Here is a 72089-nt window from a genome sequence, read left to right on the forward strand (position 1 = left end):
CACTTCAAATATTTTCTCAGTCCCTTTTTTTTTTTTTCTCTTCTTCTTCTGGAACTCCTATAATTCAAATGTTGGTCTGTTTAATGTTGTCCTAGAGGTCTCTAAGACTGTCCTCAATTCTTTTCATTCTTTTTTCTTTATTATGCCCTGTGATAGTTATTTTCACTATTTTATCTTCCTGGTCACTTATCCGTTTTTCTGCCTCAGTTATTCTGCTATTGATTCCTCCTAGCGAATTTTTAATTTCATTTATTGTGTTGTCATCATTGTTTGTTTGCTGTTTCATTCTTCTGGGTCCTTGTTAAACCTTTCTTGTATTTTCTCCATTCTATTTCCAAGAGTTTGGATCATCTTTACTACCATAGCTCTTAATTCTCTTTCAGGTAGACTGCCTATTTCCTCTTCATTTGTTTGTTCTGGTGGGTTTTTACCTTGCTCCTTCATCTGTTGTGTATTTCTCTGTCTTCTCATTTTGCTTATCTTACTGTGTTTGGAGTCTCCTTTTAGCAGGCTCCAGGTTCGTAGTTCCCGTTGTTTTTGACGTCTGCCCCCAGTGGGTAAGGCGGTTCAGTGGGTTGTGTAGGCTTCCTGGTGGAGGAGACTGGTGCCTGTATTCTGGTGGATGAGGCTGGATCTTGCTTTTCTGGTGGGCAGGACTTCATCTGGTGGTGTGTTTTGAAGCGTCTGTGACCTTATTATTAATTTAGGTAGCATCTCTGCTAATGGGTGGTGTTGTGTTCCTGTCTTCCTAGTTTTTGGCGTAGGGTGTCCAGCACTGTAGCTTGCTGGTCGTTGAGTAGAGCTGGATCTTAGCATTGAGATGGAGATCTCTGGGAGAGCTTTCGTGTTTTGGTAATTCGTGGGGCAGGGAGGTCTCTGGTGGACCAATGTCCTGAGCTTGGGTCTCCCACCTCAGAGGCTCAGGCCTGACATCCAGCTGGAGCACCAAGACCCCATCAGCCACATGGCTCAGAAGAAAAGTGAGACAAAAATAAATAAATAAATAAAATAAAATAAAAAATAAAAATTATTATTATAAATTTAAAAAATAAAAATTTAAAAATAGAAAGAAAGGAAAGAACAACCAAACCAAAAAACAAATCCACCAATGATAACAAACGCTAAAAACTATACAAAAATAAATAAATAAATAAGGACAGAAAGAACCCTAGGACAAATGGTAAAAGCAAAGCTATACAGACAGAATCACACAAAGAAGGATACACATACACACTCACAAAAAGAGAAAAAGGATAAAAAAATATATTTATTGAAAAAAAAGGAAGAGAGCAACCAAATCAATAAACAAATCTACCAATGTTAATAAGCTCTAAACACTAAACTAAGATAAACATAAAACCAGAAACAGATTAGATGCAGAAAGCAAAGCCCAAGTCTACAGCTGCTCCCAATGTCCACCGCCTCAATTTGGGATGATTCGTTGTCTATTCAGGTATTCCACAGATGCAGGTACATCAAGTTGATTGTGGATATTTGAACCACTGCTCCTGAGGCCGCTGGGAGAAATTTCCCTTTCTCTTCTTTGTTCGCACAGCTTCTGGGGTTCAGCTTTGTATTTGGACCTGACTCTGTGTGTAGGTCACCTGAGGGCGTCTGTTCCTGCTCAGACAGGATGGGGTTAAAGGAGCAGCTGATTTGGGGGCTCTGGCTCACTCAGGCGGGGGGAGGGAGTGGTATGGATGGGAGGCAAGCCTGTGGCAGCAGAGGCCAGCGGAACGTGGCACCAGCCTGAGGCGCGCCGTGCGTTCTCCTGGGGAAGTTGTCCCTGGATCACGGGACCCTGGCAGTGGCGGGCTGCACAGGCTCCAGGGAGGGGAGGTGTGGAGAGTGACCTGTGCTCGCACACAGGCTTCTTGGTGGCGGCAGCAGCAGCCTTAGCGTCCCATGCCCGTCTCTGGGGTCCGCACTGATAACTGCGGCTCGCACCCGTCTCTGGAGTTCGTTTAGGCAGTTTTCTGAATCCCCTCTCCTCACGCACCCGGAAGCAAATGTCTCCTGTCTCTACAGTAGGTACAGACATTTTCCCGGACTCCCTCCCGGCTAGCTGTGGTGCACTAGCCCCCTTCAGGCTGTGTTCATGCAGCCAACCGCTGTCCTCTCCCTGAGATCTGACCTCTGAAGCCCGAGCCTCAGCTCCCAGCCCCGCCCACCCCTGCGGGTGAGCAGACAAGCCTCTCGGGCTGGTGAGTGCCAGTCAGCACCGATGCCCTGTGTGGAAATCTCTCCGCTTTTCCCTCCGCAACCCTGTTGCTGCGCTCTCCTCCATGGCTCCGAAGCTTCCCCCTCCGCCACTCCCCATCTCTGCCAGTGAAGGGGCTTCTAGTGTGTGGAAACCTTTCCTCCTTCACAGCTCCCTCCCAGAGGTGCAGGTCCCATCCCTATTCTTTTGTCTCTGTTTTTTCTTTTGTCCTACCCAGGTACATGGGGAGTTTCTTGCCTTTTGGGAAGTCTGAGGTCTTCTGCCAACATTCAGTAGGTGTTCTGTAGGAGTTGTTCCACATGTGGATGTATTTTTGATGTATTTGTGGAGAGGGAGGTAATCTCCACGTCTTACTCCTCTGCCATCTTGAAGGTCCCCCGCTCAGTAGGAAAATTTGAGCTGGAGAGGTGGATTTCATTGTGCGTCGGTGGTTGAGGTGAGACAGGTATCTTAGACATCATGGATGGTGCTGAGAGCCTGGAGCCAAACTTAGCCAAAAGCCAAGATGTAAGGGAATTCGGGGACCACAGGAAGCCCTCTGAAGAGACAGCAGAGGAGTAGGAAGAGGAAAGGTGTGGTCTCTTGATGGCCAAATGAAGATGTGGTCACAGCATGGGACAAGGCTAGGCAGGCAAGGAGGAGAAGGATGAAGAGTGTCCCTTGGGGATGGTCCACCAGTGATCCATTGGTGGCCTTGGCGAGAAAAATCACAGTGGAGGATGAAAGCAGGAACTGGTGGTAGGGGTGGGCAGATGAAGGGTCAGTTATGGGAGTCCACCATGTCAGCCTCGCTCCATAGCAATTTGACATCAGAGGCAGGAAATTGGAGAAAGGAGACCTTGAGAATCATTTAGGACAAAGTGAGGATTTTCATTCCAGTTTTTAAAAAATGAAAGACTTGAGCATGTTCAAATAATAAAAGTCACAAAGAAAAAGAAGTTGAAGATAACAGATAGAAGAAATTAATCAGAGATGGTGAGATGGGGATGGAAGGGATGCTGAGCACAAGAGGCGGCGCCCTTTGACCAGAAGCGTGGCACATATTCCACCCTAGAGAGAGGACAAGAGGATGAGAGCGTGGCTCTAAGCATGTGGCCAAAAGGTGAGGGAGCTTGTCTCAAATGACTCCTATTTTCCCTGTGCTGCAGAGAGATGTTATCTACTGAATCCATCTTGGGGAATCAAAAGGATCAGAAGTCTAGGACAGGGGAGACAAGAAGACATTGGGAAACCTCAAAGTTCTAGCAGGCATGAGTGGGGTCCCTAGGGGACTGGAGGACAGGTCACTGACCTGTGTAGGGGTGTGGTTTTCAGGTATCTCCACAGTCCAGACATAGACAAAAAGAGGGCAGACTGCTGGATGGTATGGTAGTCAAAGATCCCGCCTAGGTACAGGGATGGAGGAAACATGAGTGGCCAGCACAAAGGAAAAATGATTCTATTGAAAATAATGACCAGGGAGTCGTTCAAATGATGGGATTTTTATGTTTCAGGCTGAGGAGATCAGGAGTGATGACAGGAGAGGCTGATGGGGAAAGATAGAGTTATCTGGAAACAAGATGGTACCTCGAGTTTGAATAGGCTAGCGTACCTTGAGTTTGAACACACAGGGTGATTTGTATATTGCTGTATTTCCTCCTGCCATGCCGTTATCCATGGTGACTTTGGAGTCAGCAGGCTTCAGCAGGCTTGGCTTGACACTTAATGGTAACACAGCCTTGGCCAAATTACCTGACATTGGGGTTTCCCTGGTGGCGCAGTGGTTGAGAGTCCACCTACCGATGCAGGGGACGCGGGTTCGTGCCCCGGTCCGGGAAGATCCCACATGCCGCGGAGCGGCTGGGCCCATGAGCCACGGCCGCTGAGCCTGCGCATCTGGAGCCTGTGCTCCGCAGCGGGAGAGGCCACAACAGTGAGAGGCCACAACAGTGAGAGGCCCGTGTACCGCAAAAAAAAAAAAAAAAAAAAAAAATTACCTGACATTGTTAACTACCTTGGCACTTAAACGACCAGAGAGCATCTTCTCTAAAAGACCATTAGTTACAACTGCTATAATACTACTATTACCATATGTCAAAGGCTGGGTTCCACAGCCCCACCGCACTGCCCACCCTCCGGGCCACACCAGACATCTGCTCTGATATCTAAGTGTGTGAACTTCTACTGGCCCCATGGTGCTGCATGAGGGTTGGGGTTGAGACGGCTGAGGAAGCACACTGAAGCAGTTGCCACCATGGGTATCAAGATTCACTCCTCTGCAAGGAGGACTTAATCGACCATTGTGCATTTCAACAGCCCCATCCATTGCCCAGACGTCCAGAGCATCCTCTTTCTGAGCAGAGCTGTCAATCCTAATAAGCAATGAAAGTGAAATCACAATTTGCAAAGAAAACTGTACCAGGACTCGCAAAACAGATATGCCATACCCAACAGGTACTCTCTAAGTCCAGAATTTATTAACAGCAGCTTGTTCAGACCCATGTGTCCCAAGATAAGCCCACAGCAAGCTGTTTTAAGAGTGACACTGCACAGACTCACGGACTATAAAGATAAGAGCCTTGGCTTCTCATCTAGTTTATAAAATCTGACCACACTTTCTAACTATCACGCTAAAGCCACTGTGAACTGAGTCCAGCCAATGGAACCTTTTATTTCTCCTAACTTCCCCGTTTGAAACATTACTGAGATGCTGTCAAAGTGATCGTCCCTACCACTCAGCAAGTTTAATTAAGCCCAGATCTGTGTGATCCATGGGGTGCCTTGGTGGTCTATGTGAGGTACTGCAACATTAAGAAAGTCTAGAATTCCCTGCAGAGGAGGGAGTTGCCCAGCTAAGGTGCAGAGAACAGGAGAGTCAGGACATCAGGGCTCCAAGCCCAGCTGAGTTCTGGAATGCTAAGTGATCCTGGGAGCTGCTTTGTGCTCCCTGAACCTCCGTCATCTGTGTGTGAAGCTCTATAAAAACATGGCAGCTAGTAAAATGGTTAACGTTGAGTCCTCTTGGCTGCAATCCACCCACTTCCTTGGACCCAGTGCTTTCTTTGCACGATTCAACACGGCTCTGCCTAAATGGAACGGAACATAGTCAGGAGACAACCGTAGGAATTAAGGAGAAGAGGGTAGTAGACCGACAGGGGATATAGATGTGAAGGTAGAGAAAAAGGGACATTTTGAGACACGGTTAGGAGGTACCATGGATTGGACTGAGTAATCAAGTATTCATGAAGAAATAAGGACAGTCTGTAGTAAAGGTGACATTCAGGTTGCCAGCTTGGGAGCTAAAGAAACTGGAGGGAGCCATTTGGAGAGATGGGTAACGTAGGGAGAGGACGGTGATTTGTGAGCAAGAGGCTGAGCTCCCATATAGACCTGAGATGCCTGGCTGGCATCCGCGACGAAAAGAACAGTGAGCATTTGCTTCTACAGATCTGGCATTCAGCAAGGAAATCTGAGCAGGGCCTGGAAATCTGCTAATGCAGAGGAGAGACGAGACTTCCTGGTGAGGACTCCCTCCTGGTGAGAGCGTGTAGAGAGGGGAGCCTGGGACCCCGTCATCAGGAATGACCACACTTAGGGGGCAAGGAAAAGGAAGAGAGGACACCCAAAGAGACAGAGAAGGACTAGGAAGAGGGGACACGTGGGGAGAGAGGAAAGGACAGTGTCCACAGGATAGGCTGGACCTACCAACTGGGGTCTTTGGCGGCTCACAGGAGCAATGGCAGTTGAGACATGGGGGGAGGAAGCAGACTGTAGAGGTTCGACGAGAATCAGTGGTGCACAGGGGTACAACAAGGGGAGACAGAGAGAAACAAGGGGGAGCTGGAGGGGAAAAGAGAGGAAGACATATATTTTTGAAAACTGAAAGTTGAGTGAAAAGTGAGCACATTTAAATGTTGCTGATAAGAAGCCTAGAGAAAAAAAATGGTTGACAAGTCATGGAAGAAAGATGTTAATCAATAGCTAGTAATCAAGTTGTATCGCACACTGATGGGGCCTTGAGCTGCAGGGGACCTGCAGGAACAACAAGTGGGAGGTTTCCTGTCTCATGGGTAGACAAGCACCTGGAGACCAGAGTCCAAGGGTCCTGGGAGATGCTGGGACGTAGAGGATCCTGGGAAGACCTTGGTCCACAGGGGCCCCTGGAGGGAGGGCTGACTTAGACTCTCTGACTAGCCAAGCTGAGTCTGCCTGTCCCTGGGGCTGAGCTAGAGCAGGAAAACCAGAGAACTAAGGTCTGTCCCAGGAACCTCCTAGAGGCTCAACACAACCAGTGTAGGGAGATAGACCCCTTGTCCTTCACAATTCTACCTAAAAAAATCTAGTGCGGGGCTTCCCTGGTGGCGCAGTGGTTGAGGGTCCGCCTGCCGATGCAGGGGACATGGGTTCATGCCCCGCTCTGGGAGGATCCCACGTGCTGCGGAGCGGCTGGGCCCGTGAGCCATGGCCGCTGAGCCTGCGCGTCCGAAGCCTGTTCTCCGCAACGGGAGAGGCCACAATGGTGAGAGGCCCGCGTACCGCAAAAAAAACAAAACAAAACAAACAAACAAACAAACAAAAAAACACATTCTGTAGGGCGGATTCCACTCTGTGCCTCTTACAGATACTGCTGGCTGCCAGCAGTCCTTGGCTTGTGTCAGGCGCTCGCAGCAGGTGCACAAGGTACAGGCGCTTCTGTTCAGACAGGCTGTCTGCTGGATGATCCGCTCATCTGGTCATGAATCCGCCCCCCACCAGGCCCTGGGTTCAGTCCTGACTCCACCACCTACCAGCTGCTTGACCTTGGGCAGCTCCCTCACCTTCCCAAGCCTCTGTTTTCTTCTCTCTCAAATGGGGATGTGAAAACAGTGCCTTCCTTCCTCACTGGGCTGTGGTGAGGATGAAAAAAATATTCTGTAGATCGGGAGAAGAATTTGAAAAAGAATAGATACATGTATATGTATAACTGAATCACTTTATTGTACACCTGAAACTAAAATATTGTTAATCAATTGTACTCTAATATAAAATAAAAAGTTTAATTAATTTTAAAAAAGAAGTCATGACCCTGAAGCATTTGCACAGTGCCTGGCACAGAGCAGACACTCTGAGAATTAGTAATATCACTTATTACTATTGCTTTTGTCATTGTTGTTGTCCTTTCCTGCCCCTGTTTCCAGACCAAGGAGCCCCGAGGATGGAGATCGGTCGGTGGTGGCTGCTGATCACCGTGTTCATGGCTGTGGCTCACTGTCTGGCCCTGGTTAACCAAGAAGATTCTGATCTCACCAACTCCAGCCCCCAGGACAGCCTTGGACTGCCCCAAAATCTCCAAGAGCAACGTAGGCTTTGCCTTCAGCCTCTACAGACATTTGGCTTTGGGTGCCTCTGGACAGAACACTCCCTTCTCCCCAGTAACCATCTCTTTGGTCTTGGACGTGTTCTTCCTCAGGGCCCCAACACCCAGCAGAACCCACCTCTTGGAGGGCCTGGTTCAACCTCAACGTGGGGTCCGAGGCCCAGATCCAGAAGGGCTTCCAGGATCTGCTGCTCAGATACCCTGACCGTGGGCCGGTGCACATTTAACAGCCCGGGCCCCTGGAGGCCACGCAGTAACAGGTGGAGGCCCAGAAAAGCATCCACAAGCATGCAGAGGCAGATCCAGGGGAAGTTCGAGGCCTGCGTGGAAGAGCTCGGGATGACACTACAGCAGTCCTGGAGAATCACGTGCTCCTCAGAGGTGAGAGAACATATATCCAATGTGGAATCTCCATCTCGGAATCAGGGCTGCAATACATCACAACCTTACTTTCCACAGCATCTGAGAAGCCTCCCTTGCTGACTTAGACATAGGAGGCAATCAATAATTTCTGCCCACTGAATCCTTGATGTACCTGCTTGTACACCTCCAGTGATGGGGAGCTCATCATCTATCCCATTTTATTGCTACTTATTGAGTTTCTTTCAAAGAAGTATTTTGCACCTTCAGTGTGCATGACAACTGCCCGGGGAGATTGTTTAAAATCCTGCACTTACCCCAGGAGACTCTGATTTAGGGCAGGGGGAAGTCAGCGACACTGTATTTAAGCTCTCCTTCCTTCCCCTCTCTGGTGATTCTTCTGCAGGAGGGCTGTGATCGCCACTTGAAGTAACTCTGGAAGCAAGCACTAAATTAAGGGGCATGAGTCCCCTTCCTCTGGCAGGTCCCAGGAGGCACAGGTTAGAACAGGAAGAATCCCAAAGCCTCAAGGTCTTTTATTTCCTCTAAAAGAGCCAAGAGGATTGTATGCTTCCCTCCTTAATCATGCTCTTAATTCAGCATTGAATTCGTTCTCCTCACATTTGTACAGTGCTCTGTGGGTCTCAAGTGGTTTTGACAGCCACAGTCTCTTTTGACCTTCTCATCCGTTTGAAGCTGATAAGGCTAAAATTAATGGTCCTATTATACAGATGAACAGACAGATTATTTCTTTATTTTTTTTATTTTTATTTTTTTGCAGTACGCGGGTCTCTCACTGTTGTGGCCTCTCCCGTTGCGGAGCACAGACTCCGGACGCGCAGGCTCAGCGGCCATGGCTCACGGGCCCAGCCGCTCCGCGGCATGTGGGATCTTCTCGGACCGGGACACGAACCCGTGTCCCCTGCATCGGCAGGCGGACTCTCAACCACTGCGCCACCAGGGAAGCCCGACAGATTATTTCTTAAAGAAGAAAAGTTATTTCCTGAGCCAGTAAGGCATTACTCAGATACACATCTATGAACACTTGTCGTGTGTTATATGTAAGTGTTTACACATGCACACACAATCTAAATATGAAGGCTTTATTATCATGACCAGGCATGGGACATTATTAATTTTTATTGAATTATCTTCACATCCCAACAAGGTAGACTGTTGTGTCCATTAAGAGGTAAGAAAACTGAGGCACAAAAATTAGGTAACTTGCCCCAGATCTGAAAGCCTGGCAGAGCCTCGCCTTCAGATCCACACCTACCTTCAGAGCAGCTTGTACCACAGTGATACATATTTTCCTCTAAAATTAACCACCTTCCAGAGAGGCTGACGAGACCACGGAGAGCAGTAGTATTTACATATCATAATACTATTACACTATTGTAAAATATTCATCCCCATTTTACAAACAAGGAGACAGAAGCTCAGGGTGGTCAGGGTCTCAGCCCCCTCAGGGTCACACAGGTAATAAAGGACATCAGGAGTAGGTTATGGAGCCAGGCTTGATGTGCAGAGTGTAGACTCCACATTCCCATGGGCTGCCAAAAGGGTGACCCCCTGCCTGCTCTCAGTTCTCTCCAAAGGTGACATTGACATTTGTCTTCACCTCGGGGTGTGTTCAATCCCCACATATTTGCAATTTTCCAAAGCAAACCTCTGAAAAAATAACAAAGCTGGAGGCATCCCATTTCCTGATTTCAAACTGTATGACAAAGCTATAGTAATCAAACAGTATGGTACTGGCATAAATATTCACATAGATGAAAGGAACAGAATAAAGAGCCCAGAAGTTGACTCTTGCACATACAGTCAATTAATATTTGACTAGGGATCAAAACACCAATCAATGGGGAAAAGATATTCTCTTCAAAAACTGGATTTGGGAAACTAGATAATCACATGCAGCGTCCCTGCTGGGTGTGCAGCCCCATGTTAGGGATGCGGTCAAGTCACCTCTATTAGCTGTCCCTTAGGACTTGGGCCACGCTGCAGCTCTGGTGTCTGTCGCCCCACCTCCTGAATCTTTCCTAAGGTCACACAAATGGGCCCAAGGTTACAGGGTCTTTAAAGCACACAAGCCAACTCCAGCCCAGATCTCACCACCCTGAAGGCTAAACTCCAGAAAGGCCATCTGCACCCCCTCTCGCTCTCCCTCCCTCCCCCTGCAGCCCAGAGCAGGCCTCCTCTCATTCTGTTCACCCTGCCCTTGCCCCATCCCCTGTGGCTTTAGATCACTGCATCCCATGGACCATTGATCCTTCCCCTACCCCTAAGTCCCCTCTGCTGTCCCCTGGGTACCTCTTCTGTGGTCCTGGGGTGAGAGCTTTCCTCCCATGCCCCTCCGTCCTCCCCACTCTGTTCCTTCTCCTCAGTGACCCCTCTACTGGGTGCCCTTCCCTTCTCACCCCATGGCATTCAGCTTAGGGGACCTCCTCCCCTCAGCGCTCACCTGCCCATCCTGGGGGACGAATACTCATGCTTCCCTCCAGCCCTGATTCTCTGCTGAACTCCCCTGACCAGATCCCTTGGCTGCCTCCAGGGAACCACATATCTGGGATCTGAATGTGAGGGTGTCCCCTGCCCTCTTCCCAACATGCTCCTCCTGCTGGGGTTCCTTCCTCAGGGGATGCTCTGTCATCTCCCAGGAGCCAAACCCAGATGCGGGTTATTTGCCCTTCTTCCCCACGTCCACTCACAGAAACATGGGTTCTCTTCACAGCCTTCCACTCATCCCTGCTCTCCTTCTCCATCCTGGGCTTTGGCCCCATTTCCTGCAGCATCCCCTTTAATGTCCAGCCTGCATCCCTGTCCTGGCCCTGAATTGCTTCTCTACACAGCAGCTGGAGTCATTTTTCTACTATGCCAATCTGCTCAGAGAGACTCGCTGTTTAAATTCCTTTAAAGCTGCCTAGGACTCTATGGAACCTTTCCAGCATCCTTACTGAGCTGCCAGGCCCCCAGTGGTCCAGCGGTTCCATCATGGCCCCATCACCTCTGCAGGCCCTCCGCTTCCTGCTCCGGGTCTGCCCAGCTTCCTTCGGTTTCTTGAAAATGTCTTTCTCCTGCCAAGGACATTCTCCTCTCTGTTTACCCTACCGCATTTTATTCTTCCTCTGATGGCAGCACAAAAAGCACCTCCTCCAGGAATGGCTCGCCGACTTCCCAGGCTGAGTTTGATCCTCTCCTATCAGCCTCCAGAGCCTTGTTTCATCATCCATGTTTTGCACCAGTTCCTAAGTCCCATAAGGGTCACTGCTGTGAAAATCTTTGAGGGCAGATTCATTCTGTGGTTTAGAGAGTTCCTCTGATCCAGGAGGTTGGGATAACATCCTGCCGGCAATAATTAGTAGCTGTGTGGCCTTGGGGAAAATGACTGAGCCTCTCTGTTCCTCAGTTTCCTCAGTGGTGAAATGGGATGAGTAACAGCAAGTATCTCATGTGATCATTTCAAGGACTAAATGGGTTATTCCAGGTAGAGGTCTGAGCAGGCTGCCTGGCAGAGAGATCTCAACCGTTCAGTTGTGGGTGACGTCATCATCTATGCCAGGAGCTGATCTTCCTGGAGATGACACAGCCCCCTATCACATCAGGGGGATGAAGAACCAAGTGCGTTCCTTTTATTGCAGGTGTGTGTTTATTGACCTTTTGCTCCCATACCCCCATTCTGGCTGCTGAGGGGATCCTCTGTCAGGGAAGTATGTGGAACTCGTCAGGTGGTGGAGTAGCTCGTCTGGGAACCTGGAAGTAGTTGGTCTCCCAGGTTGAGGTGCTGGGGGGCAGCAGGGGAGATCCTGGGTGGAGGCCCAGCTCAGCTGCAGGAGTGAGGGGTCCAGGGGCTGTGCCAGAAGAGGTGAGGGTCGGAGCCCCTGCAATGTCAGCACGAGGGCACATCCTGGGCCCTGGGGGATGGAAGAGTGAACCTGCACCTAGGGCCATAGTGCCCAGAAGTGGGCATCAGGCAGCAGGGGCCCCTCCCAGCCCTGGGCCTGAGGTCCAGTGGGCTTGGTCACAAGCACAAAGCCTGCTCCTGGGCTGGCTGGTGAGGCTGAGATAGAGGGGCCCAGACTCTGGGGTGGGCTGAGCGTGTGTGGGAGGTCGGGGGGCTTGGCCTTGGGGCCCAGGCAGTGGCAGGAGCATGGAGTCAGGCAGATCAGCATGGAGACACACAGAAAAGAGTCCAGTCCAAGGAAGGTGGTTTATTGCTGTTGTAGGGCTCAGAGCCTCCTTCTAACCAGGACACAGACTCCCTGGGCATGTGAAACCCCCAGCAGAGTCACTGTCACCTTCACAAGGGTGAGCAGGTGGGACCAGACAGGGGGATCCTCGGGTCACAGGGACCAGGCTGCCCCCAGGGAGCTGGGCACCCAGCTCCTTAGTGAGGGGACCTGCTACTCAGTGGAGAGCTCTAGGCTTGACTGGGGTTGGTGACTTTGCCCAAAAAGATGATGCTCAGTGTCTTTACTGAGTGTGGGAAACATAAAGGGCCTGTTGAAATGCATAGTGATCACTTCTCCAGTTTTGTAGATCAAGTTGCTTCCCATGGCAGCAGCTCCTTCCATGCCCTCCTTGCCCACGTCAAGCACAGCGCTGCGGACCACCAGGGGGGCCCCAGAGCATTACCCACCAGAGACGAGGTGGGTGGGAGGTGAGCAGCTGCCTGAGTGCCTCTAAGGGGACTGACATTCATCCACCTTCTGCTGCTGGCCATCACTGTGCTGGCAACCTGTTCAACTTGTTTGTTTCTTCCAACAAACCTGTCAGCTGGTTTGCATAGTCGTGATGCACAGATGTGCAAAGTGCAGTCAAAGGCTGTGAGTGCTGGGCCCAGGGTCAGAGAGGAAAAGAGCAGGGGTTCCCTGATCTGGATCGCCCTCTGTCTGAGTCCAAAACACCCCCCATTTTAGGGGAGGGGGCAACTGTCACAGGCACAGGCAACTGTCCACAGTCCCTCCATGTCGAAGTAGCAGATGAGTGGACACTGCTTTCTGCTCCTCTCCTGCCCTAGCGCTCAGTTACTTTGCATAGGAAATGGCTTCCCATCCCTGGACCCCGCAGGCCCCTTGGCACATGCGCCTCCTTTACCCGGTCCTTTGGCAGGTGGGGTGCAGGGGAGACTGCAGGGCTGCCCAGCCGCCCCCATTCACTCTGACTTCTCTGCTTCTAGGATCACAGTACCAGGGCCTCTGGTATTCTTGCGTTGTGCTCTTAGCGTATTTCCATCACGATGGCCCTGTAGCCGTTGTTAGTGCCTATTACCTCTTACCTGCTCTGCTAGGCATAGCACATGAGCCAAGAACTACAATGCTCGTTTTAAAGATGAAGAAAGTGAGGGGTACAGGACTTGAATTATTTATCGCAGAGGCAGTAAAAGTTGGAGCATGAGACGGGGGTTCACAGCTGATTCCACCCCAGGCCCTCCCGCTAGATGGGCTTCCATGTCACAATATGTTGCAGGGAAGGTGGGACCACCCCCAGGATGGTTGTAACCAAGCCCTTCTGAGGAGTCCAGGGAAGGTGACTAAGTAAAGAGAAATACAGTCATTTTACTCATTCAAGTTTACCCAAAAGTCTGGCTGGCCTTCACCATTCAAGCTCCCATGTGGAGATGAATTGTCCAAAGTTTAAACACCCACCTGGGAAACCACCAGCGCCTCTGCATCTTTAATGCCTGACTGGCCAGCTGCCGGGGGGAAGACTTTCCCCATGCCCATCTGGGGAAGGAAGTCTTGCAGATCATAATCGCTGGAGATGGAAAACTTTGGAAGGAGGGGGTGAACTCTTGTTCTAGGAAGTGAGAAAAATAAACCTGAACGTCTGCTGGACTCAGAGCCTGCCCTCCTCCCATGTCTCGGCGTGGTCTTCCTTGGTTTCCGCTCCAACCACCCGCTTCTCGCTGGAAATACGGACTCTTTTCCACATTTTTTTACCCCTCCTGCTTACTCTCCTTAAACTGTGAATTATGCATTCCCATCGGCAGGAGTCTAAAATGCCAGGCAGTGCACCAGCACCACACCTGGCCCTGCTTCACCCCTGCAAGCCTGTAGGGTGCAGGAAACACCCTAACTCCAGCAGCTGGGAGACTGTGCTGGGGCAGCTGCTCCAAGGGCACCCGGAAGGCTTCCTGCAGGAGGTGGCATGGACCCTGAGTCTCGGAGGAGGGGACGGAGCTGACTGGGTGAAGAGGAGTCCAGGAGGCAGGAGGATGCACTTGCAGGAAAGAGGGAAGAAAGAAGGGCTGCCCCACAGCACAGAGGCAGCCTGAGTGCGGGCAGTGGGGAGGGGAGGGGCCGGGAAGGGGCTTGTGCGGGACGTGGAGGACTGGGGGCTGCATTCAAGGGCCTTGGGGACCTGATTCAACCAATCCAACATCTCTATCTTGTCTTCCCATTGAGCTCCTTGAGGGCAGGGATGCATCTGCTTCTGAGCAGAGGTGGCAGCAGGTTCTTGGACAACAGATGTTGTCTCCCACCCCTAGGCCTCCTCTCTCTCTGTCTCTATTTCCCTTAAGACTCTTGTCATGGTGTCAGCTCTTACAGATGCTAAATACGAGGAGGCTGTGGCTCCCATTAAACGTTGAGTGCCTTGGGAGCAGGGAGGTACTATTCCTCCTCATAGGCCATCTTTCCTCCCTCCCTCCCTCCCTCCCCCCTCCTTTATCCATTCATTTAACAGATTCTTAGTGGGCGCCCTCCATGGGCCAGGGGCGTGTAGATGCTGGTTCCCCCAGTGCTGGTAAATCAAAGATGTCTGATGAATATTCTATCCATTTACAACTATTCACTGAGCCCCCGCCCTGTGGTAGCTCTTGGTACTGGAGGAAGGAAAGGGTTGGGAAGGGAGTACATGCAGGGGGAGGGTGGGTCCCGTGTCCTGGAGTCTCCTGGGATCTGCAGTGAGGAGGGGCTGAGAGTCAGGCAGCCCCAAGGTGCCCGGTCCCCTGGACAGGGGTTGGGGAAGGGACTGCAGCCTCAATGTCACGTCTAGGCAGGTCTCTCATTCTTTGCGGTTTATAACGTACTTCCCACACCCGCTGCCCCTAGGATCTGCATAGCTGCCCACAAGCTTCCCTATCTCCCCCGCAGCAGACACTGCGCCCACAAGTGCCTCTCCCTCTGCCGTCCCCCTTGTTATTGGTCTCCTGAATTCCACATCCTGGCCTGTGTGTCTGCGCTCAGTTTATCCAGAGCCCGACCCCTTCCACCCTTCCTGGTTCCTCCTGGTGCATCCCCAGCGGCTCCCCTGGGTGAGTGCACTGGGCGCCCGGCTGGCCTCCCTGCCTCCATGCTGGTCCTCGGCTGTCTGTCCTCCACTGGATGACCTGGGTGATCCGTTTAAAACATGACTCAGATCGTTCACTCTTTGGCCCAAAACCTTGTGATGAGTCTCTATTTCCCTTAGAGGGGGGCGCGTCGAGGGGTCTGCAAGGCTCCAAGTGACCTGAATCCCCCCTGGGGTCCTGACCTCTCCCAACTTTCCCTCTCACTCCCTCTGCTCTGCTGCTCTGGCCTCACTAACCGTCAACCACACCAGGCTCCATCCTGTCTAAACAGGTTTTGCACTGGCTGTTCCATCAGCCAGGAATGTTTTCCCCACCATATTCACATCGCTCAAACCCTCACCTCAAATATCACCTAAGGGCCACCCTGCTTACAATCACAAGCTACTTGCGGGTCCCATTTTTTCATGATTTTACTGTGCTTTACTATCCCCACCTCCCCATTTCTCCCCTCTGAAAGTACCAAATAATTTATTATATTTATTTCCTGTCTGTCTCCTCCAACTACAAAGTAAGCGCCATTAGGGCAGGGAATTTACTGTTTTATTCGCTGACCTACCCTCAGAGTCTAAATTAGTCCCTCAGACATAGCTTGATCTTAATTAATTCATTCAATCAGTGCTGAATGGTTGAATGAATAAATGAGTGAATTAATGTTTAGCCCGTGCAAAGCTGATGCTCACGTCTGTCTCACCTGAGTCCCCAACTGATCCCAGTCCCATCTGCCCCCCTCCACCTGCAAGAGGTGGAGCCACGGAGAGAACAGCATGAGTGTCGGGGGTTGTGTGAGGATCCTCACGACTCAGCGCATGTCAGTGTCAGAGGAACCCTCAGCCCCGCCCCCTCTGATGTCATCATCTTAGAGAAGGAACAGCTCAGGCCCAGAGCCACGCAGGCAGCCAAGGGCAAGGTCACCCCTGGATGGGCCCTCCCACCTCTGCCCCCGCCCCTGGACATTACTGAGGCCCGGGGGCTGCGGGTCCGGAGTCCTGGAAGAGGGGGAAGGGCCGAGAAGGCAGGTGGGCCCACAGCTCCGGGTCCTGGGGACAGTCACCTGGGCTGCAGGGAGTCTCTCCACCTCCTCAGCGTCTCTGGGAGCAGCTTGGCCTCCAGGTCGTGCATTTTGCCCTCGTCAGGGAGGATGAAGGGCGCACTGCCGTCGCTGGTGCACCTGAGCTCCACCGCGGTGCAGGCAGCTCCTCATCCCGGAAGTAAGGCGTTTCCAGGCCCCCAGTGGTCATCATGGGCACCTCCACTGTCCTGTTCTCGTTCACGTGGAACTCTGACTTATAAGTATGGCTGGGATCAAAGGGCTTCTTCCACTGGGCTAGAGGTGGAGGGACAGGTGAGGGGTCTGTGGTGCAAGGGCTGCAGGCGTCTCACTCCTCTGCCCTGGTCCCTGAGCGGGGGAGACCCTCCCCACACCAGCAGCCCCCCACGTGCCTCTAGGGATGGCCCTGCTAGGTTTGCACATATACCTGGGCAGGTGGGTAGGCCCTTGGGGATGGGGGTGAGCCCACAGGTCTGGATTGGGAAGGGGGACATGAAACAAACCTGGTTAATTGTGCTACATGAGAAACCAACAGGAACAGGACAGGGCAAGGGAGAGATGGGGTGAGGCTGGGACTGTGGAGAAATGGGAGCTCCTGGTCCTTAAAGGGAACAGTGTTAGAGACCAGTGGTTAGTCACCGGCTTTGCAGGGAGGACACATGTCCTCGCAGCCTTGTGAGCCAGGCTGAAGCAGGAGCCACATGGGTACCAGGAGGGCAGGGCGGGGTCAGTAGAGGAGAGGGCTGAGGTCTCACCGCAGGAGGATGGAGCATTCAGTGATGGGGGCTTCTTGGGGAGATTAGGGCCCTGGGGCTTCATGGAGTGTGTATCCACCCCCGCTTCCTGCTTTGTTTCCACCCCTGCCTGTGTCCCCAGAGTTAGAGGCAGGAGCAGAGGGAATGCCGGGCTGGCTGGGGTGTCCCTGGTGGGGAGATTTCGGAGGAGAAAATCCTAGGACAGTGCAGGGTTGTAGGAGGGGAAAGCACAGGAGACTCGAAGAAAAAATGTAGCAGGCCTGGCCTGGATTCCTTTTCCAAAGAAATGCAATTCTGTGCCTTCATTTATAGACGAAAACACAGACCCAAGTAGGGTAGCCCTGGGCTCTGCCAGGAGCCCCCAGCACAGGGCTAACTTGTTTCCCCACAGCTAGTGTCTCCTAGGTACCTGACCACGCCCAGATTCGATGATAGTTTTTCCTGTCCTTATCTATTCTGGGTCTCTATTGCACTACTGGCTCCATATATGAAATCTATCTGCCTTCACTCTGACCCTTATGAATTTCCAGGCTGAGGTTTGCAATATTGAGTTTCTATCAATGGGACTGGGCACCGGTCCAACTAGAATGTGGGAAAATACACTGCCCTGGATATTGTCTTCCCGCGACTTTCCCCAGATGGTGGCCTTGCCATTCCCACCCTCAAGATGATAGAAGCACACAATTGAAGAGCCTTGGGGTGTCCAGGCTGCTCAGAGGCTGTCACACCGTGAAGATGGCTGCCAGCCCCACCTTAAGCCCCGGAGACGAAGACCCTTAGAGGGAGCCCAGGTCAGACACAGCCCACAGTGCGCACAGCAGAGGCCTTCCTGAGCGTGTCCGAAAGCATCTCAACAGGCAGGAACCTGGAGTTCCCGGCCGCCCCGGAGAGAGCTGAAAGAACAGCTTCTTCTTTTGGCAAGTCAGAAAAAAGCCTCTCTCTGCCTCACACAAAGTAGTGGCTCCTCTGCACTTATGTCCTGTAAAGTGAAGTATAATTTGGATAAAGCTAAAGTAGACAAAGCCTATGGTCGGGGCGGGGCCTTGGTGCCTAAGCTCCCTTAAGCCACGGGGAGCCCCTTCTGTAATGGTTTGCTAACAACACATGTGGCTGAGCCAGAAGAGAAATAGTCCTGGAGCCTCAGAACTAATTTCATTTATCTTCCCAAACCCCAATCTGGCCACCCACCTTTAGAGAAGATGTAATTCACCAGCATCATCTATGTGAGCTTGTCAAGGTCCTTGAACAACTCCACAATTTTCCCCTGCGTTTTATTCCTCACATAGTCATTGATGAGCTTCTTGGCAGTGTCGGAATCCCGGAAGTCAGTGGAGAAGGCCTCGGAGGCACACAGCGCCCGGGCATCTTCCCTGAACTTGTCCAGAAGCTTCAGCTGCTCCTGGACGAACATGGCGTTGCCCAAGCTCAGCTGCAGCTGGTCGCTGGGTCGGCCGAGCGTCTGCACGAGGTGCTGGAAGCCCTGGTGGATTTCTGTCTCGGGGGTCTCTGTGAGGTTGAACTTGAGGCCTTCCAGGGTCTCTGTCGGGGTGGGTCCATGGGCCCCCAGGGACAGGAAGGCCAAGGTCATGGAGACGCTCAGGGGGGAGAAGATGACGTTCTCATTGGAGGTCTTCAAAGCCAACTGCTTGTAGAGGCTGAAGGCGAAGTCAGTGTTGCTGGAGACGAATGTGTGGTCGTCCACAGGTGCCCCTTTGTGTTGGTCCTCTGGGGTCACATCCTCCGGGTCAAGCCCACCCCCTGGGAGGCAGTGGACACTGGAGCGCAACCCAGCCACCAGGAGCCCCAGAGCCAGGAGGGGGGACATTCCCTCTGCCCTCATCTCTGAAAAGCAAAGCTCCTTTAAGTCTCGGTGTGTCCGATGATGTCCCAACGACCACCCAGTGTCCCCACGTGGTCTCTGTTCTCTCTGCCTCTGCTGCTTTGTGACCTCCCAGTTCTAGGCACCCTCCTGGGCTCCCAACATACATGAGGAGGCTTTGGGCTCCCTCTCACCCTCTGAAGCAAGTCTTGTAATTGTTACCGATTTCCCCAATGGAGAAACTGGGCACAGAGAGGGAAAGGGGCTTTTCCAAGGTCACCCAGCAAGGAAGTAGAGGAGCGAGGGTGAGAAGCCTGGGTTGCCTGGCTCCAGCGGGGAGCTGGTGATGGGTGTGAGGTGCTTTCCAGTGAGAACCCATCCCCCTCCTGCTGGGAGAGCAGCCACCATCAGAGGGGACTAGGCAGCAGGGGCTCCATTTCCACTATGTCCCCTGTCTGCCCCCCAGGATGGAGCCCTGGACTGAGTCAGAGGACACAGCACCTCTCCCGGCCTCTTGATGACAAGCGTGTGGCCTTAGGGAGGCACTCACATCGTGGTGCCGGGTCACAGTGAGGGTTCAGTGAGAGACGCCACCGCAAGCAGCGGGGCCAGCGCTGGAGCCTAAGTGACCCTGATCAGTGTTGCTGTAAAGAACAAGGAGAGTAGAGTGTTCTTTTCAGCCCCCGGCAGGTGGACACATGGTGGTTGATTCCACCGTAAGCTTGGAAAAGCCTCCTAGTGGGGAGAAAGCCGGGTGGGCTCAGAGTCCTGGGCAAGGATTTCATTTTGGCCATTTGTGAGTGCTGTGTGTGACAAGCAAGTGACTGAGCCTCAGTTCCCATCTCTGTCCATGTTGAATGGCTCAGGTGACATAAAGTATGAAGGTGCTGGGTTCATAAGAGGAGTTCCAGAGGTGTCATCTCCTCCACATGCCACCCTCTCTAGGACCCTACAAGCCAGAGCTGTGATCCGTGGGGATAGGAGACAGAGCTACTGCCTGGAAGCCTCCAGGAGAGACTGAGGTCTAAACTGGAGGCCTCAGCAAACAGGACTGTTTACCTCCAGCCTCTGCCCCGTCATCTCAGAGTTCAGAGGAGAAAGGGCTGCTGGGGTGGTGTGGGGGAGGGGAGGAGAAGGGAAGAGAGAGAGAAAAGGGGCAGAGGAGGGAGAGGTGGGAGGGGTGGAGGGGAGGGAGCTGAGCTGAGTCTCATCCAGAGGCCGGTGGAGAGGCCTTCGGACAAGCGGGGGGACAGAAGTGATCAATCGTCCCAAATGTCAGTTTCCTCAGTGCTGGTGCAACCGTTTCTTTCAAAAGAGTCAAACGTTATCCCCAAAATTATTTCTGGAGAAATAGTACCTGTGTATTTGGCCTGGTTGGAGGGCTCTGTTTCTGAGCAATCTGTCTTTCCAGTGCTGGACAGACTCACCTCCTGTCTGCTTGGCTGTGGGGCCCTTCAGGGACAGTGTAGCCCAGGAAACCCCCCTGGAGACCCTGCAGCCTCTGCCCAGAGGGACCCAGGGCACTAATTCTGTCCGCCCGGCCCTGTTGAGAGCAGCACCCTGTGCCGGACAAGGAGATGCGCCTCATGGCCCTGGTGGGAGTTCTGACCCTGGCGGTGGATGCACAGCTATATGGGGTGAACAGCTGGCTCGAATCAGAATCCCACAGAGCGACTTCCCTGGTGGTCCAGTGTTTAAGACTCTGTGCTCCCAATGCAGGGGGCTGGGGTTCGATCCATGTTCAGAAAACTAGATCCTGCATGCTGCAGCTAAGAGCCCTCATGCTGCAACTAAAGATCCTGCAAGCCGCCACGAAGATCCCGAGTGCCCCAACTAAGACCAAGTGCAGCAAATAAATAAATAAATATTAAAGAAAAGAAAAGAATCCCCCAGAGTCAAAGGCAGAAATGACCCCAGAAGCCCTGGTGGCATGTCCCTCCCTTTGCAGAATCAAAACTGAGACCCAGAGAGAAGACTGGTCTTCAGAGGGCGCAGAACCCTCCCAGCATCATGACACAGGTCCTCCCGCCTCCCTCCTGCCTCATGTTCCACAGCTCCATGCAGAGTACTAGAACCATGCGAAGAAAGGTTTCTCCAAATGTGGGCGCATCACAGATTAACTGCCTGGGAGAGCGGGATGTGGGGAGTGGATCCAGAACCGCCACATGCCTGGGATGCTGGATTCTCATGGGTGCTGCTGTCTATTTACCCCACAAAGATCTCCTCCCCTGCTTGCGAGATGTCTGCGGGGAAAACACAGTGTTCTGTCCTCAGCCTGGAAATGGGCAGATGACCATTTCTGATAACAAGATTTGTTAGACCTATTTGAACAACCTAGTTACAGAAACTGCTTTTGGTTCCTTAAAGAAAAAAAAAAAAAAAAGCTAAACTAAAAATAAACAAAAAAAATTTCCCTTGAGAGTGTTTTCTCCTGTTTAATAAAACTCATTGAGGAAAGCTCAGAATATGTAAAAAGGGACTTTGAAAAATCCTCATGACTACTGTTCTTTTTTAGAAAAAATATCAACTCTTCTTAGTTTTTCCCCCTTTTTATGATTTACTCATTGAGGACCATGTAAAAACCCAGAAAATGGAAAGAAGAATATTTGAAAATATTCCTCAGAATTGTATCACTCTGGGACATCCCTAGCGAACATTATCTTCTGTTTCTTTTATGTCATTTTTCTTATGTTTGTTTGCGAGTGTGTGTATATGATAGGAATCTCCAAACACAAGCTCAGATAACTTTAAAATGCAATACACCTTATATGTATATAGCTCGACTGGCATGTTGAGACACTCCCCCATTGCCAGAGTCGGGGTGTTAGCCCGAGGGCTCCCTGAGAATGTCAAAAGCACGAGTGTCAATGCACAAATATCTGGGGCGTCTTGTTTCTGGCACCATCTGTCTTTGCAGTCCTGCTGTGTCTGGGCCTTTGTCCTGGGTTACCCCTTCACTATTGGTTCACCTTAAGAGCTGGTTGTCCTTCATCCTTGATTTTGAGGTCTCCTTACATTCTCTTTGAACTAATCCCAGGCCTTTCTTTGGCTCATGGGGAAAAACCCGTCCCTTCATGCCTCATACTCACAACCAACCATCCATGACAAACCATGGCAAACCTCTGTGACCCCTAGGGATTCCACCAAATCCACTGGAGACCACTGTGTTAGTGGTGAGGGTATGGCTTTGGCATGAGATAAACCTGAATCCTGAAGGTCTACTCACCAGCTGTGTGACCTCAAGACATTTACTGGAAATTCCTCAACTGTCATCTCCTTATCTCTAAAAGCAGATAACAACATTTCCCAGTTATGTTTGTTTGCAAGTGTGTGTATATGATAGGAATCTCCAAACACAAACTCAGATAAGTTTAAAATGCAATACAGCTCAATCATATGTATATAGCTCGATTTGCATGTTGATACACTCCCCCTTTCTTGAGAAAGGAAGGCATGTCTAAATAGACTAAGTGGGAGAGACCTTCAAGATAGCGGAGGAGTAAGAAGTAGAGATCACCTTCCTCCTCACAAATACGTCAAAAATACATCTACATGTGGAATATCTCCTACAAAACACCTACTGAATGCTGGCAGAAGACCTCAGACTTCCCAAAAGGCAAGAAAACCCCCACGTACCTGGGTAGGGCAAAAGAAAAAAGAAAAAAACAGAGACAAAAGAATAGGGACAGGCCTGCACCAGTGGGAGGGAGCTGTGAAGGAGGAAAGGCTTCCACACACTAGGAAGCTCCTTCACTGGCGGAGACTGCAGGTGGCAGAGGGGGAAGCTTCGGAGCCATGGAGGAGAATGCAGCAACAGGGGTGCGGAGGGCAAAGCGGAGAGATTCCCGCACAGAGGATCGGTGCCGACCGGCACTCACCAGGCCGAGAGGCTTGTCTGCTCACCCGCTGGGGCAGGCGGGGCTGGGAGCTGAGGCTTGGGCTTCGGTCGGAGCGCAGGGAGAGGACTGGGGTTGGCGGCGTGAGCACAGCCTGCAGGGGGCTAGTGCACCACAGCTAGCTGGGAGGGAGTCCGGGGAAAAGTCTGGAGCTGCCGAAGAGGCAAGAGACCATTGTTTTGGGGTGCGCGAGGAGACGGGATTCCTGCTCTATGTGCCCACAGACAGCAGAGGCCCACCTAAGCAAACTCCAGAGATAGTCACAAGCCATGGCTATCAGCTGACCCCAGAGACAGGCATGAACTGCGAACACTGCCGCCACTGCCACCAAGAATCCTGTGTGCAAGCTCAGGTCACTATCCACACGCCCCCTGGGAGCCAGTGCAGTGCGCTACTGCCAGGGTCCTGAGACCCAGGGACAACTTTCCTGGGAGAACACATGGTGCACCTCAGGCTGCTACAATGTCACGCCGGCCTCTGACGCCACAGGCTCATCCCGCATTCCAATTATGACTGCCATACCCCTCCCTCTCCCTGGCCTGAGTGAGCAAGAGAGCCCGAATCAGACACTGCTTTAACCCCCTCCTGTCTGGGCGGGGAACAGACACCTGAGGGCGGCCTACACACAGAGGCGGTGGCAAAACCAAGCCTGAACGCCAGGAGCTGTGCAAACGAAGAAGAGGAAGGGAAATCTCTCCCAGCAGTCCCAGGAGCAGCGGATTAAATCCCCACAATCAACTTGATAAACCTTGCATCTGTGGGATACCTGCATAGACAACAAATGTTCCTAAAATTGAGGCGGTGGACTTTGGGACCAACTGTAGACATGGGGTTTGCTTTCTGCATCTGATTTATTTTTGGTTTTATGTTTATCTTGGCTTAGTTTTTTTGTTTTGTTTTGTTTTTATCTTTTTAATTTTTATTTATTCATTATTTTTGGCTATGTTGGGTCCTCGTTGCTGTGCACAGCCTTTCTCTAGTTGCGGCGAGGGGGGGCTACTCTTCGTTGCGGTGCGCAGGCTTCTCATTGCGGTGGCTTCTCTTGTTGTGGAGCACGGGCTCTAGGCACGTGGGCTTCAGTAGTTGTGGCTCACGGGCTCAGTAGTTGTGGCTCATGGGCTCTAGAGCACAGTCTCAGTAGTTGTGGCACATGGGCTTAGTTGCTCTGCGGCATGTGGGATCTTCCCAGAGCAGGGCTCAAACCTGTGTCCCCTGCATTGGCAGGTGGATTCTTAACCACTGTGCCACCAGGAAAGTCCTATCTTAGTTTAGTTTTTAGTGCTTGTTATCATTGGTGGACTTGTTTATTGGTTTGGTTGCTCTCTTCCTTTTTTAAATTTTTTTTCCTTTTTTCCCTCTTTGTGAGTGTGGTATGTATGTTGCTTTGTGTGATTTTGTCTGATTAGGTTTACTTTTACCATTTCTCCGAGGGTTCTGCCTGGTTTTGTTTGTTTGTTTTTTCTTGTTTATTTTTTGTTTGTTTTTTCTTTCAGTAAGTGTGTATGTGTATGTTCATTTGTATAATTTTGTCTGTTTAGTTTTGCTTTTACCATTTGGTTTGGGGTTCTATCTGCTCTTATTTACTTTTTTCTTCCTTTTCTTCTGAGCCATGCAGCTGTGAGGGTTTTGGTGCCTCGCCCAGGTGTCAGGCCTGAGCCTCTGAGGTGGGAGAGCCGAGTTCAGGACATTGGACCACCAGAGACTTCCCAGCCCCGCATAATATCAATTGGTGAGAGCTCTCCCAGAGATTTCCATCTCAACACTGAGGCCCAGCTCCACCCAACAGCCAGCAAGCTCCAGTGCTGGACGCCCCATGCCAAACAACTAGCAAGACAGTAACACAACTGCACCCATTAGCAGAGAGGCTGCTTAAGGTCATACTAAGTTCACAGAGACCCCAAAACACACCACCGGCTGTGGTCCTGCACACCAGAAGGACAAGATCCAACCCCACCCACCGGAACATAGGCATCAGTCCCCTCCACGAGGAAGCTTACACAAGCCACTGAACCAACCTCACCCCCTGTGGGCAGACATCAAAAATAATGGGAACTACGAACCGGCAGCCTGCAAAAAGGAGACCCCAAACACAGTAAGTTAAACAAAAAGAGAAGACAGAGAAATACACAACAGATGAAGGAGCAAGGTAAAAACCCACCGGAACAAACAAATGAAGAGGAAGTAGGCAGTCTACCTGAAAGAGAATTAAGAGCAATGGTAGTAAAGATGATCCAAACTCTTGGAAATAGAGTGAAGAAAATACAAGAAAGGTTTAACAAGGACCCAGAAGAACAAAACAGCAAACAAACAATGATGACAACACAATAAATGAAATTAAAAATTCGCTAGGAGGAATCAATAGCAGAATAACTGAGGCAGAAGAATGGATAAGTGACCAGGAAGATAAAATAGTGAAAATAACAACCACAGGGCATAATAAAGAAAAAAGAATGAAAAGAATTGAGGACAGTCTCAGAGATCTCTGGGACAACATTAAATGCACCACCATTTGAATTATAGGAGTCCCAGAAGAAGAAGAGAAAAAAAAAAAAAGGGACTGAGAAAATATTTGAAGAGATTATAGTTGAAAACTTCCCGAACATGGGAAAGGAAATAGTCAATCAAGTCCAGGAAACGCAGAGAGTCCCATACAGGATAAATCCAAGGAGAAACAGGCCAAGACACATATTAATCAAACTATCAAAAATTAAATACAAAGAAAACATATTAAAAGCGGTAAGGGAAAAGCAACAAATAGTATACAAGGGAATCCCCATAAGGTTAACTGCTGATCTTTCAGCAGAAACTCTGCAAGCCAGAAGGGAATGACAGGAAATATTTAAAGTGATGGAAGGGAAAAACCTACAACCAGGATTACTCTACCCAGCAAGATCTCATTCAGATTTGACAGAGAAATTAAAACCTTTCCAGACAAGCAAAAGTTAAGAGAATTCAGCACCACCAAACCATCTTTACAACAAATGTTAAAGGAACTTCTCTAAGTGGGAAACACAAGAGAAGGAAAAGACTTACAAAAACAAACCCAAAACAATTAAGAAAATGGTCATAGGAACATACATATTGATAATTACCTTAAATGTAAATGGATTAAATGCTCCAACCAAAAGACATAGACTGGCTGAATAGATACAAAAACAAGACCTGTATATATGCTGTCTACAAGAGACCCACTTCAGACCTAGGGACACATACAGACTGAAAGTGAGGGGATGGTAAAAGATATTCCATGCAAATGGAAATCAAAAGAAAACTGTAGTAGCAATTCTCATATCAGACAAAATAGACTTTAAAATAAAGACTATTATAAGAGACAAAGAAGGACACTACATAATGATCAAGGGATCAATCCAAGAAGAAGATATAACAATTGTAAATATTTATGCACCCAACATAGGAGCACCCCAATACATAAGGGAAATGCTAACAGCCATAAAAGGGGAAATTGGCAGTAACACAATAATAGTAGGGGACTTTAACGCCCCGCTTTCACCAATGGACATATCATTGAAAATGAAAATAAATAAGGAAACACAAGCTTTAAATGACACATTAGACAAGTGATTTCATGAGCCAGGCTTTAACCTAGAAGCTGGACATCCAGCAGGGAATGAAACAGGTAAAGCTCCTACTGTTAAGGTGAGTCATCTCTCTAGTTCTAGAACATTACCCTTAATGGAAGTTTGGGGTCAGTAATCCAGTGGTCTGCAAATGTTTTCTGTAAAAGGCCAGAGAGTGACTATTTTACATTTTGAGAGACACATTTGGTCACCTCCTCCCTTCCCCTCCCTTTTCTCCTTCTCTTTTCCTTTTTTTAGCAAACTTTTACAAATGGAAGTTAAATATAATTTTAAAATATTTTCATAATATTATATATAATATATAAAAATATAATTCTTAGCCTGTGAGATACACAGAAACAGTCTGTGGGCATATTTGGCCTGGGACCTGGTTTTACTGGGAAGTGACCAGATGCACATGGAATCCATAAACGTGAAGAAGCATTTCCCTCCTTTAGTTCAGGCTTACATCACAGCTTCCAGCCACAAATGGCCCATAGAGGTCTGGGGTTTGGGCGAAATTCTTTGCCTCCCTCCCATCTCCCCATTCCATCCCACCCTCCTTGCAGTTGCAGGGAAGCCCTTCCCCACTGGAACCTTCTTCTTTTTCTCTCCCTTCTTCTCTCCATCTCTCTCTTGCTTCTATGGCCTCTTGGTCCTGAAAAACCCTCTGCTTCTTTCATTTCCCCCAATCCCCTTCTCCTAGCTCCTGGTCAGGCTGCCAGATGGTCAATCATCCATTCAGTCCCACCAGGCTACAGGTGGGACTCCCTGTGTGGGACCCGGTCGGTGCTGCATGTTCCACAAGCAGAACATCTAGTAGACAGTCTCTGTCTGACTTTGCTATAACTGACTGCCTCTTTGTGTAGCTATGATTCTGATTATGTTGATTATTTTGATTATTAGGTCTTGGTCTGCGCTAACCTCCAGGAAAGTGGTTTAGGAAGAAGGAAAAATTCCAACATCTAATCTCATGGCTTACACAAGGACCCGCACCTGTTAAATGGTAGAGCTGGTAGAGCTTGGAAAAAAAAAGACAACCCAAAGCCAAAATCAGGCTCTCTCTACCCTTCCTGCTCTTTCCTAAAAAAAAATAGGAAGACATTTCCATGCTTGAGCATATGAAAGAAAATTACAGTCTTGGGAGTATAATTCTTGCACAAGTGTTGGGGCCACGGCTTTTTTAAGGCATTGATTGTCTGTGGATCTGCACAGGAAGGCTGTGCCCTTTAGGTGGGGTGGGGTCCTAGCTGAAAGTGTGCTCTGTCCCCATCAGTCACCACTGAGTGAGAGATACATTTTTTTTTTTGTTAATGTTGAGTGAAATGATCATTTTTAAATGCTGATAACCTAGAGAGAAAAAAAAATGGTTGATAAGACAGGGAAGGAAGATATTAATCATGGGTGTTAATCAAGTTGGCATTGCACATTGATGGGGCCTTGAGCTGTAGGGGACCTGCAGGAACAACCAGTGTGAGTTTTCCTGTCTCATGGGTGGACAAATACCTGGAGACCAGAGTCCAAGTGTCCTGGGACATAGGGGATCTTGGGAAGAGCTTGGCCCACAGAGATCCCTGGAGGGAGGGCTGACTTTAACTTTTTTTATTATTAATTTTTTAATCTTTTAATTTATTTTTGGCTGCATCAGGTCTTCGTTGCTGCACGTGGGCTTCCTCTAGTTGCGACGAGCAGGGGCTACTCTTCGCTGTGGTGCGAGGGCTTCTCATTGCGGTGGCTTTTCTTGTTGTGGAGCATGGGCTCTAGGTGCGTGGGCTTCAGTAGCTGTGATACATGGGCTCAGTAGTTGTGGCGCACGGGCTTAGTTGCTCCGTGGCATGTGGGATCTTCCTGGACCAGGGCTCAAACCTGTGTCCCCTACATTGGCAGGCAGATTCTTACCCATTGCGCCACCAGGGAAGTCCCTGACTTTGACTTTCTGACTAGCCAGGCTGAGACTGTCTGTCTCTGGGGCTGAGAAAGACCAAGGGGAACACAGAACTAAGATCCGTCCCAGGAACCTCCGAAAGGCAGTGCTCAACACAACCAGTGTAGGGAGAGGTAGGGCGGCTCCTTCACCATCAGACCTAACAAAACCTAGAGGTTGACAGGTGTGTTATTTCCTATGGCTGCTTATACAAATTACCACATACTTGGCAACTTAAAACAGAGCCTCTAGGGCAGATTCCACTCCTTACCTCTTCCAGATGCTGCTGGCTGACCACACCCTTTGGCTTATGGGTGCATCTCTCCAATCTCTTCCTCCATAGTCATATTGACTTTTCTTCTTCTGTCTTTGTCAAAGCTCTCTCTACCAATCTTATAAGGACTCTTGTGATGGCACATAGGGTTCACAGGGATAATCCAGGACAACCTCCCCATTTCCCATCTCATGATCCTTCCATTAATCACATCTGCCATAATCCTACCCCCACCCCCAGCATCAGTTTTGTGGGCATAAAGGTAACATTCACAAGTTTCACGTGTTCAGATATGGATATATTAGGGAGTCATTTTTCAGCTTACATCAATGGACAACAAAGAAAAAAACAAAATACAGAGCTCTCAAATGCTTCATAAATGGAGGAGCAGGGAGAATGAGAGAGAGAGAGAGACAGAGACAGAGAGAGACAGACAGAGAGAGAGAGGTGAGCAGGGTAAGTATTTTGGACGGTCTCATCTTATTAGGATGCGAGATAGCCATGGGATTTGGGGCAGGTTAATATTACATTTGGTGGGGAAAAAAGAGTATGTTTTGATTGGAATAAAGAGCTGGTATCTAATTTCCAAGGATAGTTGAAACATACATCCAATTATGACCAGTGATAAAAGGAAGGTAAATATCAAAAGGTATAAGTGTATTTGACCCTCCAAATGGATAGATGGCAAAAAAGAAAATAATAGAATTTTAGTTAAAGTCGGAAATATATGGAAAAGAAAAAGGAGTAAACAAGAAAGCAATGCATCGTAAATCTAAATTATGATGAAGGAACACATGGGAGAATAAATTTTCCAAAGAGAACCAAAACCATATTTGCCATCCCACAATGTGACCTTGGGACTCCCCAGGTGGGCTTTTATGACCCCATCAACCAGTATGGGAGAGGAGGACTAGTGACGCCCTGTGACTTCTGAGTCTACACAGTGCTGTGAGGAAGGCCAAGCCACATGGAAAGGATTCATGTAGTTGTCCTGACCACAGCTCCAGCTGAGGTCTTTGCTTACAGCCAGCATCAACCACCAGACATGTGAGGGAGGAAGACTTAAATGGTTTCAGCCCAGCCATTGTCTGAGAGTAACCACAGGAGACACCCAGAGTGAAAATGACCTGATTGAGCCTAGTTAGAGTCGAACACCAGAATTGTGAGAATTAATAAAAAGAAATGATTGTTTTATAACACTACATTCTATACTTAGCAAAAATATTCTTCAAAATTGAAGGCTAAATATAGATTTTTTTAGACAAACCAAAGATTAGACAACTCATTACATAAAAATGGAAAAGAAAGTTCTTGGGATAGAAGGAAAATGCACAGATAGAAAATGGTACCTAAACACAGGAATGAAGAGTAGCAAAAATAGAAAAAGTAGATTTTTTTTCCTCATTTTGAAACTCTTTGATGGATATTGACTGTTTATAGCAAAAAAAAAAACAAGTTGCAATGTATTGTGGAGTTTATAACATATGTAAATTAAAGATAAGACAACAATAGCACAAAGTACAAAAGGGAAAAAATCAAGAATATTGATGTAAGATTCTTACATTTTACTTGAAGAGGTATAATGTTATTTGAAAGTATACATTGATAAGTTAGAGATTTATTGTAAATTTTTAATCTACTAAAAAAATGTAAAACAAAGAAGTATAGCTTATAAGCCAACAGTTGAGTATAACAAAAACATAAAAACTCCTCAAATAACCCAAAACTGTGGCAAGAGAAAATATTCAAAACACAGATGGGTCAAATAGGAAACAAATAGAAAGTTAGTAGTCTACCCTAACCATATCAGTGATCACATTCTGTAACAAAAATTATAGCAATTCATTCATTTATTCATCCATTTATTCACTAACTATTTATTGAGTACCTACTGTGTGTTAATCACTACAGTCTTATTGAGAATACAGTGGTGTACAAAAGCGTCAGAGTCCCAGCTCGCAAGGAGCTTTGAGTGCAATAATGGACACAGATGAGTAGCTTGCAATTAAAATATATTGTGATATATTCTTTGATAACAGAGTGGGTCAGGCTGGGCCTCTCACACCATATATAAAAATTAACTCAGAATGGATCAAAGACCTAATTGTAACATCTAAACCCAAAAAAACTCCTAGAAGAAAACAAAGGACTAGATCTTCATGACCTTAGATTTGGCAATGGATTCATAGATCTGACACCAAAAGCATGAGCAACAACGAAAAAAGGAGGTAAATTGGACTTCACCAAAATTAGAACTTTTTCATGTGTCAAAAGACACTATCAAGATTGCAAAAAGACAACCTGCAGAATGAAAGTAAATATTTCCAAGTCACGTATCTGATGAGGAAATTGTATCTAGCATATTTAAAGAATACATACAACTCAATAGTTAAAAGACAAACAATCCGATGAAAAACTAGACAAAGAACTTGAATAGACATTTTTCCAAAGAAGATACACAAATGTCCAATAAACACTGAACAAATGCTCACCATCATTCATCCTTAGGGAAATGCAAATCAAAACCCTAACCTGACATCTACTAGGACGACATAATAATAATAATGATGATGATGATGGAAAATAAATCACAAGTGCTGTCAAGCATATGGAGAAATTGGAGCCCTCATACATAGCTGGTGAAAATGTAAAATGTGCAGCTGCTATGGAAATTGGTTTGGCTGTTCCTCAAAGAGCTAAAGGTAGAGTTACCATATGACCCAGCAATTCCATTCCTAGGTGTACACACAAGGAAAATGAAAACATACATGCACACACAGACCTGTGCATGAATGTTTACACTAACATATTCATAATACTCCCCAAAATGGAAGCAGGCAGATGTCCATCAAATGACCAATGGATAAACACAGTATCGTACCTTCAGACAATGGAATACTATTCAGCCATAAAAAGGAATGAAGAACTGACACATACAATGTGGATGAACCTTGAAGACATCAGCTGAGTGAAAGAAGCTGGCCACCAAAGATCACGTATTGTATGATTCCATTTATATAAAATGCCCAGAGGTTAAATCCAGAGACACAAAGCATATTAGTAGGTGCCAGGTGATGGGGAAAGGGAGTAACAAGGAGTGACAGCTTAATGGGTATAGGGTCGCCTTTGGGGGTGATTCAAATAGTTAGAAACTAAGAAGAAGTGGTGGTTGTGTAGCATGGTGAAGGTACTAATTGCCACTGAATTTTACACTTTAAAATGGTTATTTTATGTTATGTAAATTTCACCTCAATAGATAGTGAGAGAGACTTAGAGATACGGTAACTAAACGCCATGTGTAGACATTGTCTGGATCCTAATTCAAAATAACCAACTGTAAACAAAGTTTGGGAACCAGTTAGGGAAGCAATGACTTGATATTTGATGTTATTAAGGAATTATTTTTTACAGTGTGATATGCTACGGTGGGTATAAATTCTTTTAAATTCTTATAGTTAAAATAAAATTCTGTGTAGGATTTGCTTCAAAACAACCCAAGGGGGAAACGGTTTGGGAGGTAGGGAGAAATGATGTTGGCCCCATGTTGATAATGACTGAAGCAGATTATGTGTATGTGGGGTTCACTATGCCATCCTACCCATTTTGTATATCTTTGAATTCTTCCATAATAATAAGATGAAAAGCAAAAAAAATCCTTGAGGGCAGGACTGTGCTTTATTCCCCAGTACTTAATGCATCCTTGGCATGAAGTGGGCACTCCATAGTGAATGAATGAATGAATGAATGAAACCATGTATCTCATCATAGCCCCTGTTGTACCCTCTCATTAATGAACATTAAGAGAAAGAAATGACGATCCTGAGAAGTCACAGAAAAGTGAGAGTGTGGGTGTTTATGTCCAGGCAGTGGATGTGCAGATTAAAACTAAAGTCGTAAAAAACAAAGCTGGGAGAAAGTGAAGTCTGGCTCACACCCATTAACCCATGAAATCTCTGCTTCTGCGCTCAGACTGGAGGCCACCTTTGTGCCATCTCTGCCACCAAGCCAGCTCAGGAAGGACAAGGCTTTTGAGTTACAAAAGTTTTGTAAACACTCTTTCTGTTGAGTACATATTAACTTTTCTGTTTATGCTGCATTAAAGTAGAAAGTTCTATTGATTTGTATTTACCATTTAAAAACCACCACTCCAGCCAAAATGAATAAACCATCACGATATTTGACAGAGTCATTAGCCAAGCTCCTAGGAGGCAAGATCAATGACCTGAGCTGTGCTCCTGTGACCGGCACAACTGCAGCAGGAGGTGTCCCAGAGGAGAGAATGACACCAGGAGAGGCTGGAGCATTGCTCCAATGAGGTCAGTGCTTCCCTGGTTTAAAGAATGTCCGTCTGCATCATTCGGTTTCAGTTTTATGGCAACCTTGAGTGGTCAGGAGGGCAAAGGAGGAAACTGAGACTCAGAAGAGTCAGGCTGCAAACACCTGAGACTCAGCCCAGGACCCCAGCCCCAGTCTCAGGGAGACTCGCATGCTCACAGCTCTTTCTCCTCCACACATGGATTCCCACACAACCTGCACTGAGGGGTCAGTTATTTTCCTCACTATGGGTGATGGGCCAAGGGAGCTTCAGAACAGTCTGTGTCATCCCAGGAGGCCAGCCTGTCACAATCCTCCCGGCAGAGATGAGCTTCTGTGCAAAGGGCCCTGCAGACTTGCTGAGTGTCCCCAGCTCCTCTAAGGTTCAGACGAAGATTTCAATTTCAGGTGATTGTGGGGCTGTGAGTGAGGCTGGAGTTTTGACCCCCAACCAGCTTGGTGAGCAGGCCACAGTTCACCTCCTCACAAGACACACACATGTACCCCTGAAGCTCCAAGAGCTGCACATGTGAGCAACAGGCTGTGGGGTGCCAGCTCACTCTGCCTCCATGACTTTGACCATACTCTTCTCTGCGCTGAAATCTTTTTCTTGGCTCTCTGCTGATCCATCTTCCAGTCTCAGCTCAGGAGCCACCTCCTCCAGGAAGCCTTCCAGGAACTCTCTAGAAATAAAGGCATGCTGGATTCCTCCTATGGAGTCAATTGATGATTCCAGAGCTTTCCTTGTGGGCCACTCACAAGGCCACGATGGCTCTGGATGGGCAGAGCTCAGAGGCTGTTGCTGCCACCAGCATCCAGCTCACTCCCAGGCCTCGCCCCGACGTGGACCGCGCACCCTCTCCAGGTGCTGAGTTCAACTGACCTTTTCCTGCTGATGACTTTCCACACAGAAACAGGAAGCCTACTTTTCCTGGGGAAGATTGTCAACTTATTGGGGTCATGCCCCCTCGGGTATACTGGATGACTCCAAAGGAACAGAGCAAGGAAGCACCCTGGGTGGTTCTATACGGCCCAGGAGACATCCCCGGACATCCGGGATTCCATTTCTTCATCTAGAAGTGAAATGGGAAATATTGGGGTTGGCCAAAATGTTCGTCCCCGTAAGACGTTATGGAAAAACCCGAATGAACTTTTTGGCCAACCCGATATTTTGAAGCAGTGATGCAGGCAGATATTCTTGTACAAGCTTCATGCTGCCACGAAAGTAACCGCTGGCCCACGTGCCAGGAGCCTCTGTTGCCGAATCGGGTTTAATGAGATATTCCATATACCCTGGCTCCCTTGCCTGGTTTTCATGGGAACCTATGGGGTGAGGGTAATAAAGGAGGTCAAGGCTGTGCCATCGAGAGCACACCTCCTATGTACCAGGTGCTTTACATATTTTATCTCATTTTAAAATTATTTCCCACAACATATAAACAACTGTTAAGCTGAACCATATGAAATTGATCATATTTGGCCTTTTTTTTTACCTGCAAATAGGGCACTTTTGTATAGTTCCACCTAATACTGTTTCTCCCTTCTCTTAGCTGAGGATCAGAGCTTGAAAGACATGCCCCAGCTCACTCAGCTAGAAAGTAGCCGAGCTGGGATTCAGGTGTGTTTTATTTCAAAGCTAGACTTTCCATTCTCATTCGTCTTCTAGATCGGTGATTTTCAAACTTGTTTGTGTGCACACATCCCCTAAGGATCTGTTAGAAAGCAGATTTTGACTCAGTAAGTCTGGCCCGGGTCCTGAGGTCAGGCATTCCTCACAAGGCCCAAAGATGCTGAGGCCTCTGGTCGGGTGATCACGTTCTAACAGGTGCTAAATGCTCCTGTCCCTGTGACCCCAGGAGGGGTTATGTGGGTTTGGTCACCAGGGCACTGGAGCAGCATTGGCCCTTCAGTGCTTGTGTGGAGCTGAACATAATTGTGGCAATACCTTTTTGAAGCCTGCAGACAAAGCTTGCTGTAGGGTTACCTATTAATGAGTGTTTTGCAGGGAAATAAGTATTTGAAATAAAGCCTTTTTGCCCATTCTAGGCTTACCGTGGGTGCTTGTCGCTGTCTGTGGGCTGTGTTCCACGTCAGTCACAGCAACTGGGACTTTGGCTATCAGCCGGCTCACATCCGTGTTCTCCAGCTACGCAGAAGGGAACCACGCAGGCTCTGGGGCCAGACACACCGGAGATTGGATCCCGCCCTGGTTGTCACCCGGTGCCCACCTGGAGCGGTAAGAGAACAACAGGCAACACAAAGAGCCGGGCTGAGTGCCAGTCAACTGGTTGTAACATATGATCTCATTTAACCCTCATTTAATATTTTACATTTACTCTCACAGATAAAATTTACTGATTTTTTTTCTCATCTCCAGTGAGAAGGTGCCCACCAAGCACCAGTGAGTCAATAAAGTTAGCCTCCCAGAAGGGGGAGCCCCAGAGTCACTGAAGGTATCCCCTGAAAAATAGAGGTAAAAAGTACTGGAAAATGGGTGTCTTGTCTTTTGTTTTTTTCAGGGTTGACAATGAGGGCCCCAAACTCAAATACTTACAGGGATAGGTGGACCTAGCGGGGGTTAGGGAAAAAATAACAGCACAAGTTCAGTGGTGGATGTCAGCTGAGCTGGTGTTGGGAAGGCATAGGGAGTAGTGGGGACTGGAGTAAACTGGGTCTCATCTAAAGGGGGCATCCAATGTTGGCCTGCCTGTGACAGTGGCTTAGATGAGACAAAAATTTAAATTCCGACCTCACATAAAAGTGAGCTGGCATGGTAGCTCTGCTTTACCCAGGCTTATTGTAAACTGTGGGTCTGCCATGCCTAGGGTATTTTCCTCACCTGCACACTTGAAGACCATGCACAGTGCTTCCACCTTCCAGCCAACAGGAAGGGAGCAAGGGAAAAGGTACAACTCATGAGTTACACACGTCTCTTCAGCTCATCTCCTATTGGCCAGAACCTAGTCACGTGGTGCACCTAGCTGCAAGAGAGGCAGAGATGTATCATTTCTATCTTAGGTTACCATGTGTCCAGCCACAAATTGGAGGTTCTTTTATTTTAGAAGGGATGATTGGCTATTGGGGACCCCCTAATACACAGCCTCTGCCTAAGTTCTTGCCAGCCTCAGTTGGATATCACCTTACAGAAAGTTATCCCAGGGTTGCTGGCTTTTCAATATTTTAAGAGAAACTAAAAAGCCAGGTTTTTACATGAAAATGTTCCCATTTTTGATGCTGACCACTAATTCAATTTAAAAACTTCTCCACTGGCCAACAGCGTGTAGGGTAAATAAGCACACAGTGGGTCTGGAAGGCAGCTGTGCAGAGCAGAGAGAAGTCAGCAGGGTCCCTAAGTCTGGCCCTACGAGATGCTGGCATCAGGACCTCTGTTAAAACTCGGTCCTGGGGTGTGACCTGCATTGAAATCCCCAGGAAAACATGAGACTGTCCCCCAAGAGTGAAGATGGCAGCTACGAAGCAGCTTAAATCACAAGACGACGTTTCAGAAATGTTTGCCCACGTTTTACAAAAGATGTACCACACTCATTTCGAGACTATTTCTGTTAATAAAGCCAGTTTATACGAAAATCATTGTTATAACAACATAATCCGTAATTTTGCTGAAATGAAGGCAAAAATAATAAATATTATGAAAAATATATGAAGATTTGTGAATTATGTATATCTTTATTTCTCATCGAAACATTATCAGCCCATCACCAGACACCCAAGACGCATGCAATAAGTATTCGATTCAGTCATGATTGATACTTTGCTGATTTTCGGTCATGTAAAACTATAGCTGGAGCCAGAATTTTCAATTCTACTGTTTTAAAGGTATCAATTTTCAAGGGATGGATTTTATTCAGAAGTTTGCTTTACCCTGATTAGTGGCTTTCAATCTTTGGATACATGGGAAATGGCTTCCTTTTGTACTTTGTCCTTGGAGAGCCTGGCTTAGAGGTGGCCGGGGTCTCCTATCTGTCCCCTCTGGGCAAGGATACAGCCCTGGAGGTGTGACAGCAGGAGGGAGGGGTGGACAAAGCTGGGACTCCTCAGACCAGAAAGAGGCAGAGGCCTGGAGCCAGAGGGGTCGCAGAGCAGGGTGGGTCGGCTCAGCTGAAGGGTTCGCCCATCATTCATTCCACAAGCATCTACTGAGTGCTCACTGCACACCGAGCGCTGGGCATGACTCACGTTTACATGTTCGGGGTGCGTGAGGGAGCAGGGACCCATCTTACAGGTCACTCCATGGAGAAGACAGGGTCCTTGATGCCGGAAGTGCTAGTTGGGAGGGGCCCCAGTATCAGCGCTCCCTGCTGGATGGCCATCGAGGATGCCCATCGAGGATGCCCATCGAGGATGGCCGGAGCTCCTTGGGCAGAGATCCTGGGCATATGATGTTGTGGGATGGAGTTGCTCTTCTGTTTTAGGAAGAAAGAAATGACCAGTTCAAGTCAAACAAACATGGAGGGTTGGGAAGAATGACCAAAGCCTGGGGCTACCAACCTTGACCTCAACCCACTGGACGGCTCAGCCTTCCAGAGAAGTGACCAGGGAGAAATTCAGCCTTCACCCAACAGCACTGCCTGAGTAACTCTGCCATGCAGACTCGGTTGGGCTACACCCTGTGTCAACAGTCCCTAAAGAGACAGGAGCACTGCAGACCTACGATGAAGGGCTATCTGGGTGTCCTCCCAATGACACATTCGAGCCTGGGTAAAGTTGCCAAGTGGTTAGGAGCTGGGTTCACATCCTGCCTGATTGATATTCATCCTTTGTGGCAAATTATGTAACTTTTGTCCCTTGGCTTGCTTCTATGGGCTGGAAGTTCTCTCACCCGTGAATGTTTTTTGTTTTTTTTTTTTGCGGTATGCGGGTCTCTCACTGTTGTGGCCTCTCCCGTTGCAGAGCACAGGCTCCGGACGTGCAGGCTCAGCGGCCATGGCTCACGGGCCCAGCCGCTCCGCGGCATATGGGATCCTCCCGGACCGGGGCACGAACCCGTGTCCCCTGCATTGGCAGGCGGACTCCCAACCACTGCGCAAACAGGGAAGCCCGTGTGACTGGGCTTTTGCTAGTCCCTTCCCCAAGGGGTTGTGAAGGTGAAATGACTTAATGTGTGGGACAGGCTTAGAAGAATCACCAGGCCAGGAAGGTGCCGTGGAAATGTCCGCTGTCATCATTCCTGGAGTGAGCTGAATGGCGGCCCCCAGCAGGTGGCCCACATCCTAAGCCTCTGTGAATATCACCTTACGTGGCAGGAGGGTCTTGGCAGGTGTCATCAAGTTAAGGATATGGAGAGGGTCATCCCGAATTAAATCCAATGACAGGTGTCTTTATAAGGGACAAGAGAGGAAAAGACACAGGCGCAGAGCTTGATGGAGTGATGTAGCCACGAGGAAGGCTGACAGCCACGGGAGCTGGAAAAGCTAAGACCCTCCCTCCCCGCAGAGCTTTCTGAGGAGCATAGCCTGCCCACACCTTGATTTGGGACCTCCAGACTCCAGAACTTTGAGAGAATACACTTATTTTTTAAAACAAAATTTATTGGGGTATAGCTGATTTACAATATTGTATTAGTTTCAGGTGTACAGCAAAGTGAACCCGTTATACACATACAAATATCCAGTCTTTTGTAGATTCTTTTCCCATATAGGCCATTACAGAGTATTGAGTAGAGTTCCCTGTGCTACACAGTGAGTCCTTATTAGTTATCTATTTTATATATAGTAGTGTGTAAATGTCTATCCCAATCTCCCAATTCATCCCTCCCCCTCCCTTACGCCCTGGTAACGATAAGTTTATTTTCTACATCTGTAACTCTATTTCTGTTTTGTGGACAAGTTCATTTGTACCCATTTTTTTAAGATTCCACATACAAGCCATTTCATATGATTTCGCTTCTTTTGTTTTAAGCCACCCAGTTTGCAGTCATTGCTTTCGGCAGCCCCAGGAAACCAACATGATACGCACCACAGTCAGCACGCTAGTGCCAATTTAGGGTCTGCAGTGGTATTGTAGTGGGAGAATGCTTGCTGAATGAATACCATGTGGGGCTGCACTTATGGCTGGTGTGGCTTTAATCCCCACCTCTGGGTCAACAATGCCATGTCCTTTGAGTTCCCTGGGTGAGTCAAATCTGTGCTGGGTCCCATCCTGGGGGTTGGCGGAGAGTCCTTTCCAGCCATTTGAGACTCTTCCCCCGGCCCTTCTCTGGCCAGGAGCTTCCTGGTCCAGCTCATGTGCTGCTCTACCCTCAGAGGCCTTGCTGAGTTTCTCCCTGTCCAGGGCTGCAGGGGCCCTTGGAGCCAGCCAGTATTCAGGTGTCCAGGTTTCCGGCCATTCTCACCTATCCCAGGGACCCTTTATAAGGTTTGGTCATCCCCAGGCCTTTGCAAGGGCCCCTGCTCATGTACCCAGTCTCCTCTCTTCCGGGTTTAAGGGACTCTTTCCTGTTTGTCCCTCTGATCTGCCCGCCTCCCCATGGATACCCTGAGGGATGATCTGGTCCAAGTCCCAGGGGAGCTCAAGTATCCGCAGTACCAAAGCCAAGGGGCCTCTGCTGTCTGGTTCTCGGTCCTATGACCCAGAAGTCCTGCAACAATGAAGCTCAAACACGTGTCAGCCTTCTGGGTCAGGCAAGCACACCGGCGGCACAGGTAACATTGGAAAAGATCATCCTTCCACACGGGGGAGCTGGGCCCTGCCTTCCAGGAGCTCCCAGTGGATCAGGCAGAATGCCAGCCACGGCTACGAAGGAGGGTAAATTGAGGACAAGTTTAGCTTGACGAGGGAGGCAAGGTAGCCTTTCAGAAAGACCTTGGGTGCCAGGGGGTCCCAGGTGGCACCTTGATGCCAGCCATTGGCTGCGAGATCATGAGCAAGTCCATCTGTAACACGGAGGCCATAACAACGCTTGACACGTCTCATTCAGCCCTCACTCCAACCCCATGACAGACAGGCTCCTTGCATTTGACAGTGGGGAAACCCAGGGACAGAAAGCCTTAAATAACTCCCTCCTCTGAGCCCCCCAAACAGAAGTGATGTCACCCTGGATCCCTCAGAGCCCTCCACAGCTCTCCTGAGCCCTGACCCCTCCTCCTGCGTGGTTTGTGTCCACTTCTGATGCAGACAAGAGACCATGCCATGTCTGGGCCACCTCTGGATCTTCCAGGGCTGTGAGGCAGTGCCTGGGCCAGAGTGGGCATTCGGGGAACCCTAGCTGGCTGGAGCCTCGGCAGATCTGGGCTGTTCCCAAGTGAGGAGCAGAGGAGAGAGGGATGGAGACTGAAGTGAGAGGGAGAGAGATGTTAACACAGAGCCATTCTCTGTCTTACACACACACACACACACACACACACACACACACACACACACATGGGACAGGATGCGGTAAGAGGGAAAGCGGAACCCCAGGGGCAGCAGCAGAGAAAGGCAGCAGGGAGACAGGAGAGAAAATTTCACAGACTCCCAAAGCAGAGCAGAAGAAATTGTTTCCAGAGGCAGTTTGGAGCTGGCCCCCCTCGCCCCTGCAGCCCCGCCACTTAACAGGTCTAGAGGTCCCCTTGCAGCTGCCAGGACCAGGATAAGGTGGAGGGGTGCAGGGGTGGACGGGGCCTGCTGGAGAAAATCTCCCCAAACCAGGCTTGGCATCCGGGCCTCTGATTGCCCTGAGCCTGGGGGAGGGGTGACAGAGAAAAGTGGTCCAATATGGTTGGTCCCCACGCACAGCCCAGATGCCCGTCTGCTCGTTAGGAGAGGTGGGCGCGTAACCTGAGAGCTCTGAAGGTGCAGCCCCTAAAACCAGGCCCTCGCTAAGCAGGGGGCTCTGTCTGCTGGATCTGGGGTTGGCAAAACGAAAACACAAAACCTCAAGTGCTGCTCAAGGGGAGAGGAAATGCAGCGCGAAGTGAGGTGAGCCAGCTGAATTCCTCCTTTTTTTTTCTTTTGTTGTAGTAAGAACATTTAACATGAGATCTACCCTTCTGACAAATTTTTAAGTATACAACACTTTATTTTTATTTTATTTTATTTTATTTTTAATGCTGACAGAATTTAATGTAACTGAGCCCATACACTATATTCAGTGCCGAGTCCAGAGAAACTCCCATCTTTCATCTGGACATTACATTTTTTTTTTTTACGTCTTTATTGGAGCCTAATTCCTTTACAATGGTGTGTTAGTTTCTGCTGTATAACAAAGCATATACATACATACATATACATATGTCCCCATATCTCCTCCCTCTTGCGTCTCCCTCAGTACACAGCACTTTAAAAAGTGTTTTGTTAAGTACAGGCACGAGACTGTTCAGCAGATCTCTAGAATTTTTTCATCTGGAGTAACTACTACTTTATAGCCATTGAATAGCAATTCCCCATTTCCCCTCTCTCAGTCCCTGGCAACCATCATTCTACTCTTTGCTTCTAAATGAGTTTGGCTGTTTTAGGGACCTCATGTTAGTGGAATCATACAGTATGTGTCCTTCTCTGACTGCCTTATTTCACTCAGCATAATGTCCTCCAGTTGCATCCATGTTGTCACCTATTACAGAATTTCTTTCATTTGTAAGGTTGAGTAATCGTCCATCATATACAGTGAAAAGAAAACCTACAGAATGGGAAAGAATATTTGTAAACTACATATCTCATAAGAGGTTAATACCCAAAATACATGAGGAACTTCTACAACTCAATAGCAAAAAGAGAGATAACCCTATTTAAAAATGGACATAGGACTTGAATAGACGTTTCTCCAAAGAAGACACACAAATGGCCAACAAGTATAGAAGAAGATGTTCAAGGTCACTGATCATCAGGGAAATGCAAATCAAAACCACAACCAGAAATCACCGCACACCTGTTAGGATGGCCACTATCAAAAAGTTAAAGAGAAGTGCTGGGGGTGAAGTGGAGAAGTTGGAACCCTTGTGACTGTTGGTGGGAATATAATGGTACAGCTGCTATGGACGATGCTCAAAAAATTTCACAAGGAATTCCCATATGATCCAGCAATCCCACTTCAGAGTATTTATCCCAAAGAATTGAAATCAAGATCTCCAAGGGATATCTGCACCCCCATATTCACTGCAGCCCCATTCACGATGGCAGAGAAGTGGAGGCCGCCCTAAATGTCCATCGTTGGAGGAGCAAATAATGAATTCCTCTCGTTCTTTTCCTTCTTTCCGTCTTCAGTCTTCATCCTCTAATGTTAGAGCAGGAAAAGATCCCATGAGCATTTATCCCTGTGCTCTTCAAACAATGTCCCTCCGAGGGGAGGACGAAAGGACAATGGGGCAAAGGGGGCCAGTGGGTGAAGCTCCGTGTCCCCCACTCTGCTCCAAGCTGGGCTTTTCTGCTCCCTGTTATTTCCTTTTTTATTTTTATTTTTTTTCCATCACACCACACAGCTTGCAGGAGCCCAGTTCCCTGACCAGGGACTGAACCCAGGTCACTGCAGTGAGAGCCTGGAATCCTAACCACTAGGCTACCAGGGAACTCCCTTGCTCCCTGTTCTTGAGGCAAGATTTCAACTGAGAAAGAGATCGCACTGATAAAACTATTAAAATCTAAACAACTCCTGATAACACCATATTATATAACTTGTTATTCCCCCAAGGAATGGAAAGTGGCTGGTAATGTCCCAAGGCCTCATGGCTGGAATGAACAAAAGGCCAGCCTGAGGCACATGGGCCTCTGGGTCAGGCAGCCCTGGGTGCTCTCCTGAATTCTTTTTTAAATTTTTATTGGAGTATAGCTGCTTTACAATGTTGTGTTAGTTTCTATTGTACTGCAAAGTGAATCAGCTATACGTATACATATACTCCCTCTTTTTTGGATTTCCTTCCCATTTAGGTCACCACAGAGCATTGAGTAGATGCATATATGTGGAATCTGAAAAAATTGGTATAGACGATCTTATTTGCAAAGCAGAAATAGAGACACAGACGCAGAGAACAAATGTATGGATACCAAGGGGGAAAGAGAGGGTGGGATGAATTGGGAAATTGGGATGGACATATATACACTATTGATACTATGTATAAAATAGATAATGAATGAGAACCTACTGCATAGCACAGGGAACTCTACCCAATGCTCTCCTGAATTCTGATCCTTTTTAGCTGTGTCACCTCAGGTGAGTTGCAGAACTGGCTTCACATCCCTTCCTTGTAAAACTGGGACCATGTAGTGCCTCCTTCATGGGGCCATTGCCAAGGTAAAACAAATTCTAACTCCACCGCCCTCAGGAGCTCGCCTGCGGCAGCCTTGGAAAACACAGCTGCTATCACCTGGGCTGGGTACCCCAGAGACCTAGTTCTGGCCTCAGCTCGACCACAGACACCTCCCCCCACTTCCCCGCTCTCTCATCTGCTCAGCAAGAACATTGATCTACAGCACTGGTTCTCCACTTTGGCTACACAATAAAATCACCTGGGAAGTTTTAAAAGGTATTACTCCCCTCTCTCCCCAGACCTCACTCCTACAGTTTCTGATGTCACTGGTCTGGAGGGGGCTTAGATATCAGTGCTTTTCAAAAATTCCCTTGGTCATTCTCAACCAGCGTTGAGAACCACTATTCTGGCTAATTTTAAGCCCCCTTCTAGCTCTAAAACTCTGTGGCTGGACTCAGCTTCATTCCAGAAATATCTGATAAAGTACCTAATAGGCTTCAAGCACTGTTAGGTCTCTGGTCCAGTGATGTTTGCATTCATTTCACCGCTTAGGAAATGTCTGATGTGGCTTAAACTGGGAGTTTTCAGATGATTCTTTTCTTTCCTTGATATTAACCTGCTTTCATCTTGCTAATTTTCCAAATAAACTAACTTTGTGAATAACAACCATATGGCTCAAGTTCATTGTCCTATGATCTATACAAGTTAGATATGGGAATGAAGTGGCTGTGAGCAACTCTAGCTTACTCTTATGTCAACATTAGGTCATTCCTACCCACCTTATCTTCGCCTCCAGTTTAATAATTTTTAAAAAGTTTGGAGAAATCCATAACTTTCATACATACACATAATGAGAAAGAAAGAGAGAAGGAGAGAGAGGAAGAGAAGAGAAGAAGGGGATGGAAGGAAGAAAGGAAGGAAGGAACAGATTCATTTTTATACAATAGCAATAATGATAACAAATAAAATAGTCAGGAACAAACCTGGGAAATGTATAAGCTCTAGATGGAGGAAAAGTTTTAACACTGCTGAAGAACAGGAAGAAGTTTCAAACAAAAGGAAGTCTTGGATAGGAAGACTTGACACTGTAAAAATGTCAGTTCTCGGGCTTCCCTGGTGGCGCAGTGGTTGAGAGTCCACCTGCCGATGCACGGGACACGAGTTCGTGCCCCGGTCCGGGAAGATCCCACATGCCACGGAGCAGCTGGGCCCGTGAGCCATGGCCGCTGAGCCTGCGCGCCTGGAGCCTGTGCTCCGCAACAGGAGAGGCCACAGCAGTGAGAGGCCCGCATACCCGAAAACAAAAAAGAAAAGAAAAAAATGTCAGTCCTCCTCGAGGTAAGTTATACATTTACCAGGAACTCAATAAAAACATCAACAGGATACTGTAACTAAACAAGATGATTATATAATTCACATGAAAAAATAAACAAGCAAGAATAATCAGTAAAATTATGAAAAGATAGAGAATATTAAGAAAAAAGGAAAATATTGGGAGAGGACTAGCATATTAAAATATATTACAAAACTCCTAATTATAGATTATGATTGTAATTTATGAATTATAAAACATATAATTAAAACCAAATGCTGCATGAATAGACAGACTGATCAATGGAACAAAATAGAAAATCTGTAAATACTCTCAAACTCATAATGGAATTTAGACCACAATAAAGAAGGTATTTCAAGTCAGTGGAGAAAATGTGGATTAGTCATTAAATAGAGCTGAGACAACAAAGTTGTCATCTGGAAATAAAAGTTGGATCCATAATTCTGGTCGAAATCATTGAGTCTGTTCACAGATATTCCAGCTCTCCTTCTGACCATGTGATTTGCTCTGATCAATGAAATGTGAGCCTAGGTGTATCCCTTCCAAGGGGCAGCCTTTAAGAGCCAGGGTGTGAGTCACCATACCTCTGTGTTCCTGGCACAGTGACCAAAAATGTTCTCTGTCAGCCTGGCTCCCAGAGCCCCCTGTTAACCAAAAATGGACATGTAATATGAGTAGGAAATTAGCCTTTGTTCTTTCCAATGATGAGGCTCTGGGTTGTTACTGCAGCGTACCATGAGCTTATCCTAACTGTTGCATTCACAACCTACACCAGGATGAATTTCCTAGACATTAAAGATGCGAATGTAAAAGGTGAAACCCAAAAAGTACTAGAAGAAATCATGAAAGAACTTAAAACCCTGGAGTAGGGAATGCCTTTGTAAGTAAGAAACAAAAACCCAAAACTTTTTTTTAAAGATTAATAATTTTTTAAAATAAATTTATTTATTTATTTTTGGCTGCATTGGGTCTTCATTGCTGCACGCAGGCTTTCTCTAGTTGCAGCGAGCGGGGGCTACTCTTGAATGCGGTGCGCAAGCTTCTCACTGCGGTGGCTTCTCTTTGTTGTGGAGTATGGGCTCTAGGTACAAGGGCTTCAGTAGTTGTGGCACGCAGGTTCAGTAGTCATGGCGCATGGGCTTAGTTGCTCCGCGGCATGTGGGATCTTCCCGGACCAGGGCTCGAACCCATGTCCCCTGCATTGGCAGGCAGATTCTTAACCATTTGCACCACCAGGGAAGTCCAAGATTTATAATTTTAAATGCATATGAAAATTTTTAAAAATCACTGCATTACAAAAACTGCCATAAGCAGAGTCGAAACACAAAGGAAAAACTTGGGTAAATACACACAACTTGTATCATGGAAAAAGGACTAATTTCATTTATATATAAAGAGTTCGTACAAATCAATATAAAAAAAACTAATGATCCAACATAAAAATTGACAAAAAATATTAATTGATTGTTCATAATAAAGCAAATGAACTTGGCTCTTAAACTTATGAAAATATCACTCAGGCTAAGAGAAATGCAAATTAAAACTACAAATGAGAAGCTCTGTTTCATCTGTCAGATTGGCAAAGATCAAAAAAGTTGATGCTGGGCTTCCCTGGTGGCGCAGTGGTTGAGAGTCCGCCTGCCGATGCAGGGGACACGGGTTCATGCCCCGGTCCGGGAAGATCCCACATGCCCCGGAGCGGCTGGGCCTGTGAGCCATGGCCGCTGAGCCTGCGCATCCGGAGCCTGTGCTCCGCAACGGGAGAGGCCACAACAGTGAGAGGCCCGCATACCGTAAAAAAAAAAAGTTGATGCTGTATTGATAAGAGTGTGGGAAATAGGAAGTCTCATATATTCTTAGAACAAATATAAATTGGAAGAGCCTCTCTGGATAGATACCTGATAATATCTCTTAAAATGATACATACATATACCCTTTAACCCAGCAATTCCATTTTCTAGGAATTTATCCTATAGGTATATTTACACAGGTGAAAAATGATGTGTATAACAAAGTTATTCATTGCAGCATCATTGAAATTGCAAAAAAAAAAAAGAAAGAAAAAGAAAAGGAAGCAAGCTAAATACTCCACAGGTAAATGACAATTTACATAAATGAGAGTCCATGCATACAATGGAATCTGTTGCAGACAAAAAGAAAGAGTGAACTCATTGTGACTCTTTGTGAACTGATGTGGAAAGATCACCAAAACATATTGCGAAGTACATGAAAAAAGCAAGGTGCCGAACTGTGTATTAGGCTGCCATTCGTATACGAATAAAATATTTCTGGAAACAAATGTTCAAGTTGTTTAAAACGTGCTTCCCTCTGGGAAGGGGGTGTCAGTGCCTGGGAGAGGTTTGGAGGTAGATTTGATGGTATTCCTTTCATTCATTTTGAATTTTGAACGATGTGAATATTTCCTCTTCAAAAAACAACTTTAAATAATGGGGAGAACAAAAAACTCTCTGAATGTAACTAGTTCTCTAGAGTTGGCCAGCATAAGACCACAACGAGGACCCATCAAACAATGAAATTAAGTGTTTATGTGTTTCTGTTTCTGAGTATTGGAAATAATTATGTAACCCTAGATGGGTCTGAAATGTCATACCAAGAAGGTTCAAGGCAATTGACTACAATTTCCCGCTGTACTGAGTTTTATATATTTCAGAATTGAAAACCATTTCTTCAGAAAAGCTAAAACCAAGTTTTTTTTTTTAAAAGGTCAACTCTAATTCCACTTCAGCTGAGAGATTTTCTTCCTAACTAAAGCCATCAAATTACTGTAGAGTATCAAATGTATTTTTTTTATCTTCTTATCTTAGACAGAAGCTCCCATGGAGGTTGTACTCACAGCTTCCTTCTCAACGGAGACCAGGAAAGGCCTTTGCCTTTCTATCCACTTAAACCACTAATTTCAGGTGAGAAATACCAACCTGTGATTACATAGGCAGAGGGGTGATGACACATCATGGACCTGTGATGCTTCAGTAGGAGCTGGGGGACAAAACTGGCTCCTACTCAGAGATCTACCCTAATCCTACCTAGCCTACTCTAAGGATGTCGTACATAGGGTCAACATGAGAAGGAGTTTTAGATCAGAAAGACAGATTTGAGGGGACTTCCCTGGTGGTCCAGTGGTTAAGAATCCACTTTCCAATGCAGGCGATGCAGGTTCGATCCCTGGTCGGGGAACTAAGATCCCACATGCCAGGGCAACTAAGCCCTCGTGCCACAACTACAGAGCCCACACACTCTGGAGCCCACGCACTCTGGAGCCCGCACCCCACAACTAGAGAGAAGTCTGCACGCCACAGCTAAGACCCGACACAGCCAAAAATAAACAAACAAATAAATACATATTTTTTTAAAAATGACATAGATTTGAATCCATGCTCCATTGAGGGACTTATGCAGAGTCCCTCACGTTCGGAAACCATCCCTAGCAAGAGGCTCAGACGACAACAGTGGATTCCCATTAGAATGGATACTGGAGAGCCAGGCACCACGACCGTGACAACAAAGATTTTGACAGTGAGCATCCCAGAAGCACCATTAGGACAGAAGAATTAAGGACTGCCTACAATTTAATAAGTCCCACATGAGCCTCTTCTTCAGCTACTTGGGGGGAGGTATAGTCACCCACACTCATTTCCTGATAATGATTGAAAATGAATTTCCAGTCAACTGGATGGGAACTCAGAGCCTGATACATTTAATTAAAAAAAATAGGAGATGTAACATTTCTTGTACACCTAAGTTGACAGAGTAAAATAACTACCTACTACATTTTTATTGATATTAATATTATGTTAATATTTTGCGAGAGATGCTGCTTTTCTGGTGTCCCAACCTGTTGACTCACATAATTACGTGTCCACCGATGGAACCTTCCTCAGGCTTTGTCTCACCTCCCAACCTGAATCTACTTGTTCAGAGTTGGTGTCTCTGCCTGCCGCTCCATTGCTCAGCCCCTGCCTTCCGTTTTCTGCCCAGATCCTTTGGGTCAATGTGACACTTGTGCTTAGTTGTGCATCCCACATGGGTCCCAGACACTGTCCCTTAGCTCCACACTGTATTCCCATATAGGTTGGTCCCACCCACTCCCATATCTGGAAGTTTTAGCACCAGTAGATGACCAAGATTGTCCAGAGGGGTCATCTAACTTGCCCATTCTGAACACCAAAATCTCTGCTAAATTAACCAGGTAAGGTGGATCCAATCCATTTTGAAAGCTTCTTTAACTTGGAATTTTATGCATAAAAGAAAAAAAAGTTTATCAAGAATCATTGGCTCCATGTCTTGGAATAAGAACGGTATTAAGTTCATTTAAGCATAAGTATAAGCATCACAGATGCTGTCTGGGGGTTTCTCAAGGCGCTTCTAGTTCCTCACCATCAATGAAGCAATGAGAACCCTTAGCCACGATGGCGAGAGAACAATCTGTGTTATGGCTGACATGCATCCCTTTTCTCTTACCTCTGGACACCGTAATGCAGACTCTCTGCTGTATGGCTTGGCCTTCTCATCCTTGTCCTTTTGCCCTTGGATGTCATCTTGATGGGACCCCCTGTCACCAAGCTCTCATCGACTGCACTTGGACATGCCCAAGTTCCTTTCAAGTAGAATGTTACTGGAAGCTCCATCTCCCTCTCATATGTCTCTTAAAATTCTGGCTGATGCTGTAATTCATCTACTCAACAAATACATTATACTGGGTGCTTTCTGTTTGCCTCTCTTTAAACTCTGGGGGTGACTTTGTCTGTTTGTTGGTTTCTTTGACTCATATCTGGTTTGGACTAGATGGCCTCAAATTCTTCCCATCTTCTGGGCCATGGCTTAAAGGGTTTTTGTGAGTGCTAAATGAGACCACATAATGAGAGTGTCTCACATAGTGCCTGTCACATAATAGCCACCAGGAACTATAACTATAATTATAATTATTATTATTGTCTCAAGTTTAGGCCATCCCTCACGACCTAGCCACAATCGTTGCCTCGGCAAATAAGTTTCAATGATTTCCAAGAAAGGACCCCCAGTTTCTTATTACCATCTCCTCCTGCTCTTCCAAATTAGAGTAAAAATGCCAAACGACTTCCAAAAACCAATGACGTGTCATTTTTATCCTACACGGTTATGGAAAACTGCCTACTTCGTTGAGGCAATTCCTTGGTGTGCACGCAAGTCCATGTTCATATTCTTCTCTGATGTTGGGTCTTGACCTTCAGCAAGCAGAGGAACTCAACATCCCGTGCTGATGACAATCAGGCCACTAATGGCGTCCTCTAGCCCAGTAGGGAAGCAGCCTGACTCAGAGGTCCTCGGGGACTCAGAACCCTCTGCCCAAGAAGCCACAATCATGGAGATTATCTGAGGTGCCCTATTCTGAAGGCATCTGCTATGATTCAGCTCCTCCATGGGCCCCAGGCCCCATGACCTCCTTATGCCCTTTGAATCCTGGTTCCTCCACCACCATGACACAGCTCATCACCCAGGCCCAGGTCTTTGGAGGCCAGCCCTGAGGTCAGCTAACAACCAGACAGAGAAGCCCATTCATGGGTTGGCAGAAATCAACTCCCTGAGCCCAAGATATACAGACCCAGGGTCACAGGTGAGGGAGGCTCTAGAGGCTGGTACACGCATTTTTTCCAAGCAGCTTGGTCCCCAAGGCCTGAGTAAACCTATTCTGCTACCCTCAAATCAGGAAATTATAAAATAGTCCAGTAAGTATTAAGCCATATTGTATTAGAAATAGAATACATGACTTTTATTGAAAAAATAAAATGTTATAAGATTAGATTAAACCCTACGAAATTGCCATTTTTTGTGGAAATAAAATGATTGAATGTTGGCAAATTCAAATGGTTCAATCCAGTGGTAGTAGCTGGTACTCACTGGGCACTCATCACATACCATGCACTGTCCTATATGCTTTACACGCAAACATCCTTTGAGGAAGGGCTGTTATCTTTGTTTTACTGACGAGGAAACTGAGTCTCAGAGAGGTAAGGTGACTTGTCCAAGGTCAGGAAGCTTGTAGTGTGTTCCTATTGGGTTTAGACAATATGCTGAACCCCTTCTGCTTATCTGTTAATACCTATATTTCCAGCCATCTTTTCCTCTACCCTCTGGGACCACCATTCCCATGGCTGCACCCTAGCTTTGGTCATGGCCGATAACTGACATGATGCTTTCAGAAACATCAGCATCTCACCCTTGATCACTACCCTCTCTATTTATAGCTCACTCACCCTAAGCATCCCATTCCAGTACTTTTTCTTTCTATTAAATTATCCAGTCCCTGACTACCAACTGTTCCCCCTTCTTCAGACTCTCTCACGTGTTCATTTCCCTCCTCACCCCGCTGAGAGTCCATATCCATTTTTTGACAGTCATTCCCTTGCATTTCTCTCCACTTCTCTTTCTCCCTTCACCCCACAAAGTATGCACCTGGTATCCCTTTTGATACCTGAATCAGTTTACAGAGAGGATACTGATTCTGGGGATGCCCGATGCCCTTCACAGATCCAATCAATACACAGGAGATTTAGTTCTGTTACCATGCTCCGAGATAGAACAGCTTAGACGTTCTGGAGATATTTCCATACAAGCGTTGAAATCAAATCAGAAGTTTCTAGTATTCTACAAATAAAAGAGGGAAGAAGCAAGTAAACTATTCCTCCCATCTTATTTTGAAAAATATCAAACACATAGAAAAGTTAACAGAATAACACAATTAACAACATACCCTCATTTTGAAATGTATAGAAATATTGAATCACCATGTTGAGTAACTGGAATTAACAGTGTTGTAGGTCAATTATACTTCAAAAACAAACTCATAGAAAAAGAGAGCAGATTTGTGGTTACCAGAGGTGAGGGGTGGGGGGAACTGGATGAAGGCAGTCAAAAGGCACAGACTTCCAGTAGTAAGATAACTGAGCACTAGGGATGTCATACACAGCATGATGAATGTAATTAGCACTGTATTCGCTAGGGTATACATGCAAGTTGTCAAGAGAGTAAATCCTAAGAGTTCTCATCCCAAGGCAGAAATATTTTCTCTGTTTCTTTAATTTTGTATCTCTGTGATATGATGGATGTCACTAAATTCATTGTGAATATCATTTTATGATGTATGTAAGTCAGATCATTATGTTATATACCTTAAGCTGTATGTCAATTATATCTCAATAAAATAGGAAGAAAAAAAAGAACCGTATACCCTTCTCCTAGTTTTACCAGTCCTTACCATTTTGCTATATTTGTGCCGTCTTGCTCTCTCCATACTTGTCTCTCACACACACTTTAAAAATATATATTTATTATTTATTTATGTATTTATTTATTTATGGCTGCGGATCTTTGTTGCTCTGCGCAGGCTTTCTCTAGTTGCATCGAGCAGGGGCTACTCTTCATTGTGGTGCACGGGCTTCTCATTGCGGTGGCTTCTCTTGTTGGGGAGCACGGGCTCTAGGCGTGTGGGCTTCAGTAGTTGTGGCACGTGGGCTCAGTAGTTGTGGTTCGCAGGTCCTAGAGCGCAGGCTCAGTAGTTGTGGCACATGGGCTAGCTGTGGCTTGCAGGTCCTAGAGCGCTGGCTCAGTATTTGTGGCTCTCAGGTTCCAGAGCGCAGGCTCAGTAGTTGTGGCTTGCGGGCTTAGTTGCTCCACGGCATGTGGGATCTTACCAGACCAAGGCTCGAACCTGTGTCCCCTGCATTGGCAGGTGGATTCTTAACCACTGCGCCACCAGGGAAATCCCCCCCACACACTTTTTTGCCAATCCATTTGAAAGTAAGTTGCAGACATCAAGACACACACATATACATCTATGCTTATACACACTCCTGAGTGTGCACACACACAGATGTAGTGAAGAACGCTGGGCAGATATCGCTGACTCTCAGGAGTGGAGCTCAGCAGAATCCTAAACACCCACTCTCATGACTAGCACCGTTCAGGCTGCAGGAAGTCAGAAACGTGTCTCCCTGTCTCTTGCCCCATGCCATCAAAACAAAGGATAAGTATGTCCAGATGCTGGAAAGGATCATGTGTTGTGTCCCTGTTGATTTCGGAGACGGACCCTGTTTCTGAGTTTAGGGAGGATCTGAGTGCTTCGGTAAGAAGCAAGACAGATATATTGATTCAGATAGAGAGAATGCAAGAGATTCTTGTATGTGATGTATCATTTTATAGAAATACAGATGTTCATTTTCCTGCCTTATTTATGTTACCATTTGTGTTTCTGGAAGTACTCACAAATTAGCACAATATTCCGAAATAGTTGCTAATGACAGCTGAGGAACATTTTTTGATACTAAATAATTATATACTCCCAAATCTGTATAACATAGGTCTAGACAAAACACACATGAAGCGTGAGATGGATTTTTCACATTATCAATTATGCTAGAATTGCAAATGGCTTTATATTTATTTAAACATTTAATAAGATTTAACTAGATTTAAAAATAAATTCTGCTTTATTTTAAAAATTCTTATTTAAAATTTTATATTTATTAATTTAAAGTTGCGTTTTGTCATTTAATGAAAGACAATTTAAATATGTTAGAAGAGAAAATCATGATTTGAAAACATGAAGTTTTTAATTTTCTGTGCAGAACACTTTTCATTTACACTTTAAAGAAAGTACACTCACATTTTGTAAACTTTGAATTAATGACATTTCATTGTTTAATACTTTAGCTCATTCCTGCCGATAGAAGATATTGTGTAATAATCTCGCTTATAGCAATATAATCAGTGATTTTGCTGAAATCAAAGAGTAAATGAAGGAATAAAATATTTTAAAATAAATATCGATATATAGCAAGTTAAGAATTTTGTGTTTATACACCATGTTACACAAACCTTGACAGTCCATCATCAGGACATGCAGAAATGCATGATAATAGTTAAATTCAGCTTTTTCTTAAAATTTTTGCCAGCTCTTAATCATATAAAATTATAGCTTTATTTGTTTTGTCATTGTACAAGTATATTTGAAAAGGTAGGATAGACTATGCATTATTTAGTGGTTCATTAGTTTGGTTTACAACTTTTCAATGTTTAGGCATATGGTATGTGGGCTTCTAATTATGCTCTGATCCCAGGGTCTCCATTTATAGTCTCATTCTAGGTTCTGCAAATGTCAGGATAGGCCTGCACACACAGACCTTGAGACATATACACTTATCTCATTTATATAAGATGTGAATGGAAAAACAAATATATATTCACAAGCCAAAATTCAGATTAGTTATAACAATGTTCCCCAGGACGTAGAAGAGAAACTGGGAAGGCAAAGTGGTTTAATAATTAATAAACTATTAATTTAATATGATGCATTTATAAAACCAAGCAGTCTTAGCAGATACCACAAAGGCAGTTGATGAAATTTGATATTTATTCTCAATTTAAATTTCTGCAACGTTTTGGAAAATTAGGAAAAGTCGAACATCTGACTTAATCTCATATTTGATGGTGAAATATTGCAGCTATTGCCATTAAATTGGGACAAGAAAAGGATGCCAGGGGATGTTTTTATTAGTTCACATTGTTCTTGAATTCCCATCTCATGCGATTCTGTATGAAGTAGAAATAAGAGATATAATTTCTGGAGGAAGAGATGAAATCAGGTTGTTTTAGATAGTGTGATATATGAAGAAAACCCAGGGGAATCATCTGAAAAGCTATTAAAAAGTAATGAGAGGGCTTCCCTGGTGGCGCAGTGGTTGAGAGTCCACCTGCCGATGCAGGGGACACGGGTTCGTGCCCCGGTCCGGGAGGATCCCACATGCCGCGGAGCGGCTAGGCCCGTGAGCCGTGGCCGCTGACCCTGCGCGTCCGGAGCCTGTGCTCCGCAACGGGAGAGGCCACAGCGGTGAGAGGCCCACGTACCGCAAAAAATAAATAAATAAATAAAGTAATGAGAGTTCAATAATATGGCCAGATCTATGATAAGTATGCCAAAGTTAATAGCTTTTTTCATATACCAGAAATAACAGATGAGAGGCCCTAAAGAGAAAAAGAGATTCCCTACATAATAACAATAAAAAACATAAAATCTCTAAGAATGACTCTAAAAAGATAATGGAAGAATCTATACAAAGAAAAATATGAAACTTTACTGAGGGCCATGAAAGAAGACTTAAGAAAATTGAGAGACCATGTCCCTGAATGAGAAGACACGATGGGGAAAAGCTGCCAATTCATCCCACATTAAATAAAGATTTAATGCAATAACAGTCAAACCAACAGGAGGTTTTCATAATTTGACAGAAGTGGATATAAAGTGACTCTTTTAAAAAGTTAGAGTAGTTAATAGAATCCTTTCAAGTAAGAAAAAAACACAGTCATTACGTTTCCAGTTGTCAAAACGTATTATCAATGTACATTAATTAAAGCACTGTGTATGGGTGTGATTACAGATCCATCCAAGGAAAAACAAAAGCCCATTTGTCTATAGCTCTTTAACAATCTTGTTCCAACCCTCCTTCCCAATTCTAGTTGCTGCTGACCTGCTAAATCCATCATTAGCACCAATTCAGTGAAAGTACAATCTACAAGATACTCCTTGATTTGTAACTTTTTATTATAGTCATATATTTGGAAAATGTAAAAATATTAATCTTTTAATGATACAATTATAGTCTTTTGTCCCTTTTGACCAAATGTTCGCATCTTTTTTAAACTTTAAAATTTTATTTATAGCATATTGCAATGCACAGAAATTTTAAACTTCTAGGCAGACAAATCTATTGATCTTTTACCTTGTAATTTCTTCTAATATTTTTTGGCTAAAAAGTCTCCCTCAATTTAACCTATGATAAATGTGACATTTTAAAGTGAGGGAAAAGCTGAACTTTTCAATCAATATTGTTTGGATAATGTGGTAACTATGCTGACAAAATTAATTTTGACTACTTCTTCATTCTTTATGTAAATATATTCCAAATAAAGCAACAATTTAAATGTAAAAAATGAAAAATTTAAAAATGTATTAAAGCAAACATAGTGGACTTCCCTGGTGACGCAGTGGTTAAGAATCCACCTGCCAATGCAAGGAACACAGGTTCGATTCCTGGTCTGGGAAGATCCCACGTGCCGCGGAGCAACTAAGCCCGTGCGCCACAACTACTGAGCCTGCTCTCTAGAGCCCGCGAGCCACAACTACTGAAGCCAGCACACCTAGAGCCCGTGCTCCACAACAAGAGAAGCCACCGCAATGAGAAACCCGCGCACTGCAACGAAGAGTAGCTCCCCCTCGCGGCAACTAGAGAAAAGCACGCACGCCACAACAAAGATCCAACGCAGCCAAAACAAACAAAAAAATAAATTAATTAAAAAAAACATAGGACAAATTTGTTTGTGTTTATCGGGTGCGTGTATGTTTTCTCCTAGGCATGATCCTAAATCCAAAAGCCATCAAAGGAAATGTGATGAATTGCACTATGTAAAACTTCTCTATTCAATCAATATGGCAAAGGGACCATGAAACTCCAGCTGGCAGAGCTCCATCCCAAGGAGAAGAAGGATCAATAAGGAGGTCTCTAATCCATGGCTCTTACAAAGCAGAGGCTTCCTGGCTGCAGAACCTAGCTGGTTAAGGTTTTTGAAGCCATCGAGCTTGTGCTCTCCATGTCATAGGGGTAAAAAATATGCCAAAAGACATGCAGCTTGCACTCCACACTCATGGAGAGCACACTCAAGACCTCACTATGGTGGGAAATTTTCATTCTCCCAAAAAAAAAAAAAAATCTCTTCTTCCTGTTATCGGTAGTTCTGAATGTTTGATTTTTCCCTGCCATGGGATCAAAGGTGCCTAAGCAGATGACTGTAAGTAGAAAAAATAGGGGTCAGAAATCAAGTATTGGCAGTTTTTCCATTTTCATAGTGTGTGAATTTTCAATAGAAGTGAGGGGACATAAAGCATTAATGCAGATCAGAATGTTTCAGGGAACGAGTTTCCGGAGTTCAACTTTACAATAAGTATAAATAAACCTGTTTAAATTTTCTGGACAATGTCAGAATTTGGATTTTTTTAAAAAATCAAGTGAATTTTTTTTATTGACAGCAACTACATGGCGATTGTAGCATTTTTATCATTCACTATACTTTTCTGAGTTGACCTGCTTGCAGGTACATGTTTTTAATGTTGTCTGTCTTCTGTGCTATTCCTATAAGTTTGCTATTAAAACACATTAAACTATTTTTTTTAAAGAAAGCAGAGCTACAACTACTGATAAATGATAAATTGCTGCGTGAAAAAGGTAAAAGATGTAGAACAGCGTGTGTAATGTGCTTCTATATTTTTTAATACACATGCTACCTTTAAAAGGAAACCAAAAACTGGCAACAATTGTTAAAACGGTGACCCTCTGGGTAAGGGGCTGGGAGAAGGTGCAGGGGAAGGGGAACGGTTAGAAACGTACTTGACAGTGACATGCACTGGGGCCTGTTGAATTACTTACTGCATGTTAACTACTCATATAAATACATCTGAAATGTCTTCCCACCCTGTGATCAGATAAATAATCATTTATATTTCACTTGTTTTTACATTTAGCTCTCCAATTCAGTTGGGATTTCTGTTGGGAACTGGTACAAGACATTGCTTTTCCAACTCTGAGCCCAGGGGTCCTATGGAGTTACAGCCTTGGTGCAGGCTGCGGGGCTTCCGGGCGGGATGTAGGGAGAGAAGGGGAAGAGCTCAGCCTCACCTTCATCTGGATTATAAATCAGGACCCCACCTCAGTTTTGCAGTGTGCATATAGAGGTGGAGATGTGCTGTTAGCAGTTGGAAATAAAGGTCTGGAACGCAGAGGAGGGGTCAGGCTTGGTAATGACATTCAGTCATTTCAGAGAAAAGAGATGTCAGTATTCTTGTAGTCATGTTATCTGAGAAAGCAGAAAGAGAGAAAGAAAGAGAGCAAAAGAAAGAGGGAGGGCGCAGTGGTTAAGAATCCGCCTGCCAATGCAGGGGACACGGGTTCGATCCCTGGTCCGGGAAGATCCCACATGCTGCGGAGCCACTAAGCCCGTGCACCACAACTACTGAGCCTGCGTGCCACAGCTGCTGAAGCCCGCTTGCCTAGAGCCCGTGCTCCACAACAAGAGAATCCACTGCAATGAGAAGCCCACACACTGCAACAAAGAGTAGCCCCTGCTCGCTGCAACTAGAGAAAGCCCATGCGCAGCAACAAAGACCCAACACAACCAAAAATAAATAAATAAACAAACAAATAAATAAAAGTTAAAATGATGCTTTAAAAAAAGAAAGAAAGAGGGAAGCAGGAAGAAAGAAAAAATATAAACCATCAACTTAAATTTTTTTAATTTAATGTATTTTTAAATTAAAGTATTGTTGATTTACAATGTTGTGTTATTTTCAGGTGTACAGCAAAGTGATTCAGTTATACAGATATATATCTATCCTTTTTCAGATTCTTTTCCCTTATAGATTATTACAAGATATTGAGTAGAGTCCCCTGTGCTATATATTAGGTCCTTGTTGGTTATCTATTTTATTTATAGCAGTGTGTATTGTTACTCTCAAACTGCTAATTTATCCCTCCCCTCCTTTCCTTTTTGGTTCCAGAAGTTTGTTTTCTGTGTCTGTGGGTCTCTTTCTGTTTTGTAAATAAGTTCATTTGTATCATTTTTTTAGGTTCCACATATAAGCGATATCATAAACCATCACCTTTTGAAAATCTGACTTAGCCTTAAGAAGAAACAAAAGGGAAAGTACCACAAACCTTTTAGAAGTCCACAAATGCGGTGGCCTTGTGGGTCTAGAGGACACGCACGTGACCGGGAACCTACACCTAGGACATCAGGTGGGAAACTCATGGAGGGCAGGTTGAATTCCAGGGCCACAGAGGCTGCTAACACAAGGAAGCTGAAAACCCACTGGGCTGGGATGGCTTGTTCCTGTACCCTTCAGTCTTTGTTGAATCCTACCGTTTGCCAGGAATGTCCCAGGGTCTGGGAGCAGCACAGGGAGAAAACAGCCAAATTCTTGCCCTGATGGTGTTTCCATTCTAGGGGTCAGACAAGCGGCAACAACAGCGTAAATGTGAGATGTGTAGCGTACGGGACGGAGATGAGTGTGGTCAGAAAAACACGAGGCTGGTGGGGGGGGCTGGGGGATGCAGGGGTGGGAGACGGTGCTCAAAGAGTGTCTCACTGAGAAAGCCACATTTGAGCCTAGATCTGGGGATAATCTGTGGAGAACCAGGGACAGACGGGCCAGGCAGGGGCAAATCTGAGCGTGAACCCCATGCAGGCGTCCTCAGTGTGCTGGAGGGAAAGCAAGGACAGATATTCAAGAGGAAGCCTGGTAGTTTCACTGGTGACCTCTCTACTGGGACTGGGACTGGACTGGATGGGACACTTGATCTCCACATTTGGGACTCACATTATGATAAGGACAGTTTGATGCCCAAGGCGTTTGCGGGTGTCCGCTAAGGCAAGATGACATTGGCAAAACGTCTGTGGAGGCAATGCCCTACCCAGGAACAATTACCTTGTGGATCCCTTTTAATGCCAAGAGCCCATCACGGCTGGAAGGATTTGCTTCCTTAGAACTTTAGTTCACCAGAAATGTCAGTTTCCTAAATGTGCCGATCCTCAAGTTTGGGGAAGTCCAAGTTTGAAAGGCAATACAGGATTAAATTAACACACACACACACACACACACACACACACACACACACAGACTGGGTCAGATCCAGCCCTGAAGGGGATTGGAGAATATGGGTGTCCTCTGGTCAGAGACAAAGCTCTAGGAACAGCTGTGAAAAGAGCCATGAGGCTGCCAGGGGGTAGTTGCTGTCACACAAGGAGTGAGCCCCCAGCTCCACCAGAAGAATTTTCCAGTCTGTCTCCCCATGGAGGCCAGAGGGGCTCGGCTGGGTTCTGGCCTCTCCCCTGGTAAGAAAACACTGAGTCTCAACACTTTTGTGTTTCTTGCCCCCTCCTGGGGCTGGACCATCACTGTCAAGATGACACGTGGTTCTCCAGTCTCTTCTCTGCTGAGATGTCTTCAAGACACAGTGCACATCAGTGCAGGACCGTCGGACGCAGGCTGAGCCACCTCTAGCCAGCACGGGGCTGCGAGGTCCTGAACCTGTTCGCCTTCCCACCTGCTGTCAGACCCCAACACTCAGTTGAGGTCAAAGGACATCAATACTTAACCTCTCTGGGCTGCTGTCTTCTCATCTACAAAATAGGGACCAAGGTGCCCCACCTCATAGCATTGGGGGTTCATCACACTGTCCTTTTCTTTTTTATTTAATTTTTATTTTATCTTGGAGCATAGTTGATTAACAATGTTGTGTTAGTTTCAGGTGTACAGCAAAGTGATTCACTTATACATATACATGTATCTATTCTTTTTCAAATTCTTTTCCCATTTAGGTTATTACAAAATATTGAGCAGAGTTCCCTGTGCTATGTAGTCCTTGCTGGTTATCTATTTTAAATATAGCAGTGTGTACATGTCAGTCCCAAACTCCCAATCTATCCCTCCCTCTCACCCTTCCCCCCGGTAACCATAAGTTCATTCTCTAAGTCTGTGAGCCACAGCGTCCTTTTCAAAGACAGAGACTGAGTCTTGTTCATCTGCGAGTCCTCAGGGCCTGGCACAGAGCCCTGGGTTAGGCATTGTCCCGTTGAAGTTGGAATGCAACTGCATGAAGATATCTACAATTTAGTGTAAATTAATTTATTAATATTTTTGTGTCATCTTAAAGGAGCAGCGAATGAGGGGAGCCACCAGTTAACAGAGCTCAGAAAAGGCAGCGGGTGGTGTGGGTTATAATCTATTCCAAGATTCCCATTCTGGAGCCCTTTGAAAACCCGTGGAAAACAGGGGGCATAAAATGGCTCTGATGAGCCCCACAAGAATGTTCTTTAAAGGGCACGTGGTCAGCAGACCAGAGTCCAAGTCCAGGCATCGTGCTTCCTGGTGGTAAGATCTTGAGCAAATTCCTTGACTTCCCTGAGCCTCAGTATCCTCATCTGTAAAATGGAAACAAAACTAACTGCCCTCCCATGTCCCCCACATTGATGGGGAGTGTCAGTGAGCTGATGTGTAAGATCACCCGGTAATGGCGAGCGTGGGTGGGGGTGACAGCTGTGGCGTAGCCAGAGGTGAGCAGGGCAGCCACTGCGGCGCTAACTCCAAGCACAGGAGGTTAAAGTGTGACTCCATCTCAAGTCTGGACCGCAGACCCAGAGCCCAGTAGCAAAGCAACAGGTGCCAGACATCCCCGCACGTGAAGGTGAGGCTCTACTTACCTGTGTGGGATTCGCAGAGAAGGTGGATGAAACCTGTTTGGGTAACTCTCAGCCCAACACCCAATATTAGGTGAAGGGACAGGACAGAAAGGAGCTCTTGGGGACAGCTGCTGGGGTGTCCCCTGCCCCATGGAGGAAGAATCCTCTGCCCTGGGAGGGGGTCTCAGGGGACCCCCAGACAGCTTGTGCCCCCAGAGGATGCCCTCTGTGGATGCAGAGCTGGCGGGTGTCAGTCCCATGCCTGAGAAACCCTCAAGGCAAGAGGCCGAGCTTCCAGCCTGGAGTGGGAGAGAGCAGAGGAACCGCGGCGAGGAAGGAGAGGGGCTGAACAGGACTTCCGCTGAGGGCGGGGCAAGGACACGGAGGCTGCTCCTCCACAAACCAAGGGAGCTGGCTCGGGGTCATCTTGGAAGGGACTTTGCCCAGAGGGCACCTGGAGGGGCAGAATACCCAGGACAGGGTGGGCTACAGAGCCCAGAGCCTGAGGGGGAAGGTGAGAGATGCATCCAGGAGCACAAGAAGAAGTGCACCTGGGGGCTCCTGGTGGGGGGATCGCTAAGAATCCCACAAAGGCTAGAAGGATGCTCAGCGAACGTCGCCAAGCCCAGGTCGCCGCTGCTCCGTCTAGCAGAGCATTCCTGCACCTCGCCTCTCACTGCGCCTTCCTTCAGCCCTGGGGCAGCAGGAAGGACAGCTGAGGAGGCCCAGCCGCCTGCTGGCGAGAAAAGGGGGAAGAAGCCTCCCAGGCCCCCTACCCCTTCACCCCCACCCCCATGGGCTCCCAGCTCAAAATTGCAGGGAAACAAGGAGGAGTTTACCTCTTGGGTGAGATTCAGTGTTTTCATTATTACACTGGACAAAACAAAGCAATTGGGGCTTTTTAGCTAAAAGTAGACAGAGGACATTTTGTTATCCAGGAGTGACCAGAAAAGGTATGGGAGGGGACTTGCCCAAGACAGCATCTGTGGGTAGAGAAAGACATAGACCATCACCGGGAGGACATCAGGATGGACTCCTAAGGGCTCCAACCTGCCCCAAGTGGGCATAACTGTGCACAGAAGCATAATGCGTGTAGGGGGGTCAGGGGAACAGAAGGGGCAGGGCTAGTGAAGGGGGCGACCGAGCTTTTTATCCTAGGTGATTTTGTGTCTGGGGATGCTTTTTGAAATGAATGTGTAGACAAATATCACTTGAGGAATTACAGAAAAAAGTTATATCTATATATGTATACACACACACACACACACACACACACACCATGTTTCCCTCCCTTAAAGGCCCATCTTTGTTCTTTGGCCCTGACCCCCACTTGCAGATATAAGCGGCTTCTGGAACCATCCCATAAATGTTTGCCACCGTCGGACTTCCCTGGTGGCACAGTAGTTAAGAATCCGCCTGCCAGGGGTGGGTTAGGGAGGGTGCGAGGGAGACGCAAGAGGGAGGGGATATGGGGTTATATGTATACATATAGCTGATTCACTCTGTTATACAGAAGAAACTAATACAACATTGTAAAGCAATTATACTCCAATAAAGATGTGAAAAAAGAAATCAATAAAAACCCAACAGTACCATAGGAAAATGGGCAACAATAAGAGGATGTAAATGGTTCTTAAGTATTTGACAATGTACACAAGCTCACTCATGGTAAGAAAAGTGGAAACTGAAAATACAATTAGAGAGCATTTTTGCCCATAAATTAGTAAAGTTTGAATGCTTTGCTAACACATTGATTTGGTAAAAGTGTGAGAAGATAAATCTCCCTACATTGCTGGTGAGAGTAATACCAGCCCAACCTGTATGAAGAGCAGCTAAGACAGTCAGGCAATACATGTCAAGTTATAAATGCCCTTGACCCAGCAATTGCCCTTCTAAGAAGCTGGCTTACAGATATGCATGTACACAAAGGAAATTTTACTTGTGTGTATGTAAAACTATCAAATATTTTTTGATATTTTATATCAAAATATTGCAGATTTTTTTTGATTAGCACAATATTGGAAACAATCAAAATACCTACCAATAGGAAACTGGTTAAATGAATTATAGCAATCCATGCAAGGAAAAACCATGTTTTTAAAAGAGAGTATAATTCTACATTTGGGAATTTATCCTACAAGTATTCTTGCATATAAGTGATGTACCCACACAGATAGACTTGCAAAGTGAATGAAATAATATACGAAAGAGGCTATTTATTGAAGCATTTCAATAATTCTAGGCCAAGGGTTAGAATTAAACCAAATGTCCATTAATAGCAGATTGATTAAGTAAAGTGTGGTACATGTAAACGATGAAGTACCATTCCATTGTAAAAATGAATGTAGAAACTCTATGGGTAAGACACTGAAAGTTCTCTTCAGATAAATTGTTAAGTGAAAAGGCAAGTATATCTTTTGTGAATCAAGAGGAGAAAAATATATACATTTGTATTGTACTTACACAGAAAAACTCTGGAACATAGCAAGAAAATAGAAATAGGACTTCCTGGTTTGGTGCTGGAAACTGGGCAAAAGGGGAGTAAGAGCTAGAGAGTTTACACTGTTTAAAAAATGAATAATATTAATATATTGCTTCTTCAATGAATATATTATCTCTTTAATTTTTTAAAAAAAGAATATCAAGACAAATTAGTGGAAAAATGAAATGGTTCCATATGTATTTATATTAAAAGATATAAAAAATATATTGCTAAGTAAAACAAAAGCAAACTAAATAAACATATCACAAAAGCAGAATAGTGCATGGCGTATGATACTATCGTGTTTAAAACAAAAGCCTGACTGCCAGGCTGCATATGCACAAACCCTTTCTGTGCTTTCTAATTTTTTTTTTTATGTGTGTGCATCACCAACTAAAAAAATAAAATACTCGTTCAAAATTGAAAAAAAAAAAAAAGAATCCGCCTGCCAATGCAAGGGATACGGGTTCGATCCCTGGTCCGGGAAGATCCCACATGCCGCGGAGCAACTAAGCCCATGCACCACAACTAATGAGTCTGTGCTCTAGAGCCCACGAGCCACAACTGCTGAGCCCGTGCACCACAACTACTGAGTCTGTGCTCTAGAGCCTGCGAGCCACAACTACTGAAGCCTGTGTGCCTAGAGCCCATGCTCTGCAACAAGAGAAACCACCGCAGTGAGCTCAGGCACCTCATCGAAGAGTAGCCCCCGCTCACTGCAACTAGAGGGAGCCCACGGGCAGCAACGAAGACCCAACGTAGCCAAAAAAAAAAAAAAGTCTGCCACCATTGACCCAAATTCTGGCCTGCCATGGCCCAGCCCAGCAGTGAGGTTTGAGGGAGAAGGAAACACAGAGAAGAAGGAGGGGCGGACAGGTTGGGCTGGGGGAGAACCATATGCCTTCTTCTCCTTCCTTTTATATAAACACTGTCATTTGCCATTAAATGTGAAGATGACATTGACTGGAGAAACTGCCTGACAGCTCAGTGGAAAATATTCTCAGCTCATTACGCAAATACCCAAGGCCTCACTTTTAATTACTCACTTAGTGCCGGATTAACTGCCAGTCGCCGCCAACAGCACGGCCTTCCTCTCGGGGAGGTCAGAACGCATCAACAGGAAACCAGACGAGCCTGAATCTGTCCCCCACTCCCTGACTCCGGTAGGAAAATGTTTAGCTAGGAAGGCAGGGTCACCACACAGTCGAAGGGTATTACTCAGCCGGGAAACAGCCCCACTTCCTGTTGGCGTATTTTCCTTTGGTTTTAGCCCCAAGTATTATTCTAGGTGGAAAGACCTCCTAGAATGCTGTTTTCTTGGGGGAATCGAAAGAAAAGAAGCCTGGCGAATGTGGGCCCACTTCGACGCCTCAGATCTCAGACCGAGTAAGGGCTTGCAGATACTTTTGAGGTGGGCAGCACAAAACTCTGTGACATGGACTTTGTCATTCATTCCTTCCCCTCACACACATGCACGGGGCGCTGACTTCGTGCCAGCTCCATGCTACACATGTTGCAGAGTCAGAGACGGAAAGGGTAGGCCCACAGCCCTAGAGACTCCATCCAAGGAAAAGAGAGACAGGAAAATAAATAAGAGTGATCGGGTTCTGTGGATGCTGGGACAGAAGCCTGCACGGGTACCGCGAAGCACAAAGGAGGCGGTGGGAGAGGAAGCAGGATAAACTTCGTGGAAAGGAGCTGGATCAGAGATGACCAGAGAACGAGGGCAAGGAGGAACCATGAGAGGCAGTGGGGTAGCGAAGTGTGAGAAAGTTCACGGGACAGGAAAGGGACCGACGTGGAAATGGGGGGCACGTGCGCTGCTCCTTAACTGCCCAAAACCCCTGAGGTCTCTTCCTATACTTCAGAGCGTCCCTCTTAGGAGTCCTAGCCTTCCCCGGTAGAAGCCAGCAACTCTTCTTCCCAGCTTCCCTTGCAGCTAGGGCACAGCCACATGACCTTGAATCCACCAATCAGACACAGCCATGGGAGACTTGATGGTATGACAAGGGATGCCTTGTAGGCTGGCCGTGCGGACTCCATCCCGCTGAGGGTGGTGAGACACAGTGCCCAGCATCATCAGCACCAGCTTCCTGTCTGTTCAGTGGCAGTGGCACTGGTTCCTCTACTGGGGTGGAGCCACTGCTTCTGCTTGTAAGGCTCCAAGCCTGCACCCTGGGCTCTCCTGGAGCCCTGGAGAGCTTCCAGTATCCTTTTACAACTTCCGTTTCTCTTTAAACTTACTAGACGGGTTCTGCTGTTTATAACCAAGCATGCTGATTCGTATAGCCCAGTGGTTTTCCGGTAGGTGCAGCAGAGACCTTACAATTGGGGGAGTTTCCTCAAAGCTTGGACTGATGTAGGGGCTTCTGTGACACCTCCACCCTTTCCCCTAGCCCACTGCTCTACCCCCATCTTTTTCATATGCTGCTCTTCCAAACGAAGACTGCACTCATAATACAATAATAGTAGTAATAGCACCTAACATTATGGAGCACTTGCTACGTGTTGGGCGCTGTGTGGCAGATGGTATTTCCCAAGATGGCCATAGCAGACTCTCCCATCTCACATGCTTTTCTTTTTCATAAATTTATTTATTTTATTTTTGGCTGCATTGGGTCTTCATTGTTGCATGCGGGCTTTCTCTAGTTGCAGCGAGCAGGGGATCTAGGCGTGCGGCTTCAGTAGTTGTGGCACGCGGGCTCAGCAGTTGTGGCTCGTGGGCTCAGTAGTTGGTGGCTCATGGGCTCTAGAGCGCAGGCTCAGTAGTTGTGGCGCACGGGCTTAGTTGCTCTGCAGCATGTGGGATCTTCCCGGACCAGGGCTGAAACCCGTGTCCCCTGCATTGGCAGGCAGATTCTTAACCACTGTGCCACCAGGGAAGCCCTCACATGCTTTTCTTACAACATAGTCTTGACAGCCCTCCCTCCCCACCAGGAAGCGCTTCTCTCAGCCCTTGAATGTGGAAAGGCCTCTGACTACCGCAGAAGTGCCACTGTGTGACTTGTCATAGAAGCTACTGCAGCTTCCACCTGGTTCTCTTGGGCTCTTCCGTCTCAGAGCCCAGCCACCACAGAGTAAGGAAGCCCAGGCCAAGCGTGGGTGGGGCAGCCTGCAGCCACAGCTGAGACCCCGGCCCACAGCCAGCCACCCCTGGCAGACAGATGAGAGAAGAAGCTGGGAGATGGCTTTACAGAGTAAAACCGTGTGAGAGACACAAATGAGAACCACCCAGCTGAGCCCTGTCAATCTCCAGAAATGTGAGAGAGATTAATAAAATCATCCTTTTAAGCTGCTAGGGTTTGGGGCATTCTATTATTGCAGCAATAGATAACGGGAACACGCTGTTTAGTCTTTACCACAGCCCTGTGAGGTAGGTATTATTACTATCCATTATTATTACTATTCTCCTCACCTTTATCAGTGAAGTAGCTGAGGCACAGAGAGGTTGAGTAACTTACTCAGTGACACACAGGTGGCTGGTGGTAGAGCTGAGATTCATACACAGACTGTCTGGCTTTAGAGTCAGTATGCGTTACCACAATGGTGTGCTGACTTTCTTGAAAAGTCCCGCTGTAAACAACAGAGTCATTGAAGGATTTTTAAGTGGGGAAGTGGAGAGGGGCAGCCATGGTCATATTTGTGTTTCAGAAAGATTGCTGACATGGTGGGGAGGAGGGATTGAGGACCGGTGTCAGGGCAAGGCTGGAGGTAGGGAAGCTACCTCAGCCCCTGCAGCATCCAGGTGAGAGGTGACCAGGCCTCACTCAGGCAGTGGCCATGGGGATGGAGAGAGGGAGACAGATATGAGAGACAGCTCAGGGGGAGCATTGGCTTGGCCATGGGGACAGGAGAGGAGGGACACAGAGATGGCGCATCAGAAAATGTCCCCATGGTTTACTTGGGTGTCCGGAAGGTGAAGACACCAATATCTTACTGATTTCAGCAATCACTAAATGACACGAATCACTCATTCTTAATTGTCAGCCTTGGTTATCAGCTAATATCATAGTTACCATCAAACATCTTACAAGGATGAGCAGAACTAAGCCTCGTAACAGTAGGAATGTGCTCTGTTCTGCTGTTAACCATCAACCCTACAAGTATTACTCAGCCATAAAAAGGAATGAAATAATGCCATTTGCAGCAACATGGATGGACCTGGAGCTTATCATACTAAGTGAGGTAAGTCAGACAAAGAAAGACAAATATGTGATATCGCTTATATGTGGAATCTTAAAAAAACTGAGATGATCTTATTTACAAAACAGAAATAGACTCACAGACATAGAAAACAAACTTAAGGTTACCAAAGGGGAAAGAAGGTGGAAGGGATAAATTAGGAGTTTTGGATTACATATATACACTACTATATATGAAATAGATAACAAAGACCTGCTGTATAGCACAGGGGACTATATTCAATATCTTGTAATAACCTATACTAGAAAAGAATCTGGGGACTTCCCTGGTGGCGCAGTGGTTAAGAATCCGCCTGCCGATGCAGGGGACATGGGTTCGATCCCCGGTCCGGGGAGATCCCACATGCTGCAGAGCAACTAAGCCCGTGCACCACAGCTGCTAAGCCTGCGCTCTAGAGCCTGCGTGCCACAACTACTGAGCCTGCACTCAGAACCCGTGAGCCACAGCTACTGAGCCCACGTGCCTGGAGCTCATGCACCGCAACAAGAGAAGCCGCCACAATGAGAAGCCTGTGCACCACAACGAAGAGTAGCCCCCACTGGCCGCAACTAGAGAAAGCCTGCACGCAGCAACAAAGACCCAATGAAGCAAATAAAAAAAAATTAAAATAAAATATTAAAAAAAGGAAAAGAATCTGAAAAAGAATAGATTTATGTACCTGAATCACTTTGCTGTACACTTGAAATTAACACAACATTGTAAATCAGCTATACTTTGATTAAAAAATAAAGACAAAAAAATGTTAGAAGTTAAACCACAATGAAAAAGAAAAGAAAGCCATCAACCCTACAATCTCAGTGACTTATCAGGAAAGTGTACTCTATCAGCATGTCCTCTGAGGTCAGCTGAGGGCTCTGGCTCCACCTTTTCCACCTCCGTGACCCCCATCTCAAACATCACTAATCACCATTAGAGAGGGAAAGACAGCTTCGGAGAGACTCCTCCAGCAATATTTCACCCACAAGGGACATGGCTACGCCCACTCACACTGATTGGCCAGAACTAGTCACCTGGCCCAACTGCATGGGAGTCAGAAAGCCCAGCTGCGTCCATCACCTTCTGACCAGCAGCAGGAGATCCGAGCACAAGGCATGTCCTGTGTAAAGAGCAGCAGGTCTGCACCACTGTACCTTGGCTTTGTTTTGGTTTCTATCATCGTGAGTTACTTATGCATCCTTTTCTTTGGCCGACTGTGAGCTCCTCAAGGGCCAGGAGCCTGACTCACTCCTCTCTATAGTAGCAAAGCCCCCCATCGATCTGGGTGTTTGTTGCGTGGGCATCAATCTGTGCACTTTTGCTCTATGTACATTGTATTTCAATAAGAAGTTAATTTTTAAAAAGTAAGGACCCACGCACTCCAGCAGGGTAGAAACCCTCTTATTCCTGATTCTCAGAAGTTGGGGATGTTCCACTCAGCCCTCATCACAATCCCTCAGGGAATCAGAAAGCTGGTCCTAAGTCTGACAGCCGTCAGTCGAGGCAGGACCAAACCAGCCTCCGCCCTCATCCATTCTCCATGGGGTCTCTCTGCTTTCCGGCTGAGGCCGGACAAAGGCACCGAGTGGCTTAAATGTGTTTCTAGGCAGCGTGAGCCTCTCGGATGTTTCCCAGCTGGAAACCTGGGCGAGGAGACACTGCGTATCTCCTGGCCCTTGCTCTTGGGACCTGGCGAACATCTGACCCGTCCTGGATGACTTTTCCTGGTCAGCTTATTAAGAACGAATCCTGACTAATTCGGTCACCATCCCATTTCTCAAGCATGATTTGTGGCTTAATTGCAGCAGGAAAAAAATAATACAAAGTGCACAGCCCGGGCCATATCCATAATTCATAACCGCAATAAAACCCTCGACATGCCGTTGTGACTTATAGCAGTCTGAGGGGTATGCACCCTGGGGCCAGCAGAGGGCCCAGATGTTTCCGTTACAGAACATTTTAGAGTTCACGGGCTGGGGAATCCGGGCTTCCCAGCTATTACAGCAAAGCTCAGCCCTAGCTAGAGGCAAAGCCAGAGCCCTGACCCTGGGTCCTAGGGCCACGGAGGGGTCCGTGCTCAGGCTGCCCTGGAAAGCAGAGCGTGTCGAAGCCTCAGAGGTTGCAGCCAGCATCTTGGAGGCAACTTCAAAGCATCTTAAGCCTACAGAAGGTCCTCATCATGCAGGAGGCTGGCCTGTGTGGGCCCCAGGAGAGCATGAGGCTGATGTATCAGGTAGGGGACTAGACTATGAGTGACAGAAAACCCAGGTCAAACAGCTTAAACCATAAAGGGAATTTACTTGCTCACATAAATGAAAAGTCCAAAGATTGTTTAGGCTTCAGGCGAGGTTTGATCCAGAGGCTCAAATGATGTCACCGGGAAGAAGTTGTCTTCCACCAATTTTCTTTGCCTCCCACTTCAGCCCCACTGGCAGTCCTAGGAGTTCTGCTTCAAGAAGCAAAACGGCTGCACCAGCTCCAGACCTCACAGCCTCAGGGAAAGAAAGATTGTCTCTTTTCTCCAAGCGCTGAACAAAAGCTCCGACTCTCACTGCACCCACTGCGTCAGGTGTTTGTTCTTGAGCCGACTGGTATTTGAGGGGCAGGGAAGAGGGCAGAGCATTTGAAAACGAGGGAAGAGCAGTTCCCAAAGGGGAGACTTGTTTTACCCAAAGAAGCAAGAATGGATATGCTGGGCAAGCAAAGGGCAGGTGTCTGCCATGTAGAGCAGGGGTGGGCAAGCAGGGTCTGGGGGCCACATCCAGCCAAACGCTTGTTTTAGTAAGTAAAGCGTTACTGGAGCACAGCCACGCTCATGCTTGTGTGTATTGTCTGAGGCGGCTTTCACACTCCAGCGGCAGCTAATTAATTGCAGCAGAGTCTGTCTGGACTGTAAAGCCTATAAAAGTTACTATCTGGCCCTTTGCAGAAAATGTTTGCTGACCCTTGACGCAGAGGTAGGTTCATTTAAGTGGGAGCCTTCTGAGACGATAGCTAAACACAAACAGTGGGCATTTCCAGCGTCCAGACACTTCGAAATCATAGTTGGTACCTGCTTCTGCCTTCTGCGCACACTCTGGCTGGGGAATCAAGGGGGAGCCAGGGGGCCAGGTGAGGTGGTGAGGGGCTTGGGGCGTGTGAGCACAGGCAAGTCGGGAGAAGGGCACCTGGTCCAGGATACACTGGCTGCTGCCCAGGTGACTTCGGTCGGGCCACATGCCTTTCTTGGCCAGGTCAGGTGGATGGGATGACCCCGAGGATCTCACATCTAACGGTCCATGTCCTTCTGGGGCATGACTAGAGGGAGAACTTTCCCCTCCCCTTCCCCAAATCTGTCTGCAGGAGGAGGAAGCCCTCAGCAGGGGGCGAAAGAGGCACCACGTGATCGCCCCTCTTTATCCAGCCCTCACCCTCCTGCAGGGCTTAGTCACCAGCTGTAATGCTAATTACCTGCTGGAATAATCCTCTTGCCTCTCTCTCATTTGGTCGTGTTCATCCTTTCTTAGCAGATCAGAACCCTGAAACCTTCCCGGTCCCAGTAGCCTGGAATGCCAAGTTCTGGCAGGGTGAGATGGCTGATTCCCAGTTACCAAGGTTGTCTTCATGTTCAAGCTTATGTCCGTGTTCATTGGTCCCTGTGTTCGGACTAGCGCACGAATGAGGCTGCAGACAAGGAAGATGCATGCAAACCTTCAGAATCTTCTAATGCACTCTAATAACTCAGTTCTTGCCTCTTACACTTGCAGTTAAGAGCTGGTGGCTGAGCTACAAAAGATTTCTTCACTGTAGGCAGAAAAGCGTGTATCCACAAGCACATTCACCCACAAAAATTCCATCAGCACCCTCATGCATGTCCAGGTACATATGGCAATGTGTACATAGGAGCCCTTGCATCTGCCTGTACCACGTGTGAAGATGCACATGCACACCCACGCAAGCGCATGCACAGATTCGTGCAGACAGGACCCCACAGCAGATCCTGGACTATGCATCACATGTATTCACTACAGGCTCAGGTATTAGCACCTGTGTGCCAAGGTCACCTTTAAGAGGCCCTAAGCACGGAAAAGCTCATGGAGCCCTCACACAGAATTTAAAAGAAAAGGTTATTTTTGTAGAGCTGCAATGAACATTTTGGTACATGACTCTTTTTGAATTATGGTTTTCTCAGGGTATATGCACAGTAGTGGGATTGCTGGGTCGTATGGTAGTTCTATTTGTAATTTTTTTTTTTTTTTTTGTGGTACGTGGGCCTCTCACTGTGTGGCCTCTCCCGTTGCGGAGCACAGGCTCCGGACGCGCAGGCTCAGCGGCCATGGCTCACGGGCCCAGCCACTCCGCGGCATGTGGAATCTTCCCCGACTGGAGCACGAACCCATGTCCCCTGCATCGGCAGGCGGACTCTCAACCACTGCACCACGAGGGAAGCCCCCTCTATTTGTAGTTTTTCAGGGAACCTCCATATTGTTCTCCATAGTGGCTGTATCAATTTACATTCCCACCAACAGTGCAAGAGTGTTCCCTTTTCTCCACACCCTCTCCAGCATTTATTGCAATAGCCAGGACATGGAAGCAACCTAAGTGTCCATCGACAGATGAAAGGATAAAGAAGATGTGGCACATATATACAATGGAATATTACTCAGCCATAAAAAGAAACAAAATTGAGTTATTTGTAGTGAGGTGGATGGACCTAGAGTCTGTCATACAGAGTGAAGTAAGTCAGAAAGAGAAAAACAAATACCGTATGCTAACACATATATATGGAATATAAGAAAAGAAAAAAAGATCATGAAGAACCTAGGGGTAAGACGGGAA

At 46.8% G+C, this 72089-nt stretch overlaps 1 pseudogene; it reads right to left on the reverse strand.

The window, feature by feature from the left end:
• Positions 1 to 12192: 12192 nt before the first annotated feature.
• On the reverse strand, positions 12193 to 19056 carry LOC111176120 (serpin A3-8-like; annotated as a pseudogene).
• Between the last annotated feature and the right edge of the window lie 53033 nt (positions 19057 to 72089).

Source organism: Delphinapterus leucas, chromosome 2 (assembly GCF_059928025.1).
Source record: "Delphinapterus leucas isolate spDelLeu-1000000601 "Yukka" chromosome 2, BTC_Dleu_Yukka2, whole genome shotgun sequence".
Taxonomy (NCBI): Eukaryota; Metazoa; Chordata; class Mammalia; order Artiodactyla; family Monodontidae; genus Delphinapterus; species Delphinapterus leucas.